The sequence below is a fragment of the Schistocerca americana genome, chromosome 6 (assembly GCF_021461395.2).
Source record: "Schistocerca americana isolate TAMUIC-IGC-003095 chromosome 6, iqSchAmer2.1, whole genome shotgun sequence".
NCBI classification, from domain to species: Eukaryota; Metazoa; Arthropoda; class Insecta; order Orthoptera; family Acrididae; genus Schistocerca; species Schistocerca americana.
Genome location: NC_060124.1, coordinates 169,540,767 through 169,612,855, shown reverse-complemented (window position 1 = coordinate 169,612,855; position 72,089 = coordinate 169,540,767). Strand labels below are relative to the sequence as shown.

The following is a 72,089-nucleotide window of genomic DNA, read 5'->3' as shown; positions in this document are numbered from 1 at the left end:
GCTTTCGTTAGAGCAAATTTTAGCAATCTACTCTGTCAATTATATTGCTTGTAATTAGTGACAGTAAAAATTGTTTAATAATCCTTGTGATTTTGCAGACGCAGTTCTGACTCTGATTACTGGTTGCTGTACGTATCTATCCACGTCAAGGCTGTTGAGAGAGACTCGTGAAGATTCAAGACAGCTCTTAGAAGACTTTGCAGTTTAAAAGTGACATAATTGTGAAATAAGTGTGCAGATGAGTGATTAAACTGTGTTTTATTGAAGTTGTTGTGCGGTTTTAAAGGAATAATAAATGTTAAATACAGTGAGTGAATAATGAAAATCTCATTTTCCACATGCTTAAGCCGTCCTATACCCGTACTTTTCCGCCACTTATTTACTGGTAAACACTAGACGGAGAGTGACATGCCCCCCCCCCCTCCATTTCTCCACAATCTTGGTGTGACACTGACCTGTAACATATCCCAAAGTCTACAATATGCATTTTGAGGCTGTTGATATGAAAGTGGGAAGTACAGATCTTCCATTTAAATCAGGAATAGCTTAAGTGCATTACTTGAAAGTAACACAGGAAAAGCTTACTTACACAAATGTAGCCACCGACCGCCATACAAAACCACGCAAAACAACGAAATAAATCAACATCACAAAACTGACCAAATACCAAAAAACACATTCCTATCCAGAATCGGACACTTCCCTTGACCTATGTAGCTCAACAGAACCTACCGATCACATCCTCCAATACAAAAAAAAAAAAACGAACACTTCCCTTACACCTACATACATCTACAACAGCTCCCAATCACATAAATTACGATCAAATACACTCAATAACAAACTCACCCGACATACAGCAATGAGCATTAAATTAAAACAAACGAAAACCATGAACACACCACCAGAGAGCACCACAAACAAAAACAAGACTAAACTCCGCGCCGTAATGACGTCACACACCACAACACGCTTACGTCACGGGTCAAAGCAGACGAGTAAGATCGGAGGTTTCTGTTGACCCCAATAATGTATCAAAGAGACTTAAGGCTGGTGTATAAGAGTATCTCACTGGATTGTGTTGCATTCATGCCAATGTGTGCCTGTGTAAGATAAAAGAGCTGTTAAATAAACATTGTATTAAGGTGCTCAGATGTTATCCACTTCGAAAGGGTCGATAGAAGCGTCCGATCCCACGCGTCGGCTTTGACCCGTGACGTAAGGGTGTTGTCGTGTGTGACGTCATGACGGCGCGTAGTTTGGTTTGAGTGTGGCCGTCTCCAGTTCTGTTTTGGGTCATTCCATGCCAAACTGAGCCTGAGGCTTATTTTTTGAAAAAATGCCAAATTTAACAATGTTATAGTTTTTCGAATCTACAAAAGTTGAATTTTACTGTCCTGAAAAAATTATAAAAATTACATAATTAGCTGAGGAAATATAGTTAAACAAAGTTGGCAATTCTACAGATGAGGATGGAAAACATAAGGTTTGCTTTTTGTGTTGGCAGCTGTTTAAATTTGGGTTGCAGCGATTGTTGATGTTTTAATTGTTAAATTTCAAGAACAGAATCTTATCTTTCTGACAAACTTCAGTTTTTAAAGAAAGGTAAGTTATTAAGTATGCAGCTAATTCACAAAAGTTACTATGTGTTTAGTGTCCCACCCGTGACAAAAAACATGAAAAAGTTTACCTTATAACCTAGCAATTATAGTAATTCTATATATTTTAGGTTAGAAGTAAGAAAAACAAATAAAAACATCCAATGAACCATAAGGCACCTTCTAAGTCGTAAATGATCATTTATAAATGTTAAAAGAAATTGTGTCCCACCCGTGACAGTTTTTTGGATGTTACTCAAATCTCAACCATGTAACACTTCTTGTTATTGTTAAGTTAAATTGGTTGATATAACAAGTGCTTTGATGGTTTACACTAAACAAAAACTTCCTGCTTATTCAGAAAATGGGGAAAACAACATCAGCAGAGCATATGAGAAAACTTCGAGAAAAACTGAAGAAAGATACCAGCAAGTACAATGTCCATAAAGAAAAAGAAAGAGAGTGGGATAAAAGAAGAAGGGAAAATATGAAGATGAACGTATCCTCCAGAGAAAAATCTTTATTGGAATATCGAAAGAAGGAAGCTGGAAGAAAAAGGAAGTACAGACTTAAACTAAAATCCGTATTAATTGAAGATCAGTCTGAGACCTGTATTTCCCAGTTAGGATCATATAAATGTCCTCAGTCCCTTGGCAAAGCTGTTTCTCGGGTAAAGAAGTTGCTTCCTTCAAGCCCCTCAAAAAAATCAGCAGTAATAAAAAAGCCTGTAAGTGAAAGCTTACCTAAAAAGGTAGTAAAGCACATTTTCCCAGTAGTGAAGAAAACATCTCGTAAACTTACAGGTGATAATCTGCTCAAAATACAAAATTTTTTCACAAATGATGAAATCAGCAGGCAGACACCTGGTATAAAGGATGTAAAGTCTATTGTAGACCATGAAACCGGGAAAAGAGTTAGCTTGCAGAAGCGTCACATGAATATGACAGTTAAGGAAGCATTTTTTCTTTTTAAGCAAGACAATCCAGATATTGATATCAAGATTTCAAAATTCTACGAGTTGCAGCCTAAAAATGTTATTCTAACGTCTCAAATGCCTCACAATGTATGTGTGTGCAGATATCATGCTAACTTCAACTTCATCATTGAAGCCATTCACAAAGAAATAGCTAGTTTCCCTGCTACTCATACTCACCTTATGAATCTTGTTTGCTGTGATGTAGAAAGTGAAATATGCATGACAAGTCAATGCAAGAAATGCATCAGGAATTTACACACATTAATAGATGGAAAGTTTGATTTGTGTGACATGATATCTTGGAGAAAATAGACCGAACATGAGTGTCACCCTAAACAGATTACTACCAGTGGAATACTTTGTGAAGCTCTCTCTGAACTTCAGTCTCAACTAAAAACATTCAAGGAGCACTTCTTTGTCAAAAGGATGCAATCTGGAGCTTTCAAGACTGTGAAAGCATCAGTTAGTGATGATGAAGTGATATTGCAAATAGATTTTGCAGAAAACTATGTAGCACTGGCACAAGATGAGATACAAAGTGCCCACTGGAGTAATACACAGATTACAGTGGTCACTATTTGTGTTTGGATGAAAACAGGGCTAGAGTCATTTGCAATTGTGAGCGATGAACTGTGTCATGACAAGTACTCAGTTTATGAATGTTTGAAGAGTATAATAAGTAAGCTGTAACAAGACCTTCCCAATTTGACCTCGATACGAATTTTTTTCTGATGGTTGCGCAGGTCAATTTAAGAACAAATTCACCATTTCTAACCTCTGCTACATGATGCAAGACTTTGGAGTGTCTGGAGAATGGTTTTTCTTTGCAACATCACATGGGAAAGGTGCAGTGGATGACATTGGAGCTGTAACAAAAAGGGCTGTTTGGAATAAAGTTAAGCAAAGAAAAATCATCATCAGCAATGCACAGGAATTTTTAGACTGTGCCAAATCATCTGTTTCTGGAATAAACTTTCTTCTTCTGACAAAAGATCATATTGATGAAAACAGAGCCATTCTGGATGGCCACTGGAAAGCTGTTAAAAAAATAAAAGATATTCGCAGCAAGCATTACTTCAATGGTTACAATACCTGTAACCTAGCATGTGGTAGAACTTTCCTAAAATCAGATTTAGAGAAAGTGGAGGTTTTCCCCACTTGCACCCAACATATATTCACTAATCTACACAGATTCTGAGGTGAGTGATGAGGAATCATATCCTGATGTCCTGTTGACACCCAACTCCCAAGAAGTTACAGGTTCAGAACCAGCTGTGGAACACATCATGCCAGGAACATTTATTTTAGTTGAGTTCCAAACTGCAAGAAAGAAATCCACTACATACAGATATGCTGCAATTGCACAGAGAAGTGTAGAAGACAATGGGGAAATACAGATTATGTGTATGCGATCTGTTGGGGACTCAGCAAAGGTATTTAAAGCTGACGAGCAGGATGTATCCTACATAGAGTTTAAACAAGTTCTTGCTATTCTCCCGAATCCAAATGTCAAACATGTTAGGGACACCTTATATTATGAGTTTCCCGGCAATTTAGACATTTTCGAAAGTGGGTGAGAGGTCAAGTGTATTTTTTCAAAGTGGTACATTCGTCAAGTGAAATAATTAAGTACTCAGAACTGTAAACTAATAACTATACCAAAATTTATATTATTTATAAGCAACAAAAATGTTCTACGAAGTTATTAAAACTTAAAGTGCCCTCTAAGTATATGTTATCTACTGATTCATAGCTAACTGGCATAATAAAATCAGTTTAAATTAAAAAAAAAAAAAAAAAAAACAGATTGTACTTCACACGAGTCCCACCCGTGACAATTCCTTGTCCCACCCGTGACAGTCTTTGATTGCAATTATTGTCAGTAAGTATTACTAATCTAATATTTATTGATATTATGTCATGGAGAGAATTGTTTTATTAATGTGAATTCAATATTTTCAAAAGAAAATAAGTGCATAAATCACAGAATTCTTCTAAAATGTTGGTGGTTATTCAATGCTATGTCTATTTACTGTCCCACCCGTGACAAAGTTTTAAAGATGAATAACAGCTCAATTTGAAAACTTCTCACATTCAGATTTAAAGGGAAGGTAAAACAATTATTTGTAAGGCAACCAGTCAATCTTTACTTTATTTCTATTTATACTTTATGTTATATCAGCATCTGATTGTTGAAAAACGTAGTGCAACTGTCCCACCCGTGACAATGGAATCCCCCTTTTATCTTATTTTATTTACTTTTCTGATCTGTTCGTTCTATCTCGTGAGATTTTTTTTTTTAATTTAAAAACACTTATTACTTATTTTAATTATCTGTTTCCTCAAATTTATGTTTTAGTTTATTATATTTGTCTTTCTGATCTGTTCGTTCTATCCCGTGAGATTTTTTTTTTTTTTTTTAAAGACAAAAAACACTAATCAGCTACTGAAGCATCTTTATCTTCTATGGGTTGCAGGGGTTACGACCCCTTGGGAGGTGGGTGGGTATTCATGCATGGCTGTCTTCACTTACACGTTGTAGCTACGCAAGGCGTCTAAATTTGTTTATATTTAGTTTGCCCCCACCCAAAACACCCCATTTCCCGCGCTTGTCCCGTTAGTGTCATTAGGCTTCTTGTGGAAAGTGTGTGTGTTTGTTTTTGTTTCCGCCATATTTGTGATGTCATGGGTCAAAGCAGACTCCAAAGGTTGCCTTTAATTTCCTATCCCTGTCCTGAAGGTTTCACTTAAGGAAGAATGACGGGAGTGCATATAAAACAGTTAACTATGTACAACTTCCTCATCTGGTGTGACATTTCTAATAATAATAATAATAGCTTTATTCAACATCGAATGGTACACTGCACATGTACAAAGAAACAGTAATGATTACAGTTATTTGTACAATACACAAGACACATTCTTCTGAATACGTCATTAATTTACATCAAAATTGCAATAGGGTGTTTACTTATTTCTATTTACATAATTTCACAAAGCATTTGTTGTTCTTCATATAAGTATGGTACTCTTCTAATGTGTAGAAAGGGTGTTTTACTAAAAATTTCTTAAGCTGATGTTTCAGATGTTTCAGTTTAATTATAGGATGAGCCATGACTGCTCTAGGCAGTGCATTAGCTGATTTTATACCTGCATACTGCGGCCCCTTTTCGTCAAGTGCTGTTCTGTGGCTGCCAATGTAAAATCTTTCTTTATTTCTAGTATTGTACTGGTGGAAATCTGAATAAGTGTTTGGGTGCAGTCTTTTCACAAGCAATATGGCTTTTAGAATGTATGTGTTTATAACAGTTAACACCTGTTTTTGGAAACAAGTTGCGACAAGATTCCCTATATTTTGCTCCACAGATTATTCTCACACCCCTTTTATGAAGAATGAGTAGCTTATCTAGATTAGCTTTGGTTGTTGCCCCCCAAATTTCAATACCGTAGTTCAAGTGAGAGGAGAAAAGAGCATGGTATGCAGTCTTTAGGACTACGGTGTCTCTACAGAACTTACTAATAGTACTGATTGCAAATATATTTTTTGACAACTTAGTTGCTAGAGAGTCAATATGTGTGTCCCATTTCAGGTTGCTTTGGATTGTTACGCCAAGGAATTTTACACTAGACTCTTTCTTTACCAATTCGTTGCCCATGTATAATTTAATTTCATTATTCAAACTACTTTTGTTAAACTCCATCAAACATGTTTTACTGGTGCTTACATTTAAGTGGCTTTCATTAAAAAACTGAACAATTTCTTTTGTCACATTATTACACATGCCCTCTAGTTCATTACATGATTCCTTTTTACATACAATGGACGTGTCATCGGCATACAGAAAAATTTTGGAATTTATAGTACAGTATTTAATATCATTTACATAGATCAAGAACAGAAGGGGGCCCAACACCGAGCCCTGGGGCACGCCGTATTTTATGCAAGTGATCTCTGATTTGTAGACACCACTTTCCATTTTAAGTAGAACAAACTGCTTTCTATTGCTCGTATAACACTTTATTAGGTCTTAAGCAGCATCTCCAATGCCCATGTTCCATGGCTTGTCTAATAGAATGCCAACGTTCACACAATCAAAGGCTTTTTCCTGGTCTAGGTATACATCTGCCACATGTTCCTTGCTTTCGATACCCCCTAACACCTCCTCAATTAGTTGAGCAGCTGCAGTGCTAGTTGATTTACCTTTTACGAATCCATTTTGATTTTCGAACAGTTTATAATCCTGTTGTATATAACTTCCTCAACTATTTTGGAAAAGACAGGAAGGATTGAGACTGGTCTGTAGTTTTCTATTTTGTTGTTGTCGTCACCTTTCTTAAAAATGGGTGTTACCTGTGCTGTTTTTAGTCTGTCTGGAAAGGTGCCTGAATCTATTATATTGTTGACTGCTGCAGACAGAGGTACAGAGACATTTTGGCCATCATGCCCAGCTAAATTAGAGGGTTTTGGAGAGCTAATGATGCTCATTATTTCTGCACAGTTTGTGGGGGCTAGATATATACTATGGTCACATGTATTACCTTTAAAAGTGTAGTGCATGTTTTTATGTTTGTCATTTATGGCTTCCCCTACGGAAGAAAAATAGTCATTAAAAATATTTGCAATTTCCAGTTGGTCTTTTATGATCATGCCATTGTGGTTAATAGTAAAGTCCATACAGGATTTGTCATTGCCGGTTCTAAAACTGTTTATGACTGCCCAGATGCCAGTAGTTACGTTGTGAGAGTTTTAAAACTTATTTGCTACATAGTTGCTCCTGGTCCGTGTGAGTAAGTCCTTATAGTGTGCTTGATATATTTTGAAGGCTTCCTTTAGCTCAGGAATCTCTCTATTGTTCAAATGTGTCTGAAACCTTATGGGACTTAACTGCTAAGGTCATCAGTCCAATCTCTCTATTATTCAGCATTGCACTGTGGAGTAGTTTTAATTTTTCCCTCGCTTCAGTGACATTACTATTTACCCAAATATTTTTGTTTATATTTTTTGTTTGTTTCATTTTTGTGATTACAACTGGGCATGTGGTATCAAAGCAGTAATAGAAGCCAGCAGCAAAGTTATCATATGAAAAGCTATTATTTTCAAACCATTTTAATTGTGGTAGCTTGCAGTTTAGTCTATTTATGTTGTCATTATACATTATTCTTTTAGTTACAAACTGTTGCTTTGTGGTGACAGTGGGGGCCTCATGGCGTTCCAATTTAAGCTGTACTGCAAGGTGATCTGAGATGTCTAGTTTTAAAACCGATGCACTGTGGGATAGGTGGGTCATGTTTGTTATTATGTTGTCATGACATGTTTTACTATTGCCAATTTCTCTAGTGGGTTCCCGAATGAGTGGCGTCAGAATTGACCCTGACATTTCATACCTTTCCATTGTAGGAAACAGGTTTGTGACACAATTCTTGTCCTTCTACATTCTGGAGCCAACATGATACGGTAACAGACAGATATGTTTGGCTGGAAGCACAACTTGATTGTCATTTGTGGTTTGAAACCTTTTCATCTTGTCAGTTGATCTTTCAAGAACTGACCTGCCATTTATCTGTTGTTGGCATATACCTTATACGGCCACTATCCCCAGTCAAAGGATTTAAATATATTCTCACAGCTATTGACAGGTCTGCCGGCTGGGTTGAAGCCACATCTGTTATGGATATTTCTGCAGAGACAGTTGAACATGCAATTTTGACTACATGAATTTCAAGTTTTGGATACCCAACAGATGTAACATCAGACCCTGGTCAACAAATTGAGTTCTTTTTGTTTAACAAACTAGCTACTTCATGTGGGTTCATTCATTGACTTTCCACCAAGTACCATCCGGGAAACAATGGCGTGGTGGAATGCTGGCATGGCATGCTCAAATAATAACAGTGACGTCACTGATGACAGTGCCACTAAAGCAGAGTTATTAAACACAGTTTTCCGAAACTGCTTCACCAAAGAAGACAAAGTAAATACTCCTGAATTCCAATCAAGAACAACTGCCAAGATGAGAAACATAGAAGTAGATATCCTTGGTGTAACAAAGCAGCTTAAATCACTTAATAAATCCAAGGCCTCCCGTCCTGATTGTATACCAGTCACGTTCCTCTCAGATTATGCTAATACAATTCCTCCATATTTAGCAATTATATAAACTGCTCACTCACAAAGGTATCCATACCTAAATATTGGAAAATTGCTCAAGTCACACCAATACCCAAAAAGAGAAGTAGGAGTAATCTGCTGAATTACAGGTCCATATCACTAACATCAATTTGCAGTAGGGTTTTGGAACAAATACTGTATCTACCTCGAAGAAAATTAGTTATTTACGCATAATCACCATGGATTCAGAAAATATCATTCTTGCAAAAGACAACTAGCTCTTTATACTCATGAAGTAATGAGTGCTATCAACAGGGGTTGTGAAATTGATTCCATATTTTTAGATTTCCAGAAGGCTTTCGACACCGTTTCTCACAATCGTCTTCTAACGAAACTGTATGCCTATGGAATATCACCTCAGTTGTGCAACTGGATTCATGATTTCCTGTCAGAAAGGTCACAGTTTGTAGTAATAGACGGAAAGTCATTGAGTAAAAGAGAAGTAATATCTGGCGTTCCCCAAGAAAGTGTTATAGGCCCTCTGTTGCTCCTGATCTATATTAATGCCATAGGAGATAATCTGAGTAGCCCTCTTAAGATTGTTTGTAGATGATGCTGTCATTTACAATCTTCTAAAGTCATCAGATGACCAAAGTAAATTGCAAAATGATTTAGATGAGATATCTGTTTGGTGCGAAAAGGGGCAATGACCCTGAATAGAGAAATGTGTGAAGTTATTCACATGAGTACTAAAAAAAATCCACTAAATTTCGATTTCACGATAAGTCACACAAATCTGAAGGCTTTAAATTCAATTACATACTTAGGGATTACAACTACAAATAACCTAAATTGGAATGATCACATAGATAATGTTGTGGGTAGAGCAAACCAAAGACTGCGATTCATTGGCAGAACACTTAGAAGGTGCAAGAGGTCTACTAAAGAGAGTGCTTACACCACGCTTGTCCGCCCTATTCTGGAGTATTTCTGTGCGGTGTGGGATCCGCATGAGGTGGGACTGACGGAAGACATCGAAAAAGTACAAACAAGGGCAGCTCGTTTTCTATTATTGCAAAATAGGAGAGATAGTGCCATAGACATGATACATGAATTGGAGTGGCATTCATTAAAACAAAGTCGTTTGTCATTGCAACAGGATCTTCTCATGAAATTTCAATCACCAGTTTTCTCCTCCGACAGCGAAAACATTCTGTTGGCACCCATCTACATAGGGAGAAATGATCATCATGATAAAATATGAGAAATCAGTGCTCGCACAGAAAAATTTAAGTGCTCATTTTCCCCGTGCACCGTTCAAGAGTGGAACGGTAGAGAGACAGCTTGAAAGTGGTTCATTGAACCCTCTTCCAGGCACTTTATTGTGAAGAGCAAAGAAATCACATAGATGTAAATGTAGAACTGTTGTTGTGTCACACAAGTTTTCCTGGTTGACTGCCTTGCCACTGGTATTACTCGTGCTGTGGACTGTGTTTAAAAGTGACCTTGGCACTTCAGCAGCAGATATGCAGTACAGTTAAACTGAGACTTCCATTGGATTTTCTCTCCATGCAACAAGAACATCCCTAAAGCGCTCAGTCATTGGTGTTCTAAATGAGGAACTACACCTCAAATTTTGGACCTGCAAGGTGTTTCACTAAGTGAACCCATCCATTTTTGTCCATAAAGACCGCTCTCAGTGTAACCATGCCGTGCTTCACAAAGATGTCACAGAGCATCTGCACAACTGCCTTAGATTAGTCTCTCCATTATTAGGAGACTCTCACACTATGATGCTCTTGGGTTATTGCTAAACACAGTGGCAGCCTTTCATCAGCTGATACCTGCCTCTAGACCTTCCCCTGTTGACCAGGCCTTCACTCCACCAGCTCCATCCACTGCCCCATCATCATCAATGTAGTCAGCTGCTACAGATCCTCACATCACCAGGCCTTGTCCTCTCAAAGAGTGCTCTCACTTACCAATACCAGTGCTGGTCTGCATGAGTGGGCAACGCAATTCAGCACAAATTCTTTTCATCGCAGGAGCTCCATTCTACAGGAGGAGGGGTGGGGGCTCTATGGTGATGCAACCAGTCAAGCAAACATGTAATTGAGAATGTGGACTGCCTTTGTTCCTATGTGATGAATTGTGTAGCACCATCTTTAGTTATGTTTAATGACTTTGAGGTTTTTTCCCTATTGTAGTAATAAGCTGTAAAGTACTTACTCCACCTTTAGTCAGCTGTGGTCATAGCACTCATGAAGTATTTTTAGAGTTGTATTCAGACCTCAGTGGTCTTATTCAGAAGGAAATAGAGTAGTTCAAAACCTGTTCTATGTTTTCAGTGTCTGGAATGTTGTGACATCTCTTTGTCATGTTTGTATTATGCTACTGAGATATTGCTTTTACAGGCTGAACTCTTTTGTGTTTCTTTACTACAGTGCTTTCTTTGCACTGTAAGCTCTTGTTCATTACAATGTTGGTGTGGAAGTACTCTCTAACCAGTGTCACTTCTGACGTACTGCAGCATCAATTTTTCAAACTCTCATTCTGCGGAAGGCTGCACTAGTAATTTAAAAATTTTTATTTCTCCAGTCCATATTAAATTTCCATGACCATGTTCTTGCTGTGACTTTTTGTGTATCATCTTACCAAATAAGTGAATGAAAACTGGTTATAAAGATTGTTCTACTTTTTAGGGTACCCCTGTCTTAATGACAGCATAGTTCTCAATTGTGGGTACAAGATGTTGCTCATTGTACTGTCTACTGCACTTGGAAATGTATGAACTCATAATTCTGTGGAAATGAAATGTTACATAACTAAGCATTTTAATTACCACTCAGATGTCATCACTGTGTGAAACAAAACAAGTTTTCAAAATCTGTAGAACTGATTCATTCTACTTCAGAAGCCTCACATTTACATATATAATAATTGTGACATTCTGAATTCGAACATAATTACCTAACTAGACCCCAACAGTTTCCTCTCTTGCAAATGGCATATAGATTCTGGAAGCAATTCCCATTCAAATCCCAACTTGTGCTCTTCACACATGATATCCAAGAGCCATGGACAAAGGTTCCAATATAGATTTGGTGCTTCTGGAGTCTTCAGAATTTAGTTCAGTGCCACACAGATGGTTACTAAACAAAATAACCAGATATTCATCTACATCTGGACCAATAACTTTTTGAAAAGGAAAATATTGTAGATGGAGAGTTTTCCCACAATCACACGAACAATTTTATCTGTGCCCCAGGAAAGTTGGTAGACCTTGTCATTCTTCTTGTGCATTAATGACACAGCAGATTACATTGCTCACACTTTAGAAATTTTTTCAGACAGTGCAGTTATCTTTGGGAGGAAATTACTTTTAGTGAAAATTGTAGTTGTATCCAGTTACATATTGTCAAAATATCAGCCTGCTGTGAAGATCCACAGCTAGCTTCTAATGTAGAGAAATTTAAGTGTGCCCTTCAGAAACAATAAAAATTTAGCCATTAACAACACGATAAATGAATCACAGCTATTGTTCTGCAGATACTTTGAAGTAACAGCTACACAGGCACAGATTTGCAAAAAGCAAATGAAAGATTATTGTTTATTTGGAAGTTCTAAGATATCTTGACACTTTTTTCTGGTTGCACTTGCTACTAATCAGTAGTCAAAATAAGTTATGTTCCATCTTTCTTCAAACAGGTAGTGAACAGACACCTGCACTCAAGGGGGGGACAAGATGTGACTTTGGTTTGTAAAGATCATTTTTATCTAGTGGGAGGTGGGGCAAGATGTGACTTTGGTTTGTAAAGATCATTTTTATCTAGTGGGAGAGGAGATAATGCTAACCCTCCTCCACACACACACACACACACACACACACACACACACACACACAAACTTTCTGGTTCAGTAAGTTATATGCTGTTCTACTGGCAAAAATGACTGTCAAGTCCTTATCTACATAATCACATACTTCTCAGATTTTTTGCCTTGATTCAAAATCAACACACACACACACACACACACACACACACACACAAACTTTCTGGTTCAGTAAGTTATATGCTGTTCTACTGGCAAAAATGACTGTCAAGTCCTTATCTACATAATCACATACTTCTCAGATTTTTTGCCTTGATTCAAAATCAAAGAACTTCTGTCAGTTATGTAGACAACAATCTTTCAGATTGTAAGATTTTCTGGAATATTGTTAATGTCACTTCTCATCTTTAACCTCTCCACCACTCTCTAAATACAATTATGTGATCCACTCAATGGGCATCACTTGTTCACAAATAGACTGCAACCTATAACCCAATACAACTGGTTGCACCCTATGCTGTCATGATTGCTGGTGTGGTCTCTTGTTCAATATGTATTCCAGCCAAATAAACACTATGCATATTGGTGCCATTCCCTCTGCTTCCAACATCTCCCATATGGGCTGCCATATCATCAGATTGTGAACAGTTAATAGAAAACCCCATTATCTACCTCCATATGGAATGCTTTAGTCTTTCCAACTGGAGAAGTGTCATTGAGTTTCACTTTCAAACAGTACTTCAAACTTACTGGAGACATAGGATGGTACCCTGAGGTCTTCCCTGACACCATATCTGCAGTAGAGCTCCTAAACCTACATGTAACAGCCAGTCAAATCGGGGAGATACATTTTCAGAGCCACCAAAACTTACAAAATGAATTTTGATTGCTCTGAAACTCCATATTCTAAATCAGTTTGCCAAAAATCTACCACTCAGTGTTGGAAACTGGAAAAAGGATGATGATAATTACAAAAAATATGCTTATCACAGAATAATGTGCTCCAGTTAATGTAGTAAGACTATGAAAATGTGACATGATAGCTAATTTGTGACACAAAGTACTGAAAACTTCAATTAGTCACTGTGTATCATGGAACAGGCAACTGATAATTATGATGTGACTTAAGTGTGGTTCTTACAGGGTGACAATTATTGAACTGTCTGAAAAAAAATGTAAATTAGTTAGAAACTACGGCCTGCACACACTTTATTCAACATGTAGACATCACTACAGATATTTGGATTTAGGTTATGACATGTTCGATATGCCTGCCCTCATTGGTGATGATGTGGCGCAGACAAGTAATGAAATTCTGCATGACCTGCGGAAGTGCTGAATACTGATGCTCTCAGTGACCTCTGAATGGCTTTTTTCAGTTCAGCAGTGATTTTGGAGTTCTTGCTGTGCACATTGTCTTTAATATAGCCCCACAAAAAGGAGGCACATGTGTTCAGATTTGTAGAATATGGCTGACAATCGTGGCCCATGCCAGTGGCCTCTAGGTACTTCAGAGCCACAATGCGGTCCCCAAAGTGCTCTTCCAGGACATCAAACACTGCTGCTTCAATGGGGTTGAGCTCTGTCTTGCATGAACCACCTATTGTCGAAATCAGGGTCACTTTGGGTAATGGGGATGAAACAATCTTCCAAAACCTTCACATACTGTTTGGTAGTCACTGTGCCATCAAAGAATATTGCACCATTTATTCCATGACTAGACACTGCACACCACGCAGTCACCCACTGAGGGTGAAGAGACTTCTTGATCATGAAATGTGGATTCTCAGTCCCCCAAATGAGCCAATTTTGCTTATTGATGAACCCATCCAAAAGAAAGTGGGCTTCAAAAACAAGGCATGTGCGCATGCACATACTAATTCCCATCATGCCCCATGGCCACCGTGCAGTTTAAACATCCTAACAAAAACAATTCAGCAGTTACAATGATTTTATTTCATATAGTTCAATAATTGTCACCCTGTATTTGCATTTCATTTTAAACCTCATAATTAATCAATATTCCCTGACCCACATGATCTCACTTGTAAACAGAGTAAGTGTTAACAATACCTAAAAGATCCCAGTCCCAAACAAATGTTTGCACTTGTCACATTGTGTAGCAATCTATATAGTAATACTCAAAGATGAGAATCTCAACTTCAGTCAATCTCACTTTGTAGAATAATGTGCCATAAGTTCTATTTGAGGTACCTTTGAAAACTATGACAAAAATTAAACTGATGACACCACTCTAGAATCAAACCTTCAATTGTATACAGGTGGAAAAGCAGGAAACTAGTGTACAAATAGTTTCAGATTCATTACACAGAATGTTATTTGGAAAACAAAATTTACCTTACACTAATCAAGAATGGATAGCACAAAAGAAGCAACAGCTGGTTTTCTTTCTGATCAAATAATTCAAAATTGCGGGAAAACATATGACCAAATAAGAAGAAATTAATAAGAAAGTGTAAAAACTGGTGAAATAGGAATAAGTTTTCAGTAAGGACTATTGTACTTTAATTATAAGAGCTGCTAAGGACAATAGGATCTCCTGAACCTTTGTGTAATTATAGCAAATTGAAAGCCATATGAAATATCATTCCCAAGGTAGAAATTAAGATCACTACATGACATTTAAATGATGACAAGGTTTTCAAAATGTTGATAATTCTCTGTTGTTGGTAACTTTCTTGTAAAGTTCCAGTCATCTAAGCACTGTGCAAGCCAGTGTTTTCATGCAATGTCATGAAAGCAGAGTAATGGACAGTACACCAATATTTCTGTGTACATTTATGTTTCATATGTATTCCCTGTGTCTGTTGTAATGTGTTACCTAATCAGGATTTCATATGTACATGAGGTGACATGAATTGTCAATTATTCATCTCTTTCATTATACCTCAGCACTAACATTTACTTTTTCACAGTTCCAAAAAATTGCTTCTAACAAGTTAAAAATTCAGTCAGCTTGATGCAAATCATTTAAGCATGAGTGGAAAATTTCTTTCCTGAACATAAACAAATCTTCTGACTGACTGTCAAAATGCGTATGTTACAAGATGTTTGTTGTTCATCCAAATATTCTTCGGCCTGTGTGCATTAAGAATCTAATGATTAGCCTACCCTCGCAGTTGAAGTATGACTGATGTTAAAAGTTAGGCACTATCAATACATTACAGCTTGAAAACACAAGAAGGCAAACTCAATTCTCACAGAATGTGCCAGAATACGCATGCTGTGTTATGATGAGGAACCAAGAGCATCCAGAATAAGAAGTTGTATGGTTGCAAGAAGTGCAGTACACAGACAGTGTGATAGTTACCTGTTTAAACTTACTCACTTACTGACATAAAGAATTTCATGTAAGATTTCCAATTAAAAATTTAATTACAATAATTTAAAAAATTAACAAACTTTTTTCTCTTTTCACATACATACACATAAATAATTGTATTTCAAAAAATTGTATTACACACTCGCGCACACATACAACAAAACACACTCACTTTGTACAAAACATTTATCCTGAGTTACGTTGCATGGATTCAATAAATAAATTAATTTCAATCTTCTTCTTCACATCTTGGCAAGAGACATGTAGCATTCTCAGTCCTCATGGCAAGTTGCATTAACAGTCCTTTCTGTCAGATGTTATGCCACAAATTATTGTCATGAATAATCTTTGGTGATAGTCAACACTAATCTGCTTTGTCATTTGAATTTTTCGTTGATGGTGTTCTGTAAGCCTGAGAAATCTATTACTTCGCCAGTGTTGACATCAATTAATTCTGCATCAGGGTCAATCATGACCATTCCACCTTTTACTGCTTGATCACTGAGCACTGCGTTGACATAAGTATCGCGACTGAGATCGACATATCTTCCAGCATCTATGGTATTGTCCAAGTTGTCATAAAAAACAGAAGAATAATATTCAGGAGACTCAAGTAGTTCTGTGTTCTCAGAGTAGCTTCTGTCAAATCTCTCGGCTACGTCTTCAGTCTAAATTAGGGAAATTAACAGAGAAATGAAAAAACATGTAATAGATCAGCAGTATCATGCAGATAGAGAAAGTAACAACAAACATGATAAAACATAAAATAAATCAAAACCTTAACCCCAAATTATTTAGAAACAGTTTTTGATAGAATACAAACACATCATTAAGCAGTTATACAACACACATAGATTACTAGAGTGAGAAAGAAAAACATAATTAAGCAGTTATAAAAACATGTACAGATTACCACACTGAGAAAAGGAATTTCTGATTAGTTACTACAAAATTTTGTGTCTCACAATAATTCAAAGAAAACAGTAAAAGATGTTTTTGCATTTTTCATTAGTTTCCCCTTTTACCATTTCATCTAAGGTTCAGCGTGTTGCGTTTAAAAATAATAGTAGTAATTAATTTAGAAAGTACTACCTAACAGGCATTTTTGTTAAATCCCATTGCTCAAAGTATTATGAATTTACCAGTTTGAGTGCATTTGCTTTTGTATTAGTGTTTATAAAACATAGAACTACTAAAATCCCATCACAAAGGTGGCTGAAGCACAGTGTTTAGTTACAAATAAACATGCAAAAAAAGCAAACAGGAAGCAAACATGTGAACACAATAATTAGGCACACACACTGAAAGAGAGAGAGAGAGAGAGAGAGAGATTTAACTAATTAGTTAAAGGAATTCTGGTAAATGGTTTATTCCAAAATGAATCATAAAACTTTCAGTCATGTAATTGTGCTTATATTTGTTTCACATGCACAAGCATTGTGTAATACATTACATACTGTTACAAAATTAATACACTTTGAAAAAATAACAACCTATGGTTACAGATTTTTGCACAAGCCTACAATACTGAATCAGCTAATTCCAATTTATAATACTGCCTCCTGGAGATTCACTATTGTCAAGTACAGCAGAGTTTTACTGTTGCAATTTATATACAGCAAAATGCACTTTTTATATAATACTACACATAAATTATGTACATATACCAGTACGTGAGACTGCTTTTAAAATTATGGAATAAAAATTTGCAGTATACAAGGCTCATTTGGTTTCTTTCAATAACATTTTTGTTCAAAGGTGAAAATGTGAGTAGTGTGTGTAAGTTATTAAGCTGCTATTTTATACAGGACAGGTCTGAAGATGTTTTGATGCGAAAATTCTATGCAAGCAGCTTTTAAATCACACAAGGTATCATCAGTCTTTCATGCAGGCACACTTGCAACTGCTTAACTTCAAGCTGTAAGTTCATCACCATCAGAACCCACCTTTCCCTTAGGGATTTCATTGTCATTTTCACTAACTTGCTCAGGTGAGGCAGAATCAGATGTTTCAGTTGGGTTCTGCTCTGAATCAATAGCCCCTTCTGTTGGCTTTACTTCAATCACCTGAATTTTGTAGACTCCTGTGTCATCATCATTTTTGTAAACAGTCTCGTTGACAGTAATGACATGACCTCCAACAACCTAGAAAAGAAATGATAATGTTTTTATACTTTCTATATGTCTTTCTGAAGTTTATGGAAAAGGGCAATGTCTCATATTTATTATTTAGTAAGGAAGCAGTGGTGTAGATTTTGGAGATTTTTGCTTGCTTTCTTATATTTGTCATACTTTCTGTTGGAAAGTTAAATTGTATTCTAATATAAGGACAATACAGTCTTTGAAAGATTCCTGTGAAATTAAGCAAAATTTAACTGGAGTTCAACATTCTGTCAGCAATGAGAAAATAGAAAACTGGTTCAAGCTTGGATTGGAAACAAATGGGGAAGAAACTCAGCTGTGTCTTTAAAGAAACTACAAGCATGAATAGCAACAGATCCAGGTTGAAGAGGGACTTGTGTTGGTTTTGCAGCAAGTAAGAAAATAAATTTTTGGATATCATGGCAAATTGCTCTAGGTACTCTTTGTGCTATTCAGTATCCATTATATGTAATGGCTTTCTTCAAATTGATACTGAATTAATATGCATATCAGTTTGGCTGAGCAGTATGGGTGTTCTGTCCACGTAAAAAGAAGTCGAGGGTGGTGGGCAGCTGCCCCTGCCCCCGCTGCCCTTGAATGGGACAATACCAGTATTTTGTTACCTTAAGAAATTTAGGAAAACCCATCTATCTGCATGAGTCTAGTATCTTAAATTCTGCACAATCTTTCTCTATACACCAGAAATGGTGTGCAAAGATGACTTAGAAGTGGAATTTTTTAGCTGAAAAATTTTAAAAATCAAAAAATCAGTCTATGTCACTTTGAGGGCATGGGCTATGTCTTTTGCAAAAGACATGGAATAAATGAAAAGAAGAATACTATACATCGAAATTTAATGGTTTTCTGTATTTTACAATTAAACACAAAGAAAAAAGTGTATATCTGTCAAATGTGTACTTCATTCATGATCTGGTTTGGAGATGGATTTCACATGTTCTTAGTTTTTTTTGTTTTGTTTTTTTTTAATCATTAACTTCAAGGGTCTACTCTATGCTTTAGTCCATGTACTTCAGTATTGTTACAGGCAGTGGACAATGAAGAGTTGTCTGCAAAAGCAGACACATACAACTTTACACACTGACCAACCAGAACATTATAACCACTGACCTACAATCAACATAAAGCCTTCCACGCAATAGCAGTGTCACTTGCCAAGTGATGACTGCTAGTCAGACACTTGCATGGTACATGTAGTATCAGTTAGCATGCTGTCCATGTGTAGGATGGGGGAGGAGCACTATCTATTTGAGTTTGGCCAAGGACAGATTGTGATTGCCCGGAGGCTCCGCACAAGCATTTCAGAAACTGCAGGACATGTCAGGTGTTCAAGGACTGTGGTGAGTGTCTTCAATATGTGGTGAAACCACATTCAGATGTCTCGTGATTGGGCAGCCACCCCTCATTACAGATGTCAGGCACCAAAGGTTGGGCTGATTGGTAAAACAGGAAAGGCAGTGAATTGCCACAGAACCAACATCAGTTTTTAATGCTGGGCAGAGTATAAGTGCTTCTGAGCCTCTGCAGCTGATGTCCCATGCATATGCCAATGTGAACACCATGACATCAGAAACTACAACTGAAATAGGCATGTGTCCATTGGTACCAGACATTGATGCAGTGGCAGAGCTTTGCATGATCTGATGAATCCCGATACCCTCTTCATCATGCCGATGGGAGGGCACGAATCCATTGTTTTCCAGGGGAACATCTGCTTGACACCTTGCAAGGCAGGCTGGCAGGCTGGAGACAAGCTGGTGGCAGCCCCATTATGCTCTGCGGAACATTCACATGAGCATCCGTGCATCCAGTGGAGGTTGCGTAAGGCACCATGATGGCCAAGGAGTATCGAATATTGATTGCAGACTTCATACACCCCTTCATGGTGATCATGTTTCCCGAGAGTAGTGGCATTTTTCTACAGCATAATGTGCCATGTCACAAGGCCAGGAGTGTGATGGAATGGTTCAAAGAACACAATGGTGAGTTCCAGTTGATGTGCTGGCCTCCAGAACTTGCCAGATCTGAACCTGATCAAACAGTCGGATCAATGGGAATTAGGTGACGTGCATGCAAATGTGGTGCTAACTCCCTCTAGCAATCTACCAATTGTTTACATGCCATGATGCGTCACCACTGTTATCCATGCCAAAGGTGGACATGCCGGCTATTGGTTAGATGGTCAGAATGTTCTGGCTGTCCAGTGTAAATAATGCGGTAAAGTAGCTGGATTTGTTTCTCCCTCACAGTAAACAACAGTAAGGCAATAAATTAATATCTATTACTAGACACGATTCCATAGCCTGTTTCCAATGCAGCAATGTTACTAATTTTAATATTTATTCAAAAATAGTATAGGCAAAAATATGTGGGTCTACTGTGGGTGTATGATGTAAGGAGACTATGTTCTGTTTCCATTTTGAAATCTCATATGTCATACTCGGGATTCTATTTTAGATGTGGTGAAATGATCACATATATGCTTTAGTCAAAACCATATTTATGCAATACATACCTTAGTGGTTGATGTGGTGTTACCCTCCTTGCCAAAATTGAATGCTCCGTCTGGAAGGCCCTTCAGAACATCAGTGATTCTCCTCATGAAATCTGGAATATTAAAGAGAGTCTATTTTGTAGTCTGTGTCTTGTGCACCTAATAACAAAGTACTACTTCACATTCTTGAGACAATTGTGGCTTTGTACAGCAAACAAATAGGTGGTAGTCACTTTTACACACTTTACATTGCATCCTATAATGGAGACTTTCTGAGTTGTTGTAGCCTCTGATGAGGTCTCCAGCTGGGGATGATCAAACATTAGACAGAGAACTGGGCCTTTGACTACAGCCTAATGGCCACAAAACAAAAATCACCAGATGGAGACTGTATTTAAAGAAGAAAGATGAGCAAATAAAGGTCTACAGTTTGATTGCTGGTTAGGCATTGTTTTTTTTCTCTGTCAGTGTGATAAATATTGAGTTGCTCTGTCATTCAAGGTCCGCATTAAATTAACTGATTAAGTCAGTTAACAGGTAAGTGGAAGTCTAGGTCATTTACCACCTCCAATACAACCATGGCTAGTAAAACTCTGTTATGTTCAAACGAAACAACATTATTCATTTATTTCTAAAATTCTGTGTATCACGTCCTACATTTGCAGGTGACTATATGGACCATGAACCTTTTTCTGTATAAACTGTATGATTGATTGTCACATTTCATAAACATCTATGGAATGGAGGATCATTAGCTAATCACTGTTATGGAAGAGGACTTTCAAATGGTGAACTGCTGTTGTTTTTCTGTCTACTTCATTTTCAGTGTACATCACTCCTTTTGCTGATTTAACATTTCCTTATTAAAAATGAAACTGCATTTTGGCCAATATCTACATTAAAGATTAATTGATACAAATATATTCTCAAATTATAATGTGCCTGACTTAGTGGGCACTTAACTGTAGTTAAATAAAACAAAGCCACATTATGACAGAAATGATGCCGAGTCCATGGGTGCCCTCTCAACTTGTTAAATCAACTCAGTTTACCTATTGTGCCCACATAAGATCTAAGTTACACAATAAACAAATGAATTTGAAAGAAACAGTAATTAATAAAGAGAACTGTATTCAAACCTTGCATGAAGCTGGAGAATCCAAAGAAGCCTCCAAATGGGAAGATGAAATCATCATCATCATCACTAGAGTCATCAACATCTTCCACACTCTCCGTTACGCCAGCTCTCGATTCAAGAGGCACAAAAACCAATTCTGTATCAGAAGGTGTCCCTGAAAAGAAATAAATATGCATGTTATCAGACAGTAGTTGTGTACTGTTGCGATGGTTGACAAAATATTTCAGTGGCATAAAAACTTTACACAACCAGCACACTTCTGTACAGCAAATTTTCAGGAGACAGAAAGGAAATCTGTTCCTTTTCTATTCTTTTGTCAGTTATATGAATCCATGTGCCTGACTCAGGCCCAGATCTGTTGTTTTCCTGTCAATTGATTTACTTTTAAAAATCATTTTGGTGTTAAATTTGTGACAGAGAAAATGCTGTCTAACACATGGAAAGTATATTTGTTTCACAAAGTATAGATATAACAGAAAATTCAACTACATAATGTAAAAAAAGCTTCTAGTCAACACACAGCTGTATGTTTTGAATAATAAAAATGTAATGAAGATAGTATAACTATTTAATTTACTGGGAGAGACACTTACATTTCATATACAAAGACACTCAGGACAGTCTTTAATAATGTGGAAATATAATTACTTGAGTACAGCTCATATAAGCAAAGAATTACACAGCAGCTGGTAATGCAGTTCTGGGATTCACTCAAAAGCTTGCACTATGCAATGAATTAACGACAGAACAATAATGTGTACCCATTTCTAGATGTCCACAAGGGAGGGGGGAAGGGAGGGCAGGCCACGTGTCACTCCTTAAATCTGGGGTGTAGGCTTCATATTTATTACAAAATTCTTACCCATTTCTTGCTATAATTGTGTGCAGTTTTGGTAAATTGCAGATTTATCATTGCCTAATGTGGTAGGAAGTACCGTCATTCGTTGCAATTTGTTTGTTTCTCCTCTTGGTGGAGTTTTAATTCAGAATTTTTTCCTCATTGTTTTTGTTGCTGACCAACAGTATTTTCCTCATTTGTTGTGATTTGATTTTATTACAGATTTTTAATTTTCCGTGAGTATCAATATTGTTGGTATGGTACCAACATATAATAAAAAAAAATTTTTTTTGATAAACTTGTTGAATATGTTGGATTTAATTTTAAGAATGGTTTCATTTTGAGATAGATCTTTACCCATTAGGACAGTTCATAATGGGAGAGATCCTCCATGATATACAGTCACTGTAAAGAAAGTTCTAAAGAAACAGACTACTGCATAATAGGTGCAGAGCGAAGCATGGTGCTGTAGATAGAGAGGTAGTGAATGAAAAAAAAAGAAAGCGAAGCATGAAGTCTTCACTGATTACTGTAGCAGAATATTACCAAATGATCTTTTACACACCCCAAAGAAATTCTGGTCTTACGTAAAGGCTGTTAGTGGCACCAAAGTTAGTGTCCAGTCACTCACGGACAAGAATGGAACTGCAGTTGGGGGGTAACAAAACAAAAGCAGAAATGCTTAACTCTGTTTTCAAATATTCCTTTACAAAGGAAAACCCAGGAGAACTGCCCCAATTTAATACTCATGCCATTGAAAAGATGAGTGAGATAAGTACAAGTGTCTCTGGTGTTGCAAAGAAGCCAAAAACTTTAAAGCTGAACAAAGCTCCAGGGCCCGATTTCCTATCAGATCCTATACTGAATTTTCCACCGAGTTAGCTCCTCTTCTAACTGTTCTCTGCTGTAGATCTCTTGAAAAAAAAAACAAGTGTGCCCAGAAGTTGGAAGAAAGTCCAGGTCATACCCATCTACAGGAAAGGTAACAGAAGTGATCCACAAAACAATGACACGGGCTCAGTCATGTGTAAGGTAGGTAGCAGACTTTGGTTTATTGGTAAAATACTAGGGAAATGCAATCCATCTACAAAGGAGATGGCTTACGAATCACTCATGTGACCCATCCTAGAATATTGCTCAAGTGTGTCGGACACGTACCACATGGGATGGGCAGGTGATATTGAATATATACGGAGAAGAGCAACACGAATGGTTGCAGGGAGAGTGTCATTGAGATGTTGAAAGAATTTAACTGGCAGACTCTTGAAGTTAGAAGCAAACTATCCCAAGAAAGTCTACTAACAATGTTTCAAGAACCAGCTATAAATGATGACACTAGGAATATACTACAATGTCCTACTTATCACTCCTGTAGGGATCGTGAGGATAAGATTGGATTAATTACAGCGTGCACAGAGGCATTTAAACAATCATTGTTCCTGTGCTCCAAACGTGAATGGAATGGGAAAAAGTCCTAATAACCAGTACAGAGGAACGTACCCTCTGCCATGCACTTCAGTGGTTCGCGGAGTACAGATGTACACTACTGGCCACTAAAATTGCTAGACCATGAAGATGAAGTGCTGCAGACGCGAAATTTAACCAACAGGAAGAAGATGCTGTGATATGCAAATGATTAGCTTTTCAGAGCATTCACACAAGGTTGGCACCATCGGTGACACCTACAACATGCTGACATGAGGAAAGTTTCCAACCGATTTCTCATACACAAACAGCAGTTGACCGGCGTTGCCTGGTGAAACGTTGCTGTGATGCCCCGTGTAAGGAGGAGAAATGCGTACCATCACGTTTCCGACTTTGATAAAGGTCGGATTGTAGCCTATAGCAATTGCAGTTTATTGTATCACGACATTGCTGCTCGCGTTGGTCGAGATCGAATGACTGTTAGCAGAATATGGAATCGGTGGGTTCAGGGGGGTAATACGGCCTCGTATCACTAGCAGTCGAGGTGACAGGCATCTTATCCGCAGGGCTGTAACGGATCGTGCAGCCACGTCTCGATCCCTGAGTCAACAGATGGGGACGGTTGCAAGACGACAACCATCTGCACGAACAGTTCGACGACTTTTGCAGCAGCATGGACTATCAGCTCGGAGACAATGGCTGCGGTTACCCATGACGCTGCATCACAGACAGGAGCGCCTGCGATGGTGTACTGAATGACGAACCTGGGTGCACGAATGGCAAAACGTCATTTTTTCGGATGAATCCATGTTCTTTTTACAGCATCATGATGGTCACATCTGTGTTTGGAGACATCGTGGTGAACACACATTGGAAGCGTGTATTCGTCATCGCCATACTGGCGTATCACCCGGCGTGATGGTATGGGGTGCCATTGGTTTTACGTCTCAGTCACCTCTTGTTCGCATTGACGGCACTTTGAACAGTGGACGTTACATTTCAGATGCGTTATGACCCGTGGCTCTACCCTTCATTCTATCCCTGCGAAATCCTACATTTCAGCAGGATAATGCACGACCGCATGTTGCTGGTCCTGTACGGGCCTTTCTGGATACAGGAAATGTTCGACTACTGCCTTGGCCAGCACAATTTCCAGATCTCTCACCAATTGAAAATGTCTGGTCAATGGTGGTCGAGCAACTGGCTCGTCACAATACGCCAGTCACTACTCTTGACGAACTGTGGTATCGTGATGAAGCTGCATGGGCAGCTGTACCTGTACACGCCATCCAAGCTCTGTTTGCCTCAATGCCCAGGCGTATCCAGGCCGTTGTTATGGCCGGAGGTGGTTGTTCTGGGTACTGAATTCTCAGGATTTATGCACCCAAACTGCATGAAAATGTAATCACATGTCAGTTCTAATATAATATATTTGTCCAATGAATACCCGTTTATCATCTGCATTTCTTCTTGGTGCAGCAATTTTAATGGTCAGTAGTGTAGTTATAGACATTAATCCAAATTATGGCATTCATATTAATAATTGAGAACCAAATACGCAGCATAGGGCCTATGTTAATGAAATATGCTTGCCATTTCTGTATCGAAGTCATCTAACTAAAAATCGTTGAATGCATACGCAAGAATCATTTACGATAGAATACGCTTTGCTGATTTCTGTTAAATTTGCTGTGTAGGGCTCGACGTGTTCAGAACAAAAGCACTTTTTTTTGCGTCGCAGAGCTCGTGACGGGCGCACCTGCAGTTAGGCGGTAGGTGTCAGCACATTGCAGCAGTGAGGCCACGCCCAGACCGCCTGTCTTAATACTGACGCACGCAGGCGCATTGTGTTGGCAGCTGGGCGTGCCGCGAGGCTGCTGACTCGGCCGGTATGTGGGGCGCTGCTCCTTGCTTCTGCGTCCTGGTGCTTTGTATTCCCTGCATGCGGGCTCGTTGCCACCTGTCACCTGAGCGAACTCGTAATGCCAACCGAAGAACTGCCAATGCGCTTACAAGAGGAGGGGCAAACAGTATTTTAAAAACCATATGGCAATGGAAAACCAGCGGAGGGGCCAGTGCCGTGTTACGCGTGGAGTAATGTACAACGTTACAGTGTGGAGAGCTCTTCACAGCGCCCAACGTTTACATGTACATCTACATGGATACTCTGCAAATCAGCCGGCCGCTGTTGCCGAGCGGTTCTAGGCGCTCCAGTCCGGAACCGCGCTGCTGCTGTGGTCGCAGGTTCGAATCCTGCCTCGAGCATGGACGTGTGTGATGTCCTTAGGTTAGTTAGGTTTAAGTAGTTCCAAGTCCAGGGGAGTGATGACCTCAGATGTTAAATCCCATAGTGCTTAGAGCCATTTGAACCATTTTGAACTCTGCAAATCACACTTAAATGCCTGGCGGAGCGTACACGGAACCACATTCACAATTAATACTTTATTATTCCGCTCTTGAACAGCGCGCGGAAAAACGGACACATATATCTTTCCGCGAGAGGTCTGATTTCCCTTATTTCATTACGATGATTGTTTCTCCCTGTGTAGGTCGGCATCAACAAAATATTTCCTCATTCGGAGGAGAAAGCTGGTGGCTGAAATTTTGTGAGAAATTTCTGCCGCAACGATAAACGCCTTTGTTTTGATGGTGTCCATTCAAAATCCTGTATCATGCCCGTGACACTCTCTCTCCCTTTTCGTGATAGTACAAAACATGCTGCTCTTCTTTGAACTTTCTCGATTTACTCCGTCAATCTTATCTGGTAACGATCGCAGACCGCGCACCAGTACTGCAAAAAGGACTGAAGTGTGCTTTAGGCACACTCTAGTAGATCTGTTGCATTTGCTGAGTATTCTGCCAATGAAATGCAGTCTTTGGTTTGCCTTCCCCACGACACTTTCTGTGTGTTTTACGCCTTTAAATTAGACTGGCTTATCGTGTAACCGAAGTTTAATGGATTCCTTTTAGCACTCATGTGGATGACCTCACAGTTTTCTTTATTTAGGGTCAGTTACCAATTTTCGCACCATTCAGTTATCTTTCCTAAATCGTTTTTCAATTTGTTTTGATCTTCTGATTAGGTTACTAGACGATACACGACAGCATCATCTGCAAACAACCTAAGACAGCTGCTCACATTGTAAATCGTTTATATAGTTGCCGCGCGGTCTAAGGCCCCTTGTCACGGTCCGTGTGGCTCCCACCGTCGGAAGTTCGAGTCCTCCCTCGGGCGTGTGTGTGTGTGTTCTCCATAGCGTAAGTTAGTTTAAGTTAGATTAAGTGGTGTGTAGGCTTAGGGACCGATGACCTCTGCGGTTTGGTCCCATGAGACCTTACCAAAAATTTCCAAAATTTTCCGTTTATATAGTTAGGGTGAGCCTATAAAACTACATTGGGGAACGTCAGAAATCACTTGTGTTTTACTCGACGATTTTCCGTCGTTTGCTACGAGCTGTGACCTCTCTGGCATGAAATCACGAATCCAGTCACATAACTGAGACGATATTCCATAAGCACGCAATTCCACTACAAGCTGGTTGTGTGGTACAGTGTCAAAAGCCTTTTGGAAACCTAGAAGTAAGGTATCAATTTGAACTACCTTGTTAACAGCCCTCAACACTTCGTGCTGTTTTTCACAGGAACGATGGTTTCTAAATCGTACTTTATATCTCGGCTCCTAGTCTTGCCTTGGCGAAAACCGAATGACTGAGTAAATAGAGCCTTATTCATCATCAACCTACACAAGTAGCGTACTGTACCATCGTAGTGTCGTAGTGAACTTTGTGTGTGTGTGTGTGTGTGTGTGTGTGTGTGTGTGTGTGTGTGTGTGTGTATCTTTCGAGCATTTTGTCCGGAAATGAGTAAAGAAAGAGTTCTAGATACGTCGCGTTTTCAACATTCCTCCCCTCCCCCCTCAACAAAAATCAGTCGGGTTGTATTGTTAACAAAATGGCTCTGAGCACTATGGGACTCAACTGCTGAGGTCATTAGTCCCCTAGAACTTAGAACTAGTTAAACCTAACTAACCTAAGGACACCACAAACATCCATGCCCGAGGCAGGATTCGAACCTGCGACCGCAGGGGTCTTGCGGTTCCAGACTGCAGCGCCTTTAACCGCACGGCCACTTCGGCCGGCTATTGTTAACATTGTATATCAATTTTAACAATGGTAGGGTTTCGATAAGCATCGTAAACGCTGTTCGTGTTGTTGGCAGTAGTGCTACATATACACCGAGGTGTTTGTTTGTTTGTTTTAGGGCGCAAAGAAAAACACTGGGGTCATACGTGGTAGGGTGGCGGGGGGGGGGGGGGGTGAACATCACTCCTCCAACTGTTCTGATGATGCAGTCCACCACGAATTCCTATGCTGTGTCAACCTTTTCTCTCAGAGCAGGATTTGCTCCTCACAGCTCGTTCTAGTACACACGTGCTGCCATCGTGTCCCTCCTTCTTGTCAGTGTTTCCATAGACCAAGCGGAGAACCTCCTCATTCCACGCTCAGCAACGAGAATAGCCGATATTCTTGCCATGGTTCGTCCAAAAATATTGCTCCGCCACCCCTAACCCGTGGCCACGTTTGGCAGGTGGCGGATGTGTTGCAGTGGTGTCGTTGAGAGAGACATGTTCACAAAGAGATTCGAAGCGCAAATCGCCAAAGTGGTGTAAAATATAAGGACTTGCACCAGGCCGCCGAACAACCTCATAGAGATGGGCAAACTCGTTCATCCTTGGGAACTAGTTCACTGCTGATCGTTCTTTTTTGGGAACCGTTCATTTTTACTCGTTCACCGTTCATTTGTGCTTGGAATGGTTCTTATGAAAAACTGAAAACTAGTAGTGTAGGTGACTGAAGGATGGAGGGCACCAAGAGGGAGCACTTGCCTCCCCACTGGAGTATCGAATTTTTATTCATTACAGAATTCTTACACTCTTTTAGAAGTAATTTCTGTGGGTCTGCAGAATCTCTCGTTTAGCCAACTGTAGTGTTCTGTGGCTGATCGCAGGGAAATAATATAGGGTGGCGCACCGAAAACCGGACCCAAGTATAGACTGCTCGCTAATTACGGACGATGTGTTGCCCGTTACGAGCAGATACAACAAACAGACAAACAAGTAATAATTAGGCAGTGAATAAATAACAAGCTAATGCAAGCAACAATTGCGAAACAATCGATGACGACGTGTAGAGAGCTGGAGAAGAGAACATGAAAATCTCAGGCGACACACGTAGTCTTGTAAACCTGTTGGTGGTTGTTTCCCAACTTAATAGACCACACAAGTGTCTTGTTTAAAATTCTTCGTTTCGACTTCCACTACATAGCTATGTTACGTTGTAAACAATAATCGTTTACACCCTATATGTACTTCACGTTGTCTCTGAGTTCGTAGGCGAAGTAGAGACTTTATGGAAGCATAAAATAAAATATGGTTTTCTCATCACACTTGCGTCACATGCTTAGTAAAAATTAGGTTTTTATGTTGCATTATTAAATTTAATGCAGCAATAATAATAAGAATTAAGTTCGCAGTAATAAAGTTTGTCAGGTGGTCATGCGAAGAACGACGAGTGCGGCCAAGGGAGACCGAGACTGAGATGAGCACGCGACCGAGGCTGGAACGAGAACTGTCGAAGTGACCGCCGCGACCGAAGTGAACTATGAACCGATCGTTCCTCGTTCCCGGGAACTATAAGTAGACCGCCGCGACCGAAGTGAACTATGAACCGATCGTTCCTTGGAATTCGTTCCTCGGTCCTTTCGTTCATCTTGGTGAACCGTTCCTTTGCACTCGTTCGTTCGCGAACTACCCATCTCTGCAACCTCAGGTGGGGTCTCCCTTTTAACATCGAAGTTGGCAATCTTTCGACACTCAAACATCGAACATCGTCATTACAGTATGTAAATATCGACGATCATCGAACATGCCTCTGTGGGACCTGGCCGTCGCCCGAGCCACTCAGTTCGCTCTTGATGACCTGCCAGAGGCGCAACAGGTGCTCCAAGGGCGGGCGCGCCAGCCATGCGGCAAATCCGGTGACGCGTGGCGGCGACGCGAGGCCGTCCCGGACCACGCCTGCGCATGCGCCACCGGCTGGAACAACACGCTCACCTACACCGGCCCGGCTACATTTCCGGGAATCCGCAAGTTCCTGCACGCCGGCGGAAGCACGCGTCCAACGCACAGTCGGCTGCAGCTACTGTAGCGCGTCTGATGCCTCCGCATCCCGAAATGCGTGAAGCCACTGAACTTCTCTGACTGGTATTTACCGCTCCCGCCATACAAAAGTGGCCTCGCAGACGGAGCGCTATGTCAGTTTCAGGAGGTCGAAGGATCTGAACGAACGATTTCCACATTTCCGGTAACTTATACATGGCGAAGAAAAATTGGCGCACTCTGACTCCGCAGCGCGTTTTCTCACGTACTAGCAATACAAAAATGTCTCACACAAAATTTCGCCCTTTGCATATTTCAGGCACAAAGTGGACTTTAAAGATTGGCAATCTGGCAATACTGTAATCATTTGTACGGTAACTACCTCAGTCAGCATTAGCGGTAGTGCTGTGCACTTGGTGCAATTCGTAACGTTTTGGGTTAGCATGCAGTAGGTCGAGAGTTCGATTCTGGATCGAGGCTTATTTGTTTTTATTTGCTAAAAGTAGTCTGCGTGGTACGGTATCTGGTGCCTTAGTCGTCATGTAGCGATTATAGTGGGTCTTCTACAAAACATTTCCAGTTATGTACTACGAACACAGAAATGGAAATACAACCGTTTTCGCTGGTCGACTTTTAAAGAAACCTTTTGCACGTAGTGGACGCGAGTTGTTTTGCACCGTTGCATCTACTATATTCCAAACTTGTTTTGTGTGTACGCTACCCCAATGGTCCCACCGATTAATAGCAACTATTATTCTTGCCACGTTCAGGTCAGTCACATTTCGTTAGGGGCTTATGTCACCAGTAGGACTAGCAAAGTGCTTTGCAAACAATTTCAATGGGACCATAGGGGGTGGGTACACCCAAAACAAGTTTGGGGTCTAGCAAGTACAGTGGTGCGAAACAATTCGTGTCCACGACGTGCAAAAGGCTTTTTTAAAAGCTGACCAGCGACAAAGACTGTACTTCGATTTTTGTGTTCATAGTACATAACTGCAAACGTTTTGTAGGAGCCCCACTGTAATCGCTGTATGACGATTAAGACGCCAGATGTGCTAATCCAGAACGCTATCCTGTGCATCAAGTGCACAGCTCTGGTCTATCTGTTGACAGAGGTAGTTTCCGTACATGTGATTACAGTGTTGCCAGATTGCCAATCTTTAACGTCCATTTAGTGCTCGAAATGTGCGCAGGACGAAATTTTGTGAGACACAATTTTGAATTGCCGGTGTGTGACGAATCGCGCTGCGAAGTTCGAGTGCGTGAATTTTTTTTATCACCCCATATATTAAAATTCATACTCCCACGAGTGTGCTTCGAATTTCTCTGCATACGGGTTTTTTTCCATCAGGAACAGTGTGTTCCATATTAGCGGGTCCAGTTTAGGAGGAAGGGCAGCATCGGCCGTAAATTTTTAATCTGTTTACTGCAGATCGAGTACAGCTACCCCGTAGCTGTCTCCAGTGCAATTATATCCAAGTCAGTGGTGATTCATCGTAAATAAAACTGTCATCTGTAGTATCAAATGGTACCATGTGCGATTTTATTTGTCGTGAGTCATCATGACTTGGACGTAATTGCACTGAAGGTAGCTACATAGTAGCTGAATTCGATCTGCAATAAACCGATGCTCCTCTTCCTCTTATCTTTTATCTTCTACATACGACTCCTCGTTCGGTAATTTAATCTGTCGTTAAGTAAAGTGGTCATTAATCCGAAGCTTCTTTTGAACACTTGAGACATGATCGACTCCTCTCTTGCCCTGAACCTTGAACTGGATTCCCTGTCTATTCCACTTATCCGTTTGAATCATTCCGTTACAAGTTGCTTTACGCGTTCACTGATTCTATAGTGTTTCCGTTCCAGCGCGAGTCCTGTAGCTGCCTGAGGAAGCCACCCAGTCCATCCAGGAAATCTTCCTCTGACTTCAACACTTGGTGGAGGGAGAGGGGGAGGGAGGAAATGTTTTCTGCCGGGTAGCGAGCAATGTATGACTCAAAACAGGAAACGATTCAACAGATACAGCAGCCAAAGAGGCGTCTACAACACCTGCATTAGCGCAGTGTTTTGTCCGCGTACTTCCAGTGTCCTTGCTGTTGGAGGCATATGTGAATGGAAGAACAAGTGGCCGAATATGATGAAGCATAACAAGATGCAACCAGTGACAGTTATCAGACACGAGTGCGAAACGAAATCGTTCTCACGTGCCTCTGAAGTGAGCCACTGCCCTATGACGCATAGATCCCCCTCCAATGAGTGGAGTAGAGGACCCACCAGTGCGGTCCTTGTGGCGCAGGGCTACTTGTTTGTACACGAGATGGAAGGCCATAATATAGCTGTGGACTTACGCGTATTTCACTTAACGACACGCCAAGTAGCAGTCTTTTACTGAAATTTGGTTAAATCTTCCCAGCTTTTTCAGTGTTGGGAAGGAACACAGCTTCGATGTGAAGTTTGTTTAATCAATTTGGTGTCCTTACTGACTAATTTTCATATTCATATCGTTGTGTATTTAATTAATCCCGGCACTAATGATTGCACTGTCGAGTACTTATAAACCATACTTCGACAGCAAAAAAAGTTTCGTGAAATCTTCTGATAATCTGTTTGTTTGCATGGCCATTTTTCGCAGCAACAATTGAAGTAAGCCTAGGCCGGAAAAATCAATAATAACTGACTTATGAATTACATCTGTATACAGTGTAACTTAAATTATTCTTATACACGACACCTGGTGCACATTTACTTTTCTCTTCCACAAATTCGGTTTTATAATTGAATAAAGATACACATCAAGATGAGGACGTCTGTTGATGCTATGAATAAGCGACGGCTTATAACACAGGCAGAACTGCCAGAAAACTTTAAACTGGCGACTGTGCTGAAAGAAACAGGGTTACAGGGGACTCGCACTGGAACAGCGAGCGTCTGACGACTGAGTAATTGTTGTGCTAGGAGGCCATTAAGGTGCTGTTACCACCGACGAGCTAACTAGCATGCTGACGCAAGCCACTGTACGAAGAAGCTGGTAACCATACCAGTGAGACAACGAAAGACCTGATTTCTCGTTGTGGCAAATCATATTGTTAACGTCAACAGGATATTTTATGCAGAAGATAGTGAATCCGATGTTATCTGCAGAAATCAGTATAGACGCTTATAATGGCAGAATCGTTGTTTCGCTCAAGACAATGGACTCGCATCTGTGAAATCTGGGGTTCAAATTGATGTTTGGAAAAATCGATTTCAGTTCCTGTTATTTCTCAGAAGCGCTGCCAAAAAGTCCCGTAAAAAAAGAAGAAACGTATGTTGTAAGTCTGAGGAATGCTTTTGTGTGTTATGAAACCAACGATCACGACATCTTGGGGGAGAGCGTGGGGGAGGAAGATGTATTGAAATAAAAACCGCCGGGAGCAGGATATTCGTCCACAAATCATATCTCATGTATACAGGTAACGCAGCTGAAATGACCGCTTTGTTGACGAGAAAAATGTGGTCGATATTAACGACTGAGGTTACCTCTCTGTGCAACTGAATAAATGCTATTTGTATTTCGAAGCACACGCATCGTCTTATTTTAGTTTGAAGCATTTTCAGCGGCAATTCACTTCGATACTGCACTTCATGTGTGCTAGCCTTTTCCGCTGGTTGTTTTGGGGAAGGAGACCAGACAGCGAGGTCATCGGTCTCATCGGATTAGGGAAGGATGGGGAAGGAAGTCGGCCGTGCCCTTTGAAAGGAACCATCCCGGCATTTGCCTGGAGTGATTTAGGGAAATCACGGAAAACCTAAATCAGGATGGCCGGATGCGGGATTGAACCGTCGTCCGCTGGTGAAGCAATCTGCTTCCAGCACTACAATCACTTCGTAAGTACAGAAAAAAAACCTTCATACACCATTGTGTATCCCGAGTAACATTAATATAATGGTAGAAAATACATTTGAATCAGCACACAACGGTTGTACGATGTGTTCCTACACCCATAGGTGGATGACGAGCGAACTTTAAAAAAGTTCCTGTAAGTCATGCTCCGTGGCACAGACCTAACATTCTCCTTGGACCATATACTCTCTTGTTGTGAAGCAGTCATCAACCGAATAGTTAGTTTGTACAGTCTCGTGCTTCAGTGGTCAGGTAAACAATGCAATTACCCAGTTGCAGAGGTAGCTCCTACTCCACGTGAAAAGTAAATCAAACAATCAAAAGGAAATCTTATGATTGTGAAAGTTTAATAGTTGTTCTGACTTGTGGCAGTGAGACATGGACTTTTAATGCAAAATCCATTCAAAAACTGAGGTTTGTTCAGCAAGTACTGGAGGGATGCGTGTTGGTAAGTACCAAGAGAAACACTGGAGTGGAAGATTTAATTATGACTGAAACGAAAATTAAAAGAGATAGCCAGGAGAATGGATGGTACATGGACCAAGAAAGTTCTTTGGTGAATTCTAAAAGTAAGAAAAGACGAAGAAAACAATGTAATGGACGACAGATAGACGTCATAAGAAAACTTGTAGGAACAATATGGATGCGTTTAATGAGGACCGTGACGCATGGAAAAGTCCCAGAGTGGACGTTCAAACGGCTGGCGATTAGACTGCCGTGGAAAATCAGCGTATTCTCAGAGCCAAGTTCAGCGCAGTACCCACGCTGCTTACCACTCAATTTCCATTACTACCGGTAAGCATTATTTGCGAGCTGTTCAACCTCAGTGAAAAATCAATGGCGAAACGCCTTTTAGATGTCCTGGTTTAAAAAAAAAAAAAAGAATAGGAACGAACATCCACCTGCCTTAGCTCACAAGCGCACAACAACTTGCTTACGCAAGCGATAAATGGAAAGTAGTCGGGCGCAGGATGCTGTCAGTGCGTGACGTTCTCGCAGACTGTTTTGAGAGCCTCTGACACTGCACAGGCGCTTATGCGGGCGGAGGGTACCAGAAAACCACCTGCTCCAAGATCGATGCAGTTCACGCGTCACCATACGTTTGCACAGCTCTCTACAATCTGTACGAGAGCCATCGGTCACAACCACCGTCAATCATTCCCATGGGTCTTAGTTCAACGATTCAAGACGTTTAGCGACAGTACGTATTTCATTTCCCTCTGACGCAAGGTCTTTGGAACACACCTGTGCTTTGCTGCGACGATAGATTTGCTTTATTCACAATTATCCTAGTCACGTCCACAACACTTTGAACGCGACAGCTGTGTACGGGCTGTTCTGTCATGTTAACCATATTTAGCAACTATGCGTGTAGTATATGCCCCAGACCATCACTAATCGAACTTTGCGTAGCTACTCCACTCGACGCCCACTTGCTTCGCACTCATCACACGACAGCAAAATGAGGGCCATAGTAGTGGAGTACTGGAGCGCTGGGTGAAATTTTGATATCAAATTGATATGCAAATTAATTACATTGATCAATTAATTACCCCCACCTACAGATGACGTCATATGCTTTCATCGGCCAGCACGTGGGTCTCCGCACCCTCCCTCCTCCGCACCCCTCCCCTTCCTACCCTATCTGTGGGAATTTCGAATTTTAGGGGGAATTTAGAATTTTGGGAGGAATTTATTTGTCCTAGGGATGGGCTGACGCCCCACCCCACCCGGGAATTGGCGGGCAATTAAAAATGGCCGTGCCCTTTCCAAGACTCGAACCCTGGTCCTTGTGGACAAACAGTTCAAGTGCAGCCCCCAACACATGGAAATTGACCAGATACAGGCGACGAATGTTAGGTTACTGTAGTTTATTTATTTTGGTTGGGAAACTGGAGTAGATCCCAGTCCTAACTGTTACGGCATAAAGTCAAGCGCTGGCACACCAGTCGGGAGCGAGAGAGAAGAGATGGCTGTGAGACGACGTCAGCCAATTGCACGCTGACCAACCCCTCTCCAGGACGACAACGCGACAGCAGTGACCTCTATCTGAAGAGGACATAAGCGCCGCTCCCGACTGGTCGCAGCCCAGTGAACAACAGCCTGAGGACTAGCAAGTTGCATCAGAGCTCATTACTTCACGTGAATCCTCTATCTATCAGGCTTTGGAATTGTTATACTGAAGAAACTTGTTTATTTCGTATGTCGCCCTTTGCTTGTGACACATCTTTGTAACACGAAGTTGATAAGTATCGTAATTGCTCATTTTGTAATAAAAGTCATTAATACCATTTGTTTGAATGTTGTCTAGCGATCTGAGAAAGCAGATTTCCTAGACTCCCCGTATTTGACGACTAGGATTTAACACTAACTATCTAATTAATCACAACAACTGGACCCAATCACAAAATTATATGCACAGCGCTACACAAGGAGTGCCTCAAATAGCAATACAGCTGAAAAATTGACGATGCCATACATCTGGTGTTATCCTGCTGGGAAAAAATTTCACAGTACAGCTCTAAATAGTGGCAGAAGTACTCAAACTCTGCCCCTCATATAGGTAAGAAAAGGCAACTGCTATGCTTTCAGCTACCTAGTTTCAACTACTTTTCAAGGTCATCCAATCATCCACTTCCTTCATCCGAAATACATGCACATAGATCGTTGTATATACGAAATGACTTAGGATTTTTGGTAGGTTAGCGAATAAGACAGGTAAATTTCTCATACGAAATCTTTGTTACCTTTGCACATACATTTACATACAGAAAATAGCTCTTTCCTTATTTTTGTTAGGTGTAGTTTTAATAACGTCCAATTTAATTGTTAACTTTTAACTTAAATCCATATCTGTATCATCTATTTCTTTCTCCAGTCAGTAATTTGACAAATTCTCGAATTCTAATACATACCTAATTTTCTTCCTGTAAAATACTTGCTTTATGGCTTTAACTATTAGCTCAGATCCTTCCTGCAGTTCTTCTAACTGAGAGCATTCGGGGATTTTAATTTTTCCTCTTATCTCCTCCATGACGCTATTGTTAAAGCATTACACATCTTCCTGTGTGTACGTCGGCAATCCTCCTGCTCCACATTCTTGCCGGATTTCTGTATAGAACTTTCAAGTTTACTTCGTTTTATACTCTGAAAAACAAGATGGCTGCACTTCCAGCTGCGTGACCTTCCAGTCATACACACGCCATCTTGACGAAACATTAGCGACAGCCCCGGACATTGCACAAGTCCTACCCATTCACCCCCCTCAACACCTGTCCGGAACAGTCGAGGGTAAAGACTTTGGTCCACGCACGGTAGCACATATCCCATGGTCTTTGGCCGTCGTTATTTCGTGTGGTACCTGTTTTTATTAAGCTGGTTTTGTTGCGAGAGCATTTATTTGTTGCTCGCTTTTTGTAGTGATTTGCAGAGTGAGCGTTTGCTTGTTTGCCGTGTTTTACAGAGTGAGCATTCAGTGAGAGAATTTCTTTTTCCTCGCCTTTTTGTAGTCCACGTTTTTTAACTGCGAATGCTTGTACTAGCAGTGTTCTGTAGTTGAAAGTATTTAAAATGAGTACATTTAAGTGTTAAATTTGTGGAAACGAATATAATTACGAGAAGACTCTAAGGCGGCATATTTCCAAGGCGCACCCACAACAACTGAACGAAATTGTACCTCATGTTATAAATAATGAACCTTCAAGTTCCTACCAGTGCTACATAAGCGACAAGAGTTTTACTTGCAAAAGAAGTTTAAAACGCCAACAAAACATTCATATTGCAAGAGGTTGCAGAAGAGGTTGAAGTGTGTGATGTGTACATTTGAAGCTGAGTCTAAAAAGTGTTGGACTGATTATTTCCAATCCGCTCATCAGTGTGAAATCCGGAGTTCTCTAGTGAAGGCGAATTTTTAAGGTGGAAAGAGGAAATGGAACGCATTACACAATCCAGATTCCTCAAACACTGTGGCATTAAGTTTGTTGATGATTACTCAACCAGTATCTATGTTTACCATCGTTCAGATCAGTTAATCTCCAAAGATGAAGCAGTAAGACACCTAAAAACGGTAGGTAGGAACAAAGGTAATGGAAAGTGCCCTGCAGGGATGAAAATCCTCCATAAGGAAGGAAGGTGCCTCGTTAAGTTTGTGTTGACTCACGTTGAACAGGATGTAGACTTAAATCATTTGAATCTGACACCAAAAGAACGTGAGAAATAACTGCAGACATTGCTATAGGATGTGGCATGATGATCTGTTTCGTTCTTAGAAAACGGCCTCTGTGGTACAAGTTTCCTCTTGTGACTCCTTTCTGGGCTAGTGAAAGAACTGCTGCTACGGTTTCAAGCAGCATCTACTTTTGCCGTCAATGATGTCACCATTTTTTGGCTAGGTGACATTCCAGCAGCATTCCAATAATATTTTTCTTTTCATCTGATAGTGTTTCTTGGGTACAGGAGTTAGCATTTACAGTTACTTGATATATAATTGCATCCCACTCATTAAAAACAAACAATATGAATGTGGCTACACATATTTAATACTGTAATCAATCCATGTGCAAGAATACCAATGAATGTATACTTAACATTTACTGCACACTAATTCACAAGATAAACTTCAGAGGATGTTGAAGCAGGTACTTCTCAACCACTGTCTACCTTAGTAGTAAAGCCGTCTATTAGAATAGACTTGTGCCTAATGCGAATGTCTTTTACTTTACTAGTTATCGTTCCTATCACGATCACAACAAGTATGTCGAACAGCTTCACTGTTACAAACATCATTGCAAATATACCTTCGTCCAGTCGTTTCACTTGCTTCACATCACCATATATGTATTTCAAAGCCTTGTGCGTACTCTCTAGGTGCATGTTTGTGTTGAGTGCTGTTGGGTCCTGTGACAATATGCCCAACACTTCGCATTTTTTTCATAGTAAGTCTTGGAATATTGACCAAATTCGGATATATCTGACTCACTACAGAGCTTCTGGAGTGCTTTTTGCAGTGATTCTTCAAACATAGCAACTTCTGTCACCTGCATTAATATCTTAACAAGCTTCTACACATCATTTCTGTTGTCCTTATGCAAAATTGAACCCTTGGCGTTGTTCCTCCATGCCCTATCCACATGCCAGGTGCATTTTAAGAGCCGCTATTATTCTGTTCCAAGCAATACTGTAGGACTCCGACAGATCTGACATGAATACCTGGGGGCAGAACTGTCCAACCTGTGACTTTATGTAGTTGAAAAATACAGTTAACACATCGCTGTCCTGTCTGTCAGAAATGAGGAAAGTGCATGGAAATCCATGCCTCATATCATCCAGTACTAGTATCCTGGTAAATTCAAAATCATAGCCATTTAGACAGAGTCCCATCAACACAAATATAATCATTTCTGTATTTTGCTAACAATTTACCATGTGCATTATTAATTATTACTAACATGAAATCTTCGCTTTTTAATTCCAGATACACGTTACTATGCCTTATAAAAGCAGTACACGTGGATTATCACTTTGCTTAACTTTGTGTACCAAATCTTCGATGGTGATTGAATCATTCGTGTGTGATTGAATATGAAGCCAGACTATAAGACGCTCCAACATTAATAAAGCCCTGCATCGTTGTGAGATGTAATCCCTCCAAATTTGAATCCTGCATTGTAGATCGAATTTTGTCAAGAACAAGAGCCCTACAGCAAAATGCGCAGCTGTGTTCTGTGGTTGTTGTGATGTCAGATATAGATACTAAATCTAGATCGTGTCCAACATGAGTCGACCAAAAATTAACAAAACACTTTCCTTCCTTATTGAGGACTTTCATCTCTGCAGGACACTTTCCATCGATTTTCTTGCTTCATACCATTTTTAGTTATCTTATCCCTTCACCTTTGGAGATAAACTGGCTTGAACAAAGGCAAACATACTTACAAGTGCAGCAATCGTCAACAACCTAGCAGATTAAAACTGTGTGCAGGACCGTGACTTGCACTCGGGACCTTTGCCTTCTGCTTAGTTTGCAGGAGAGCTGCCAGGAGGTTTCACATCAGCATACACTCCACTGCAGAGTGAAAATCTCAATCGTCAACAAATTTAGTGGCACAGTGTTTGACAAACTTCGGTTATGTAGCGCATTCCATTTTCTCTTTCAACTTACGATCAATCCAAAACCTTTTAGCATCAGCTTCAAATGTACGCAACATACAGTTCAATGTTTTCTGTCACACTATGCCATGTGTGTTTCGATGGTGGGATTTTAATTTCTTTTACAGGTAATATTCTTGTCGAATATGTAGCACTGGTAGGAAGATGAAGATTCATTATTTGTAACATGCGTTATGATTTCTTTCAGCTGATGTGGGTGCACTTTGGAAATATTTTGCTCCAGAATCTTGCGATAATTGTATTATTTTCCACAAATTTAACACTTAAAAGCACTCATTTGAAATACTTTTAATTACACAAAACTGCTGACAAGTACAGGGTGGTGTTGCTTCTCGAGAACCTGAAATTCTTAAGAAATTACATTTTACCTGCAAAATCACAGGGAATTTCAGGAATTTATTAAATTGCCAGGAAATTCTGCACTTTAGTTTAGCACTGAAACTGAATTTGATTGAATTTTATTAATTGCAAATTTTAAAATACTTAATATTTCAAGTGCATTAATTGTATGAATATTATTCCATATAAATTATCGGTGTTTAAAAACTGGTTAAACTACTGCTTATGATTGGCATGTAGTGTAACTCAGATAAAAGAAAAGCCATTATTGTGGTATTCTGCCCCCTCTTCTCCTCGCACCATTACTTTATCAGCAGCATACTGATACAATCGTCAGTCTCGCCTGGAATTCTCAGGGAATTCTTTTTTTCCAAGTTTGAGAAGCCACATTGGAAGTAGCTTAGGGCTATTAAATTATTAACATTGCTATCATGTGTTAGTTTCTTTGGATTGAAGAGCTGATACTGTTAAATTGAAGTACATTTGCAGGAGTTGCACCATTCCTCAATATAATTTGAAATACAATCTGGTGGACTAATGTTCTCCTTCAGATTTATTGAGGCTGTTGTGACAACCCAAAAATTCATATATGTATTATGCATTTGTTCTCTGCAGGAGTCTACATCTGTGAGGTTCTCCTCACTGTACATGTATGTATATGGAACTAAAACTATGCATCTACTCTGATCCCTCTGAGAGCTTACAGCTTGTAGCCTGTGTTTCAGGGTAACTGAATGAATGTTAATGTGATAACTCATTTCTTATTTTTTGATCAATGGTATCTGAAGATCCGATTCCTAATTTTCTATAATTTTGGTGCCCAATTTTTTGACTTTATTTATACGATGTCCATGTGACGTCAAATGCCTATCATAATTTATTACATTTTGAAACCTAACATAGAGTGTAATTTAATCTACACACTACATTCATTTTTTATTCTTTGCATTTGCCTGATACTTTGTTGTTTTGTGTGACTTTTACTAATCAAATACTGGTTTTCAGTTTTAGATAATTGTAGTGATGGGTTTTGTAATTTGTTTCAACCAAACTATTATCTGTGTTTCACCAGTTAAAATACTTGGCTCCCTTAAAGAATAATCACACCAAATCGTCTTATTTGTTTCAAAGCTTTTGAGAAAGATTTAAATTTTGGCACAGTGGTAAAAATGTTTCTGTTTTCTTGAAATATTCAGAGTTTAATATTTCGTTTTGATAAGTACATTTTAGTAAGCACTTTCCTCTACAATAGTGAAGAGTAAAATCATTCCTAACCATCAGACTTTGTCAACAAATTGTTGGGTGTATGGCTCTACCAAAGCCAGTTGATTGACTATTTTGAACTAAAGATATCCAATAGTAGGTCACATACAACTTATTTCTGGATTTGTTTTATTCATATGTCAGTAGTAGTTATAAGAATATTACTGAGTCAATAAAGGTATATTCTTACAGAATTTGTATCTTGTTGATAACTTTGCCCATTTTACATAATAAGCAATTAAGAATTGGACATATGAAATGATGTCATTAAAAGCTTATCACTTGTGAAGATTAGCAGGTATTTACTAACGAAACTGTCATCCTAGGAATGTTATGTAGTCATGTACACCTTAAAAATTGTGCTGTGTTGCTTCTCAGTAAAAGTACGTAATGTATGGTCCCAGCTCTCACTCATCACAAAAATTTGACTATTTCATAATGTGCTGCCTATATCCTTCACAGTACCTGTGGTTTCCAGAGTTGTGAACTAGTTTTGACAACTTTTAGTGCTATATCATTATGTCTTTTCTGCACATAGTTCTTAATATGTAGTTCTACACTGAACAGCGAAGATGATTTCCTCACAAGGATTCTTTCTGGTTGGTCAAACGTGCACTGCAGTGTGAAAATATTTTCAGAATTGACTTCAAACAATGGAAAATCCACGATGGAATAACAATGACATTAAGAAAATGGTAGACTGATAATATATAGATGAGCTGTTGAGTCGCTGAAAGGTACAACAAAAATACTGCTATACATATGAGCTTGCAGCTGAAATGCCTTCTTCTAATGTAGAAAATATGCACACATTCATGCAACCACAACTCGCTCACAAATGAGCACTATGTCTGGTCACAAACAATGCTTTTTGCTCGAAAGCTCACACGTGTAGCAGTCTTTTTGTTGTGCCTGTCTGTGACTCAATGTCTCCTCCATGACGTGAGTTGTAATCTAGCCTTTTCAAAATTAAAATATTAGACCCCACACAGCAAACAATTTGTAAAACTGAAAGTGTCTGGGAGATATGTGAAAACTCTTAGAATAATTTCCAATTTCATTTATCATCAGTTGGTGTTTTTACAGAAGACTCGGGGACTCTAAGCGGTTACAGTGAACTTGTTTTCAATGATTATGAAACTGTCAGGAAACAAAGTTAAAAGATTCTTTGCATGAGATGGGGGACCTTGCATTAATGAGGTACGTGAAGTGTTTTCCTGTGAGTGTTGATTCTGCATAAAATTCCATTCACAATCTGCAGAGTTTTTATAGCCACCTAGTGTCACCTTTTGCATCTGGCTATTGGATATCCTCACAGCACATTGTTACGAAATACTGTTTTACGCATGCTACATGCTGTTCTCTGCCATTGCATCCACCGGTCTTTTTTCCTTCTGTCCTTCTCTACTTTCTGCTCTCCATTTTGCCCCCATCTTCTCCCTCTCACACAGTCTCTTGACACTGCGTTTGTCAGCCCTATCCTGCCACCTGTACTCACAGTGTATTCCCCCAGGCAGGGCCAATTCCTGTTCCCTCATCCATATCTCACTGTCCCTCCCCCTTCCCCGCTCTTCTCTGGATTGTTTCTCTTGTTCAACATGTTTCTGCTGCTGTCTGGCTGGAGGTAGCAGTTGTGTGTGTGTGTGTGTGTGTGTGTGCGTTCCTCCTTTCTGAAAAGGTCACTGGCCAAAAGTTTGTATGTTACAGAATGTATCTTTATGAAGAGTATCAGCCTATCCTTTTTATAGTTTTATTGACTTTCCATTGTTTGATTTTATTTGAAACATTAATGGAAGGTCAGAATTGCGAACTGGCCATGAGTTGAATGCAGGTACCTGACTATTTAGAGCAGTACACAACCCAGAAGGGATACTTCAATCTTCCATTAATGTTTGAAAGACAGCTCACAGAGTGAATGATTTTGCCTGAAACAGGACAACTGGAACAAAAAATGCGAGTACACAAGGGATATGAAAGTGTGGGGTGACAGGAAACAAAATATCATCTGAAAAGTGATCTTTTGAGGGAATATATACAAGAAAGAAATACATGCACACAGTTTTCTATAATTCATTTAGTTTTATGTAGGTGACTGAAGAAAGCGATCTGCCTTGTTACTTTACATGGAGAATCTGTAAACACAAACTTCAGCTTGCTGTTCTCATGGTAACGTATTTATACTGGAATGAATTATTACATTATGAATCCTCTGACAACACAAACAAAACTTAGTGTACATTATAAAATTACACAAATGTGGACATGTGTTACATTTTTGTGAGAAATAGACCTTGTGGATGTAAATGAGTAATAGTGAGTAATGTAATTGCTTTCTGGTTTTGTTCTGCATAAAAAACTATAATGGTGGAAAACATTTTTATTTGGATTAGTGTTAAGTGGGTGGTAGCTTCTACGAGGGCAAAGGTTGACACTCAGCTGAACTAACCTAATTTAAATAAAATAGGTTGGCGGGGGAAGGGTTATTTGTTTGATTCTGAGAGAATGTGATGAGCTATCTTACATTAATGGATCATCCTTGTAAACACAAAAGGAAAACATTTTCAACTTAAACATTCCTGATATGAGTAAGAGATGAAAAGCACCAATTTGTAGATGGTACATTATAACTCTGTGGAAAGTTACAGGTTTGCAAATTCAGAAACAATGAAATTAACACATGTATGTCTCAAGTTAAAGGACTACATTGTGATTCTAGTACAGGTGCACACTGGAAATTTTTTCATTGGAAAATAAATTAAATAGGGTTTTACATCATTAGATAACATGGCCTCACTTCCAACAGCTACTTTTCCCTCCCTACTCCAGGTTGTTGCTGGAGAGCAGTCAAGGTGTCCTGGGTTGCAGTGGAACCTTTGTTAATATCAGTGTGTTGTTACCATAAGATATCTACAGAAAATAATGTCACATTTATATTATGGAATGTACAATGATAGGAAGCACAGTGGCATTGGCTAACATCATATAGCAAACTATAAAAAAAAGAAGTGCTTATTTCAAAATGATGGATTTCAAGTCAAAGTCATGCAACTGCATTACATATAAAGGTCATGCAAGAGTACAGAATTCAAGGATTTTCGGCTGTGAGCACTAAGTAAGTATCCTTGCTTTTCCACCAAGTTGCAAGACAGATATTACAAAACCAAACGCTTGCTGATTTGGTTTCACCTGTGACAGCAACTTCTAAAGAAAATGTAGGTGAAGAAGACAGCACCTGAACTTACACCAGTTTTCTTTACTCGGTATTTAGGTGAATAGCTTAGGAAGAAATAGACATCTGTGATGAAAAGCAAATACTGAAACCTCAATGTTTGGAGCATATTTATGTAGCACAATCAGAAAAAGAATAATGAGAAGAACTTAGAGAATGTAGAGTAACACTCTAACTGAGAGGTAAGTTTCAGAATTCAGACAGTTTGCGTGACAAAACATAAATTTTGGCTGAAGTTCTGCAGGGGAGCCAAATCACTCTACTTCTGCCAGTGCAACCCAAATTTTCTCTGTGTGTGATTCATACAGTTTTAAGTTTTGCTGTAAAGTTTTAAGGGTGGGAAAATAATTTAGCAATGCTATCAAGAACATTGGTTTTGGCCATAAAGAGGGCTATGTAGTACTTATTTCATACTGTTTCATTGTGCTAACATGTTTCTTACATCCACATCCAAATTATTTAGTTCAGATTAGATTCAGTTTTCGTTCCATAGACCCAAAAATGACATGATTCTTATGGGTGTAGAACAAGTCATAAACTTTGAAATAAAAAACAGAACACTTGAATACTCGTTGCCCTGATCATTTGTCAGGAGGTTGTCAAACTGTGTGAATACACTACAGTAAACTGGAAATGCTAATATTTACAGAATTAATACACTGTCAGAATGAAACACAGATATGCACTTTCAATAAAATTATGATACACAAGATTCCTAATTTTGACTATTGTGACCAACTGCTGTCAAAACTGAAACCTAACAGACAAAGTTCGTTAAGATGGGATGGAATGACACTGACGAAATTATACACAAATTTTTAACAAGAGACAGCTCTAAATCTCTCAAACACTGAAGAAGAACTCAAAGTAACCTCATGTCTGCAATAAGCAAGCAGTCACAAGAGATCACAAGTAAAAATTCACCCATTACGCATGCAAATACTAATGAAGTATGTGACATACATAAATGTCTGGCTGCTTGCATTACGCATTTCTACATTATCTCACTCTTATATTCTTTAATTTTGATGAGGTACCTAGTCAGAAACATCAAGACATCGATTTTGGCTTGTTTGTACACAGGATTGACTTTAGAAAATCGAGATAATAGACTGCATCCTTGGCATTACTGCCAATAAATATTTCCCAACAGAATTTCTTGCACTACGCGAGTTGGCGGAAATTGGCGCTCACTGCATTTAACAAATATCAAAATTTTTGATATACTGCAGACCAAAGCCCATGAAATAAAAAAGACAGTATGGATACCAATTTTATTTTTGCTTTTTATTGATGATTTTTCAACTCACATATACAATTTACATATATTTTTATTTCTTTAATAACACGCTCTTTTCACAATAATACTGGAAAAACTGAATTTCGTATTAATTACTGCTTTATCTCCCTTGTTTTTGTGACGGGCATATCTGTGATACTTACAACTTTGATGTCGGAACATGCGGCAGATCATGCGCGGGACTTAGCGTATGGATAGGTGTGGAGGGGAGCGAATGGGCGGGACTTGGACATTGCACAACATTACGTCATCTTTTAGATGGATGCTAGATGGCTGCACTTCCAGTCACGTGATCTACCGGTCATACATACGCCATCTTGTATCTTTGGAGTATAAAAGGAGGCTCTACAGCTGCAACCGATCAGTCTTCTGTGGTAGTTGGTAACTGGAAGTGTCAATATGGATTCCTCCAAAGTGTTTAACATGCCTCAGCTATTAGGGCGGACGACGAGACCAACCGATGAACGCTTTGGTTTATGGTTGCTACTGGAGAACCTGGACAATCTTGTTTCTGACATTGGTAACATAAATTACACCGAAAATGGTATTTTACTTAGTAATAAGAATTTAAATATGCTTACTCCTATTACAGAACCGTTTTGCGATAACATTATGGTAGTTAAAATCTGTGATCAAGGGGATTGTCAGGAGCAGTCAGAGAAGGGGCGATCTGTAATGTTAAAGAAGGAGATGTGCGGTTTATGTAATAATTATCTACGTAGAAAATTCTCAAAGTTCGCCACTGCAAGACATTGTGTCAAGGCGAAGCTACCATTTCTCCTACATGAAAGCGACAGTGTGACAGCAAGAGGAATATTGGATAAAATCAGCAAGGTAGCACCGGAAACCACTTTGAAGAAATATAAAAATCCTGTGGCTGCACCATATAAAGTGGAATTAGCCGATGTTAAATTGGATGTTCTAATGGAAGAGTTGCCTGGAATATTGCAGCAGCTACTTGTAGACGATTTTTACCTTTTGGATTTAGACATAACGCAGGACTTTGCCGGAATTTTTAATAAAAGGGAGATGTGCGAGTACCTGATATCTAACTATGACTTCTGCATGGAAGGAGACGACCAGGGAAGCAGCAATGTGATTGAGGACAACGATAAGACCGCTGGAATAGACTGTTTGACGTGGATGAGCTCCAATTATAGAGTAAAGATGTATAACAAATTTATATGTCAAATCACAAGTCCAGGAGTAAACAAAGTTATCGGTAACCATCTTATAGATTTTATAAAGTGTCCAGACAAGCGACTACGAGAAACTTTTACGTCTTCTTTGGCTAAGGAGCATGGCATTACCAGGCTGGAGGCTACAATATACTGCTACAGAGTAGATCGTGTGTTCGACCCACTGCAAAGCTGTTTAAGTGTATTAAACACCAACAAGCAGTATTTACAATGTGCTCCACTTTATTCTGTGCCAATTGCGTCCATGTGGCGCCAGTTAACTAATAATTTACAGAACAGTTGTTGTGTGGTGTTTAATAAAGTTCTGCAGTTTGTTTACTGGGGTAATAAGAACACCCGAAAATTGACTGGTGTGCAAGTAAGTCTGCCAGACTCTCAAGACCGAGAAAAGCTTATAGGTTATGCTCTGTCTGCACACAGTTTTAACTGTCTACCTGTTAACTACGTGGAGATCCTTAACTCTGACTCCAACAAAGATAATATAAATATTAGACATAAGTGTTACGTTAAAACAGGAGAAACTTATTTTTCTCAGTCTAGAAAATTGTTCTCCACAATACCATCCGATATAAATATCGCCGAATTGGGACTGGTTCCTACAAATAATGTTATACCACAAGTCTTAAGAAAAAGAACCAATGTATCAAAGAGGCTTATACCATGCCCCATTAATGAAATTACTCCTTTAAGTGCAGTTAATGTATTAAGTGTAAGGAAAAGAAAACTGGAACTGGATGCCCTTGAAGAAAAGAAAAGAAAACGGGAGTATATGACGAAGACAACTGCCATACGGGAAGAATACAAACTGCCATTGGAGAAGGAAGAAGCTATTGGAAAAGTACAGGCAAGGCTTACAAATCATTTTAAAAATAAGGTGTGGCGAAATCTGGATACAAAGGGGGAATATAAAGTACTGGCATTCACAGTAAACAGCCATGGAAAGTGGCCATGTGTTGGAGCACTGGCCATAATCAATGGAATCGAGAATGTTTACTACATTAAGGGATACACGAAAATTGTGTTTATTACGCTCTGTTCTGATTTGGATCAGCTTAAAAAGAATGGTTACATTCTATCTAAGTGTGGCGAGCTGGATGTTGTCCATCTAGCAACAGAACAGCCATTTGCCGAGTTTAAAACTGATGGAATAACTACATTTAATGGACACTCGTTTGCAAAAGTTGTAAACTTAAAGTTCTATACAGAAATCCCGCAAGAATGTGGAGCTGAAGGGTTGCCGACATTCACGCAAGAAGATGTGGAATGCTTTAACAACAGCGTCATGGAGGAGATAAGAGGAAAAACTAAAATCCCTGAATGCTCTCGGTTAGAAGAACTGCCGGAAGGAACTGAGCTAATAGTTAAAGCCATAAAGCAAGTATCTTACAAAAAGAAAACTAGGTATGTATTAAAATTCGAGAATATACCTTCTCTGTATTTGTCAAATTACTGGCTGGAGAAAGAAATAGATGATACAGATGTGAATTTAAGTTATAAGTTAAAAATTAAATTGGACGTCATTAAAACTACGCCTAATAAGAATAAGGAAAGAGTTATTTTCTGTGTCTAAATGTATATGCAAAAGTTAATAAAGATTTTGTACAAGAATATTTACCTGTCTTATTTGCTAACCTACGTTAATCCTAAGACATTTCCTATATACGACGATCTATGTGCATGTATTTCGGATGTGGGAAGTGGGTGGTTGGACGACCTTGGAAACCTTGTTACTGAAAAGATGGGGTTGTCCAGTTCTATAGATGCTGCTATGGAATACCTAAGACCAGACATTTCAAGTAACTTCTATAATATGAATTTGACCCTCACTACCCCAGCAGAAATAATGTCCATCACAAAGTTTTTAAATTCAAAAACATCTATTGGGTATGTTGAAATATCAACAAAGTTAATTAAACAATGTGATTCTGAGTTAAGTAACATATTAAGCTATCTGTTTAACCAGTCGTTTATCAGTGGAATATTTCCTGAATGGTTGAAATATGCTGAAATTAAGCCACTGTTTAAAAAGGGAGATAAAGAAATAGCATCAAATTTCTGTCCAATTTCACCTTTGTCAGCATTCTCAAAAATTTTAGAAAAAGTAATGTCTTACTTTTTCTTGTGTATATCAATGACCTTTCATCAGTAACATTATCAGGTGCCAAGTTCGTTTTGCTTGCTGATGATACAAACATTGCAATAAATAGCAAATCAAGTGTAGTCTTAGATCGGCTACTAAAATATTTGTGGACATTAATCACAGGTTCCTAGCCAATTCTTTGTCACTAAACTTTGAAAAAACACGCTACATGCAGTTCAGAGCATATGCCTAACATACAATGACAAGCAGATAGAAGAAGTGGACAGTGTTAAATTCTTGGGATTACAGTTTGATAATAAATTCAACTGGGAGGAGCACACCACAGAACTGCTGAAGTGTCTTAACAAATCTCCATTTGCAATGCAAATTGTGTCACACATAGGGGATATAAAAATGAAAAAGCTGGCATACTATGCTTAATTTCATTTCATAATGTCATATGGGATTATTTTTTGGGGTAATTCATCAAGCCAAGCTAAAGTTTTCCGGGCACAAAAACATGAGTAAGAGTTATATGTGGTGTGAACTGAAGAACACCCTGCAGAAGCCAGTTTAGGGAACTAGGGATACTAACTACTGCTTTCCAATATATTTATTCCTTAATGAAATTTGTCATTAAAATATATCACTTTTTCAAACCAACAGCTCAATTCATGGAATCAGTACCAGAAATAAGAATAATCTTCACAAGGATTTAAAATCACTTACACTTGTACAAAAGGTGTTCATTATTCAGGAACACACATTTTCAGTAACTTGCCAGCAGCCATAAAAAGCTTAAAAACCAATGAAATTCAGTTAAAGAGAAGCCTAAAGGATTTATTGGTGGCCAACTCCTACTCCATTGATGAATTTCTCAGTAGGACCAACTGATTGTATATATATGTGTACAATGTAACTTTTGCACCATTTCAGTGCAGTAATGTGTTCATTGTAAATAAGTATTGTAGTAGATCTATTACATATGTATTACCTCATAAATAAAAAGAAACTTTTTATTTTAATTCAGTGAATTAGTGTTTGTGAAATGATTCTTTCATGTAGTGTTCATTAAAAAAATGACGATAATTCCACTTGGGACACTTGGGACCTGTGGAAGTACATTAGCTTATTTGTTTCAGTTATAAATATTTGTCATGTATTATTATTTATCTGAGATGTCCACATCCTGGAGGACCTCCTCACTATGAATCAATTGGAATGAAAGTAAATCTAATCTAAAAGTAGTTGAAACTAGGTAGTTGAAAACGTAATGACTCCCCTTTGTTACCTATGTGATAGTGTAGGGACCCCTTTTCTTATATATACGAAAGCGTAGCGACCTCCTTTTCTTATCTGTATGAATCAACAATACACGAACCGTCTCTTGTGATTAATAGTCTGTTCGATATGGTCTTCCTGTAGTACAATCGACAAAACTTTACGCAGGTCTTGAAAGAGGCTTTGACCACTGGTCACTTGCTGTGTACAGGTAATATGCTCGATGTTAACAAGTAGACGGTATTTCTTTTTCGATTTACGAGAGGAGAGGGACGAGGTAAAATCATAGAGCAGGTTCTATTACAAGGAGTGGTATAAATGGTTAAATTTTGGATGCAGATATTTCTCTCAAAACTACACCAGTTTTGCTAGTATGACTAATAGAAATTAGCTGTATCTATTCTCATCGAATCATGGTTGTTTTTATTATTGTGACCAAATTGCAGATTTAAAAACAGGTGTTACTGAATGTCCTGTGTTTTTTCATACTTAATAATCTCTATTTACAAAGTATACACCATTTGAATTATAGCTCATTGTGGAAACTAGAAATGATAGTGTTTTTCCCCGACATTTGAGCAAACTGCATGAAATAGGCTGCGATGATCAAATTGCTTACAGAACTAGAACGCAAAAATCTGCTCCTAGTGTGAAAGATTGTCTGCTGGGTGAAAGAAATTTTACACGAAGGTCATTCGGGTTTCGACGTCATGGAAGAGAGGCAGAGGCGATAAAATTTTATAGGAGGTTCTATTACAAGAGAGGCTCCCACGATTTGTTTCGTAAACAACGGTGTGATATAGCTCCGCATTGGTAAAACAGGGTTTGCCATAGTGTACAAAACAGCTACAGCTTCTTGAATTATAGCTTGTCGTCGAACGTAAAATGATTGTTTTTATTCAACCATTTGGGCAAATGGCATGAATGACTGTATTTTCTAATGTTATTTCAAGTGTCTGAAATGTTTGTAATACACACGTGCATGACAGTTTATTTACAGACACTGCTTTGAATGCGAGAGATGCTTTCAGATCGTGTAATTTATCCATCAAGCTGAAAGAAATAGCTCAACATAGATTTTTTCCTTCGGAGTTTAAATTCTCAGTTTTTCTTTACTTCGATGATGGTGTCGAAATAACGAGGACATTCTGTGAAAGTAAAAGAAGACGGACTGGACCTATTCTCGTGGAGAGAGGGCATTAATAATCGTCACGATTTTTTTTACCTTTGTAATATATGCTCGATTATAAGAGATGCAGTGATGTTCAGTACAATTGTTACAGTGCAGTGTTTTCCCATTCAGAACGATGGGCATTTGCCGTGGATGTGTTGTGTGTTGGGACGGTCAGTGTGTGTATGTGGGTGGGTGGGGGGGGGGGGGGTGTCGCCTAGGCAGCTGTGCCTCGATCAGGGGGCGGCATGTGGGCTGGGCGACACTGCTATGTTTTAGACTAACAAACAAGATGCACTTGTGGCGGCCCTCATTTATCTCCTATTGTTTAGTGATTTGCCATCCCTACCTCATCGTCGGCAGTGAGTAACGTGGAGTTCCGTTCCTACTTTCCCATTCTTGAACACTACCTCTTTCACTTTTTCAATATTTTCAGAACATACATATTGAAGAGCAGAGGGTAGAAGTGACATTCGTGTATCCATAGCTTAGTGTGGGAAAGGCTCAGAAATAATCGTCATTTTTTTATCTTTTCATTTCACCGCCTTCTTTAAATAGACGCCAAGAGTGTACCAAATTCTCTGTCTTTTTGTTTCAGTATGACAATATTGTCTAGGCACGATCTTCCTATTCTAGATCGGCTTTGATGCTCTATATCATTTACCTTTTCTCTTTTCTTTTTTTACGATTGTGCCCTTCAGAAGTGATCGTAAATCTCTGGTCTAGTATCGTGGTTGCTTCTGTTTCATGCTTGCGATTCCTTCGTTACCGAACTGATTGTCTAGGCGCTGTAGAAACGATACCTACTTTCATTACTCTTAACGTCTTATTTCTTCTGCTGACGCCAAAGTTTTCTTTGCTTGAAATGAACGCTTCGACAATCGTCTTAAGCCATTCCTCGTTTCTTTTCCCCAAAACTGAAAGCAATACTCCAGCTACATCTGTGACCATTCCACATCGGACATACGCCTGTGATGTGAACCGACTGGAGATTTAGAACCAAAACTAGCACCTAAGATTGTGTGAGAAGACCTTTCAACAAACCACTATGCACATGGTGCCTGAAGACTCCACAGTGGAATGCCGAAACTGGTTGGCAAAATAAAATAACATCTGCATCACACGGCTGTTGGCGGATTTCATTGACAATTGCTCGACCAACGGATGTCCCCTATCCATGATGGATCAACATGGATCAGCAGAGACTTTTTCAGTCATCCGAGACCACTGAGCAGCAACAATATGGTCTCCCGTTTTGTATTTTTTGTATTTTTCGTCTTCCTTGGGTTCATCGGTCACATCCTGTCTTAAGGCAGTCAGCAGCACACCGTCACGATTATTCCGGTTAACCCGTGGTTTGATACAGAAGGTCAAATTACTTGAAACATGTTCGGGATATGCCGAAGCATCGCCGTACCATTCACGAGGGGTTATGTTTTAACAATGCATTGAAGAAGATGCTATATCTATGCTCGTCACGGAGTCGCGAGATAGGGACGGAGGACCTCAAGAGCCTTTTAAACCGCGGGCAGGTCCTTACGGGGGCGTGTCACGTTGACGACATGCCGTGACCTGCGTTCCCAAGCGAGTCTAAGGACTACAACACGGATCTCGTATGCTGGGCTTGTGGGCGCCGTGTGGCGTAATGCAAGCACAGCCGGAAAAAGGACGCCCTGCCGCGTCGCTATGCATCTGCCCCAAACAGCGTGACTTTGTCGACTTTTGTTTCTTACACGATCACGACAAAAGACAAGGAAGACACTTAAGCTTGGAGAGCTGGAACAAAAAGCAGGTAAAATGATTCACGGCACTGCCGAAACCCGCGCTTGTGTGGCGACGATTCGCGGGCAACCGGTTCCAATGCGGTAAGGTGCTGGCGCTAACTTTCTGGTCAACAGACTGTGCCAACACCATTTTTTAAAATAGGAACAGCTTGTAGCCTTTCATGAGGACGGGACTCTCTAAGAAGAGTAGGCTTCCTTCACTCAGTAATGTCAGGAAGATGAAATTACTGTTAACCCGTATCATGCCACTCACCGACACCACACAGCTACATACATCACGCTAAAGATACAGTACGTAAAGGTATTTTCTCGGTGTTTATGATACTAAAGTAACGATTATGGCCTTCAGCGTGGTGTGTGCTCTCGCCTCAAACGTCTCCTACAGTCAAGGTACTGCGATGTTGAGCGCCCTAAAGATAACAACAACAATAATAATTTCTTACCGGGACTCCCAAAATGGCTGTGAGCACTATGCGACTTAACTTCTGAGGTCATCAGTCCCCCAGAACTTAGAGCTACTTAAACATAATTAACCTAAGGACATCACACACAGCCATGCCCGAGGCAGGATTCGAACCTGCGACCGTAGCGGTCGCGCGGTTTCAGACTGTAGCGCCTAGAACCGTTCGGCCCATGTCGCCCAAGTTTGTGTAATTTGTAACGCATTACTAAACATTCACTTGTATAGAGACATTCTGGATTTACTACTGTGCTGTAAAGCTTCATTTTTAAAATTTTTAGACAGAGACTTTTTGTTGTGAATGTTCCTGGTTACACCATATGCTCTTTGCATCTTACGTACTCTTTCTGGTATAGCGAAATTTTTTTAAGGCATTTTCTTGAATCATTTCTCCCAAATATTTAAATTTATTAACCTTCTTTCTTTGTCCAGCATCTCTTACTAGCATTTCTGGAGCATTGTTTATGTTCGTCACAAATTTTGTTTTTTCTACGGAAGTTCTTAAACCTGCTTTGTTGGCTATTTCTTTTATTATTATTATTATTATTATTATATTCCTTTCTCAGACGTTATGTCTGGTTAAAAATGGAAAGTGACGCGGACCTTGATCAAGCGTGACTTCCTTTTAACTGTGTGGTATATGTTACATAGCATTTAGGAACTTTCTGGTAATTGAACATGTATCAATAATAACAGATTTCTGTAGTTGTATATATACGTTTGGATGTAGCTGTATTGCGTTGATGTACTGGTGGATATTGTGTTGTATGACTCCTGTAGTTGATAGTATAATTGGTACAACGTCAGCTTTATCCTGATGCCACATGTCCTTGACTTCCTCAGCCAGTTGGATGTATTTTTCAATTTTTGCTCCTGTTTTCTTCTGTATATTTGTTGTATTGGGTATGGATATTTCGATTAGTTGTGTTAATTTCTTCTTTTTATTGGTGAGTATGATGTCAGGTTTGTTATGTGGTGTTGTTTTATCTGTTATAATGGTTCTGTTACTGTATAATTTGTATTTATCATCCTCCAGTACATTTTGTGGTGCATACTTGTATGTGGGGACGTGTTATTTTATTAGTTTATGTTGTATGGCAAGTTGCTGATCTATTATTTTTGCTACATTGTCGTGTCTTCTGTATTTGCTAATATTGTACATCCGCTTGTGTTTCTATTTGTTGTTTGCAAAGTCTGCATTTATCTGTTGTGGTATTGAGGTCTTCAATAATATGCTTGTTTTAATACCTGGTGTTTATTGTTTGATCCTGTATTATTATTATTATTATTATTATTATTATTATTATTATTATTGACATTGTAAGTATCTACAGCTGTTAAAAGTGGGGGTGACGCCAAGTTGGTTTTGGGGGGGGGGGGGGGGGAGGTCTCCCTGCCTCCAGCTGTCTGGTTTTTGTCTAATTGCGCTTTTATTTTACTTTAGAGAGTGTGTCTGCATGCTAACTTCGTAATTTTGTGCTGTTTCACTTATTTGCAATTATGTTTCTTTGGCACTTTATAAGCGTTGTTGGCTGTAAGGTCTTTGTAACCCAAAGCCGAAATAATGAAATTTAAAAAAAAAGTAACAACTTGCCCATCCCGTCCTGCTCAAGAACCTAATCCTCCGCTCTTGCCTAGTAATGGCTGTCCTTCGTCCAGACACTGCTGGCAGAAAGTCCGACAATATATCTGTCGAGGTTTCTAGACCTTTTGCCTTCTTCCGATTGCCATCGCTGTCGTGTCTGTCTCTCCCAGGTTGTTAAAGGAACACGGGAGAGGTTTCGGGAGCCTCTGCCTCTATCAGCAAGGACGACCGCCGATGCCCTTAACGCGACCGCATTCGTCAGCCGCCAAGTGGTGTGTCGTGTCGCGCCGTTGCGCAACGTGGAATGGCAGGCGCCGTCAGATCGGCTGCTGCTACCTGGAATCCCACGCTGCCTGCCGGTGCAGCTCGCCACACGCCAGTGCCTGCCTGCCTACCTGTTCCACGCCAGTTTCGACCTCAGAGCGACCTTACAAAAAACCGGCAGGCGGCCGGTGCGACTCTGAAGGCCGAGCGAGCAGCCCGCGGGAAATGCCACCGGCGTCGAATCACTCGCTCTGGGAATACGACAGGCAGGATATGACGGAATTCCCCTCCCGGTCACACGTCTCACACTCGCGTCGCCTTCACCGCGTGACTCACTCGACATGCCGCATTTCGATCTCCTTTGAGTGCCTCTACCGCAACTAGAAATATCATTCCCTGGAACAGACTTATCGTCTCAGAGCTTTGACTACTATAAAAAAGTGGCCACCTCTGATTGGGATTCGAGGTAGCGACCCTTCTTCCACGTCTTGCCTTAAACTAAAACGAATTAATCCCTCGTCTTACAGGCTACATAACAAGCTCTTGGCACGCAGTGTACAAGCAGCGTAAACGGTATATAAAATAAAGGAAAAGAAGTGATGAATAATTTGAAAAAAGCATGTAGTATATTCCTAGAGTAATCATTTAAAGCCGGTTCTTGAAACTTTGTTGGCAGACTTTCTTGGGGTGGTTTACGTATGTCTTCAGGAGTCTTCCAGTTCAGTTCCTTCAGTGTCTTTTACTCTTCCTCGGATTAAACAAACCTGTGACCATTCGTGCTGTCCTTCTCTGAATACGTTCAATACCCCCTGCTAGTCCTATCTTGTACGGGTCCCTTACACTTGAGCAATATTCTAGAACCGATCACACGAGTCATTTGTAAGCAATCTCCTTTGTAGACTGATTGCACTTCCCCAGTATTCTACCAATAAACCAAAGTCTTACCACCTATTTTACCCGCGACTGAACCTCTGTGACTATTCCATTCCACATCCCTACAAAGTGTTTCATCCTGGTGTTTGTATGAGTTGGGCGATTCCAACAGTGACCCATTAATATTGTAGTCATAGGATACTACGTTTTTTCGTTTTGTGAAGTGCTAAATTTTACGTTTCTAAACATTTAGAGCAAGTTGCCAATCTGTGCACCATGCTGAAACCTTATCAGCATCTGACTGAATACTTATGCAGCTTCTCTCTCATGGTACTTCATTCTAGATAACTGCACCATCTGCAAAATGCCTGATTTTACTCTTAATATTGTCTGCAAGGTCATTAATATACAATATGAAGAGCAAGGGTCCCTGGAGCACACCCGAAGTTATTCCTTCATCTGACGATAACTCTCCATCCAAGATAACATGCTGTGTCCTCCCTACCAAAAAGTCCTCTCTCCAATCACAAATTTCACTTGATAGTCCATAATATCGTACTTTTGACAACAAGCGTAGATGCAGTATTGAGTCAAATGCTTTTCGGAAATCAACGTTTGTGTACAATTACTGCAGTGAGTAAGAATTATTGCGTTATTCAAGTGTTCACTTTTAGCTAACTATTCAAAATCCTTCATTTAGCGTGTCTAATTTGGCTATTTAAATATGATATTCCGACGAAACTGCCAAGTACATTTAAGTGAACTAGGCGACCCGTGCGAAACTTTCGCATTTTTATAGTTTTAAATAATGACTATTTGGGAGAAGAGTAGTTTTGGGAATGGATGGAAAGTATCTTTGAAAATGAGCCGAACGACGTTAAATAATAATTATGAATTTATGATACATTCTTGTATATACATTTCCACATGTCCGAAAATGTGTTTTGCATTCGAAACGTTTGTTATGGCTTGCACGACGTGCAGAGACCATAGACCATACATTATATCTCTGGTCTATGGTAGGGCCACATAACCTGTAACTTCAACTCGATTAACATTTTCAGTAACAGTAAGCACGTTAGGCTGTAGTAGCAGTAGGTAAATCACAATTCAAGGCGACAATGACAAATATATTTGTCGTTACAGAAAGTATATTCGCTTAGGAAAGTCCGCTTGTACGACCGACATAGATAATCGACTACTGCAGTGGTCGCGGTTTCTGCCCACGGCAACGCTGTATTCGAATTATCCAGTTGATAGGTACATTAAAACAAATAAAATGGTATTCGTAATAAGATAATATGAAAACGAAGGCTCTTATTCGTGCTTTATAACTTAGTTTCGTAAAGTATGGGTATGGAGCTGTGCGTCCGTGATGCCCCTTTACCTGTGACACTTAAAGGTTCTTTTATGTTAAAATTTTCCACAAATAGTAAGTTTTAGCGCAAAATCGGTATGCAACGTCAGAAGGTTAAGAAATCTTTCTAATGATATCTCATTCATCCCTGTACGATTAATATGTGTTGAGAAAAAGGGATGTATATGGTTCAAATGGCTCTGAGCACTATGGGACTTAACATCTGAGGTAAGGGATGTATATTTGAGGAATAATATATATGATGGTAGGACTCCACTCTATTTGCGTGACTTTTCCGACAGTCTGTACAGGAAACAATAGATCCTTAAAAGGAATAACAGTGCCGTCTATTGACAATATCTTAAACTTGTCCATTAGCGCACACGTTACCAGGCGTTATCGGCGGCAGATATTTTCGAGTGACAGTAATTAGGAAATAACAGGAAAAAAGGGAAGAAATATATGTTTTAAATTCCCGTTCTATTCAGGAACCAAACGCAATTGCAATACTTCTAGTCGCTCTATCCATCCAACTGCACTGAATCAATACAAATTTTGTGATTATAGCAGTTGCTACGAAGCTATCCTTCAGTACGTGTCTATAGTCCGCAGATTCGAAAAAAACAAACAGCTCTTTGATATTCAGCACTATTGTGCCATCGCATAGCCGGCAGCTAATGAGCTGTCAACCTTGACTCACGAAATCTACTCGCAAACTGCGAATACGTTACGGCCACAGCTATACGATTTAATGGAAACAAATGAAAAACATTAACATGGCCAAGATAGACACAAATTCTTTCGGAGTCGCAATACTTCAGATACCACCACACGCAACAGAGTCCCAAGCTCATGTGGCTAGTAGTACTGCACTTTAATTTGGAAGCGTCGAATCTCACTCGTCCTTATGGTGAACCTAGGTAGTTCCTTCGGAGTGCTGCATCTTAACTAACACGTCTGTCTACGAGATGCCGGCGGGAGTGGCCGAGCGGTTCTAGGCGCTACAGTCTGGAACCGCGCGACCGCTACGGTCGCAGGTTCGAATCTTGCCTCGGGTATGATTATGTGTGATGTCCTTAGGTTAGTTAGTTTTAAGTAGTTCTAAGTTCCAGGGGACTGATGACCTCAGAAGTTAAGTCCCTTAGTGCTCAGAGCCATTTGAACCATTTGTCTACGAGATGCTAAACGTGCTTCTTCCTACGCCCAATACTACTGAATTACAGATCTTTAGCCATTCAATCGAATTCGATCGAGTTACTACTAATTCGCTTCGCTATGGTAAGCGGATACGGAACGAAGGAGCTTTTTTTCATTTTAAATGAGTGAAATAAGAAGACCTAAAAAATTAAAAACTGATTGTGTTTACATTTCTTTAACGCAGTGGCGTTATTATCTCAGTAGTTCTACGGAGAAATGATTAAAAATGCTGAATAACGGTTCGTTTATCTAAAACGGGTTTAACGTATCTTGAACCTTCCAATAACGAGATTGTTGCAGTTAGAACACAGTAACTAAGTACAGTTGCATGAAGAAGTAATTGCTTGGAATGTTCAGTTTAATTACTTTGATATTATTTCGTCCATCTTTGACAGAACATATGTATGACAATGCGCGAAACAATATTCAATATTCTACAAGCACAAAGCGCTTACGAAGTTGCTTCTGCACTGCAACCAACCGAAGAGTCGCAGTGGATAAGTCACTGGAATCATATTCGACAGGAGTGTGGTTCAGATTCGTGTGTTGCCATTCGGATTAGTTTTACTGTGATTTTATTAAATCATTTCACCCAAATACCAGGATTTTCTTTCAATAAAGTAAGGTCGAGTTCTTCTCCAGTTGAGATAGTGAGCTGTCTCTATGAATACTTATTATCAGTGTTCAAATGCGTGTGAAATCTTATGGGACTTAACTGCTAAGGTCATCAGCCCCTAAGCTTACACACTACTTAACCTAAATTATCCTAAGGACAAACACACACACCCATGTCCGAGGGAGGACTCGAACCTCCGCCAGGACGAGCCGCACAGTCCGTGACTGCAGCGCCCAAGACCGCTCGGCTAATCCCGCGCGACTATTATCAGTGTCACATTAAATGAAATCCCTTTTGATTTGTTGCAACATTAGTTTGTAACAACAAAGCAATAGAGTTTTTAGCATTCATCTGCTCTGTGAGACATTTTTTTAAGCGTTAGATCTACCAGCTATGATAGAGGCGCAGGCTTTTTTATTATTGCTGTATGTTTATACTCCAAAGGCCAATGAATAAAAACAAGTTTTCACCATAATACCCACTGGAATGTAAAATCATGTTGAACATTGATTGCAGTATCACGACAATACCAGATCAATTATCATCAAAACTTTTGTTAAAATCAGTATGCATTTATAATGAGAATTATTGTAAGCAAAGAGCTTCATGCAAGTCCAAGTCAGAGGAGTTGCATGAAACAGTTGTGAAAAGCTTTGTGGTGGACTGGAATTACTGTTACTGCTATACGGTTACACAGGTAGAATTAACGTTATATGTGATTATAGACAATATATTGCCACAAAGCTAAATTGGTGATTGTGCTACAATGATGTATTTCCATAACGCGCACTAAACTATTTACTAATCTGCGGAAGGAGGAGTAACTGATCCGTTCCGAATCTGGAGGAATGCGGAATCACCGGACGTCGCTTTAAACTGACCACATGTAAGTACAGATAAGTTTGCAACCATGTAAGCGTCTCGCAACCATTCAGAAGCTAGCGATTATTTTTGTGCAGTGCTGTTCTTGACAGCCACTCACTGATCCACGGGTCATTGGATGTGTATTATTAAAGTGTATTCTTTTAGTCGTCGAAAATTCTAAAGCAGATAGTACCGTAGAAATAATTATTTTTGTTTATAGACGCTGGTTTGACTCCGACACCTGCAGCCTTCCGTGTCGTAACAATTTCCACCTGCCTATTTAACGTTGCGACACATTGCTCTGATGAGCGTGACGCAACTCTTTTCCAGAACAGTCACGCACACATAGCCTCGTCAGAACGGGGATAGCGCTTTGCTGACTTCGCTTCGATGCAAAACAAACGACAGCCGTATAACAAACGCAACTCGTAAGGATGCAACCGCTGTTTGTTTGTGAGCCAGGCGTGCATACGAGGTGGTATTCGGGTCGCAAACACAGAGTATGACCAGACAGCCTATTTGTGTAACAACTGTTAGGAATGAACGGTATTCCAAGCGGATCGCCGTGGTGGCGTCGGGAGTTATTTCTGTACATCTGACCCGACTCGCTATTAAGAACGCGGCCGATGCAGCTGTTCCGAAAGGGTCGGAAATGGGTCGCTGGAATACTAGCCAGAAGTGTATTCAGCGCGCACACAACGTACAACTGCTTTTAAAAAAATCGTGTCTAATGACGTACATTTAACAACCTTGAAAGTGTTGACTGCGTAACGTTCTGTCTTTAATGCCTCGTCAGTGCCATAACATTTTCTTGTGTGCCTGGTTCATTATCACTTTACGCAAATGTTTGCGATCGCTCAACGTCTTATCTCTTCGTTCATTTAAGAGATGACAATGTACAGAATGGTAAACTTACAAAGAAACAACGGAAATGTCTACAGGAACAACAATACTCTCGAGGCCTTGTCAGACGCGAAATATTGAGTGGAACTCTTACTAAAGTATCTTTATCAAGTAAACTTGTTATGAATGTGCGACAGAATGGAGCATTGGTTTTTAAATATGGGCTCTTTTCGAATACTATCTCTGCAGTAACGATGTAAAGCTACGGTTTAAAAACTGCATTTGTTACAGGGATAACCCAGAAGTGGCATTCCGTACAAGTAGCATGTGAAAACTCTGAAGTAACGATTAGGCCACGTAAAAAGACCCTAATCTCGGCTAACCTGTGTACCAATAAAGCAAGATGCCAGTTAGTCATCTACCTGATCCAACCCAAATCCCATTTCTCACTGGACGACTGCCCAATTCAGTAACGAGACTGGATAAATACCGTACCATTCACATGCGTTCTTAACATAGATTACCCTAATCAGAACCGTGAATCTTCGAGAATTATCTTGGTACTAACCCATTACATATCTGTTATTAAAGTACTGCACATGAAAAGCAGTATCTCCTCCGTCCTTCAGAGTGGTTCCTATTTGCTGCCTAAACAGTTCCAATACTTGCGAGGAAATTCTTACCTTTTTTTTTGTTATTACACTGATTCCTACTTAGGCACACCCAAAAGTGATTTTTTTATGCATTCAGAAATTTTTTGGAGAGCTGCACTAACTCACATTTTCTTTCTCCAAAAATATACTGCTATATGATCACAAAGCAGGAGTAGTAACGTTTGATAGTAACAGCGAGGGCTCTTTAGAAATAGTAAACATAATAAACTTCGGAAACAATCAGATCGCGGAAAACATAACTATAACTTTAAATGGCGCAATTTCTGTCACAACGGTTCCAGGTGCAGCTCCGAGCGAGATACGGATGCACTTAATAACGATGAACTTCGGGAGCGAGTATGAATGAGCGAGTCGTACATTAGTAGTTCCTCGATAAATGTTTATAACTGAGCCCAGTAATACTAACAAAATTAGGTCCAAATTCGAAATGAGAGCGATACTCACTCGGGAAGGCGTTGGTCGCGGCGATCACCGCAAAGACGAAAACTAGAGCAAGTGCGATTGCCTTCATCTTCGGTCCGCTTTCGATGCACACTACAGCGAAAACAGTTCGCAAATCGTTATATGTTAAGTCTCAGACGCGCTTTTTCTCGAACTGGCGCGTCCTTCGCCTCAGGCGGTGAATATAAAGCTTGAGGCTTGGAAGTGCGTGGCGGGGCGACAGCCAATAGGAGGCGCCGGCGGCTGTACGTCACGGCAGCCGTAGCCAATCGCCAGCCCGTGCCTACGCATGTGACTCAAAACAGTGGCGTCAATACGGAGGCAGGTCGCCTTCGTATGTGCCTGCTTTTCCGGGAATATTATGTTGTTTTGAGTTTATTATGAGAACGACAGCCTCTGTTTGATGGTGACGGTCTTCTGTTCTGTCTTGCGCTACTGAGAAAGAGCATAAACGCGCGTTCATGACCACGAAGTTGGCGCGTCTCAAGCGTCCGTTTACTAGTGTATTTAAGGTAGGTCGACAACGTCGCGCTGCCTCACGAAGTGCATATGAATCAGTTTCACACCGAGTCTCCAAGTGACGCTAATCTTCCAGCGAATTGAGCAAATACATTACTGCAGGCAGAAATGCTGGCTACACGTACGACCGCGCTCTTTTAGATCTGGAGCGCGATTTGCGTGGCGAAGCAACACTACAGGCGGAGAGAACACTTGAGAGAGAGAAAAGAAAGCCTGTGACATCTTTGCAGTCATGTCGAAAGCTTATGAGAATTCAATGACTTATTCGCATCAAAAAACGCAAAAACAGAAATTAAATTCACATTAGTATTTTACTCTCTGAACACTGTTCAAAAGAGGATTTTTTTTGTTTTGTTTTGAAATAAGGAAGACACTATTATAGCAGTCACAGCCTGTCAAGCAAAAGAACTACCAGGCTGTTTTTCTATGACCTAGAGCAGTTTTCTTTCAGGTACATCTCTGGCTTATGACTTTTTCTTATTTGTTTATTTATTTTGAATGGCTTTCGGCTGATCCCATTCAGCCATCCACACACACACACACACACACACACACACACAATGGTTTTGAACGATACGTACACTGACGGAAATAAAATCGCAACAGCAAGAAGGAATTGTGCAACATAAAAGAAGTTGGTAGGTGTGTTTCATCTGAGAGATGCTGTATATTGCAATTTACATCTACATGTACATCCATATTCCGCGAGCCACCTGACGGTGTGTGGCGGAGGGTACCTTGAGTACCTCTATCGGTTCTCCGTTCTATTCCAGTCTCGTACAGTTCGTGGAAAGAGTTTATCTATCATCTCCGTAACGCTTTCGCGATTACTAAATGATACTGTAACGAAGCGCGCTGCTCTCCGTTGGATCTTCTCTATCTCTTCTATCAACCCTATCTGGTACGGATCCCACATTGGTGAGCAGTATTCAAGCAGTGGGCGAACAAGTGTACTGTAACCTACTTCCTTTGTTTTCGGATTGCATTTCCTTAGGATTCTTCCAACGAATCTAAGTCTGGCATCTGCTTTACCGACGATCAACTTTATATGATCATTCCATTTTAAATCACTCCTAATGCGTACTCCCAGATGATTTATGGAATTAACTGCTTCCAGTTGCTGACCTGCTATATTGTAGCTAAATGATAAGCACATTACACTTGTCTACATTGAGATTCAATTGCCATTACCTGCACCATGCGTCAATTCGCTGCAGATCCTCCCGCATTTCAGTACAATTTTCCATTGTTACAACCTCTCGATATACCACAGCATCATCCGCAAAAAGCCTCAGTGAACTTCCGATGTTATCCACAATGTCATTTATGTATATTGTGAATAGCAACGGTCCTACGACACTCCCCTGCGGCACACCTGAAATCACTCTTACTTCGGAAGACTTCTCTCCATTGAGAATGACATGCTGCGTTCTGTTATCTAGGAACTCTTCAATCCAATCACACAATTGGTCTGATAGTCCATATGCTCTTACTTTGTTCATTGAACGACTGTGGGGAACTGTATCGAACGCCTTGCGGAAGTCAAGAAACACGGCAGCTACCTGGGTCTATGGCCCTCTGAGTCTCGTGGACGAATAGCTCGAGCTGGGTTTCACACGATCGTCTTTTTCGAAACTCATGCTGATTCCTACAGCCAGTCACATAAGTGGCACCAGTAGCGCCACTGCGAAAATGCAAATCAGGTTTGCTTTAAATGCGCGCTGTAACGGTCGTGAGCGTTAGCTACCTATGAGACCTGGTGAGTTGATGTTAGTCAAGAATGCCCTTAAAGCGACAAAGACGCCATGATAAATACCAGACTGAGTTTGAACAAGGTCGTCTAGTACTACTACAAGAAGCTGGATGTTCCTTCTGCGATATTGCAGAAAGACTGAGCAGGAATGTACCGTATTCACTGTACATGACTGTTAGCAGCGGCGGTCACGGGAATGTACGGACCTGGCTCCAGATGGCCAAGTGGCACTACCAAGAAGGAACATCATCTTGTTGGGCGCACGGGTCTGGCGCATCGTACTGCATCTGCAGCAGCAGTTTGAGCAGCAGTTGGAAGCTCAGTGACACAACGAACTGCTGCAAATGGGTTACTTAAGGACAGCTCCGAGCCAGACGCCCTGTAGCGTGCATTCCACTGATCCCAAACCACCACCATTTTCGACTTAAGTGGTGTCAAGCGAGAGCTAATGGAGGGTATGGTGGAGATCTGTTGTACTTTCTGATGAGAGCTGGTTCTGCTTCGGTACCAGTGATGGCCGTGTGTTGGTTAGAGGGAGGCCAGTGGAGGGCCTGACCGCATGTTAGACACACTGGACTTACACCTGGAGTTATGGTCTCTGACGACTCGACCTGTTGCGCTGACAGTCATGAACAGCATTCCAGAGGTTGTTTTCTAACACTATAACGCTCACCCAGATACGGCTGTTGTAACCCAATATGCACTTCAGAGCGTCGACATACTACTTTGGCCTGCTCGATCACAAAATCTGTCTCCAATCGAGCACATATGGGACATCATCGGACGCCAACACCAGCGTCATCTACAAACAGCATTAACAGTCCCTATACTGACCGACCAAGTGCAACAGGCATGAAACTCTATCCTACAAACTGACATGTGGCACTTGTACAACACAATGCATGCACGTTTGCGTGCTTGCATTCAACATTCTGACGGTTACACCGGCTATTAAGGTGCCAGCAATTCACGTTTGCAATGGCTTATCTACATCTGCATCTACATCTACATTTATACTCCGCAAGCCACCCAACGGTGTGTGGTGGAGGGCACTTTACGTGCCACTGTCATTACCTCCCTTTTCTGTTCCAGTCGCGTATGGTTCGCGGAAAGAACGACTGTCGGAAAGCCTCCGTGCGCGCTCGAATGTCTCTAATTTTACATTCGTGATCTCCTCGGGAGGTATAAGTAGGGGGAAGCAATATATTCGATACCTCATCCAGAAACGCAACCTCTCGAAACCTGGCGAGCAAGCTACACCGCGATGCAGAGCGCCTCTCTTGCAGAGTCTGCCACTTGAGTTTGCTAAACATCTCCGTAACGCTATCACGGTTACCAAATAACCCTGTGACGAAACGCGCCGCTCTTCTTTGGATCTTCTCTATCTCCTCCGTCAACCCGATCTGGTACGGATCCCACACTGATGAGCAATACTCAAGTATAGGTCGAACGAGTGTTTTCTAAGCCACCTCCTTTGTTGATGGACTACATTTTCTAAGGACTCTCCCAATGAATCTCAACCTGGTACCCGCCTTACCAACAATTAATTTTATATGATCATTCCCCTTCAAATCGTTCCGCACGCATACTCCCAGATATTTTACAGAAGTAACTGCTACCAGTGTTTGTTCCGCTATCATATAATCATACAATAAAGGATCCTTCTTTCTATGTATTCGCAATACATTACATTTGTCTATGTTAAGGGTCAGTTGCCACTCCTTGCACCAAGTGCCTATCCGCTGTAGATCTTCCTGCATTTCGCTACAATTTTCTAATGCTGCAACTTCTCTGTATACTACAGCATCATCCGCGAAAAGCCGCATGGAACTTCCGACACTATCTACTAGGTCATTTATATACATTGTTAAAATCAATGATCCCACAACACTCCCTTGTGGCACGCCAGAGGTTACTTTAACGTCTGTAGACGTCTCTCCATTGATAACAACATGCTGTGTTCTGTTTGCTAACAACTCTTCAATCCAGCCACACAGCTGGTCTGATATTCCGTAGGCTCTTACTTTGTTTATCAGGCGACAGTGCGGAATTGTATCGAACGCCTTCCGGAAATCAAGGAAAATAGCATCTACCTGGGAGCCTGTATCTAATATTTTCTGGGTCTCATGAACAAATAACGCGAGTTGGGTCTCACACGATCGCTGTTTCCGGAATCCATGCTGATTCCTAGAGAGTAGATTCTGGGTTTCCAAAAACGACATCTCGCGCTTACATTAACCCGAGATTGTGCAATGTTAATGTCTTAAAATATTACCTAGACAAATGTATTTCCGAAATTTCATTATTCTACGAGGGGCGTTCAGAAAGTAAGCTCCGATCGGTCGCGAAATGGAAACGACTATGAAAATCCGATAAAGGTGTGTTGGGTAGTGTCTCTAGTATAACCCCAGTTAGCATCACGTCGCTCTTCTCATTTCTGAGCTCGCAGTGAGTGCGTAAAGATGTCTAGAAAATAGTGTCTGCCGCCAAGTACGAGGGCCTGGTGAGAAATTTCGCCTGAAGCTATGCAGCTAACATTACATAACTGTCGTGCTGTTTCGTCTTCACGACAATTCTCAGCCGCATTCTGCAGGGGCAATGAAGATGCTCCTGCATCGTTTTCAAATGGAAATGTTAGATTACCCACAATACAGTCCGCAATTGTCTCCCCCTGAGTTTCATCTCTGGTCACATGAACCGCTGTCTTTGAAGACAACATTTTGACACAGACAACGAGGTGTAGGCCAGCGTGGAGAATTGGCGGAAAGCACTGGCGGCTGCCTTCTATGATGAGGCTATTGAAAAGTTGGTACAAAGCTATGACAAAAGTCTAAGTCAGAACGGCGACTACGTCGAGAAGTAGCTGAAAGGTGTAGCTAATTGTTACAAGTAAAACATTTCTGATGTTCACTGTGGTTTCAATTTTGCAATCAATCGGAGCTTACTTTCTGAACAGGCCTCGTATATTAATTTTTTTTGTGTTGCGATTTTTTCCGATTGTTTATTAGAACAGTACATAATACAGGGTGCCTTAAGAAGATACATCAGGTATCACAAGACTATCTGCTGTGTGAATGGAGATAAAAATTTGGGGTGAATTTTAACATATGTATCGATACTAAAAGTTTGTCTCGGCGCCAGTTGTAAGATCCGGTTCATAAGATAGCCGCGGGGGGACTCTTTGGCTTCTAGCGCACTCGCTCGTTCCGTCGTTAACATACCTGAACATGTTGGAGATACGGTTTGTTTCGCAATTGCGACAACATGCCAAAAACTTCATTTTTCTACAAGACGTAGCTCCATTGCGCTAGCACCCGCAAGAGCGTTTCTTAAAGCTGAGTTACCTCATCGGTGAATCGGCCTAAGGGGCGCACGCATGTCGGATTGCACCACTGGCCTTCACGGATGTCTGATCTCGTAATAGGTGACTCTTTTGTGTGGTTTGTGAAAGATTGCGCCTGCGTACGTTCTTATTTAGCAACTTCGAGAAGGTAGTGCCTGGTTTCAACGCTCAATCAGTTCTGTCTGAGTTGGTTCTCCGTCTAAAAAGACCCTGATGTCGGCGAAATATCAAATCCTCATTCTCCTTAGTGTAATTCATCGTAATCGATTATACTACTTCCTTCCTCCGAGATATTCATCTTCAAAGATTCTCATAACACTGAGTTCGCGAAAGAAAAATATTGGTACGACACTTAATCAACAAATATTCCACCATAACACAAAAAAGCTTTAATCAAATACCTATTAAAAAAAACAGAAAAAATCCTCTTGATGCTTTCCTAAGAGACAGTCTCCACTCCTTCCAATCTCACCATGTGAGTCTAGACCAGATGTGGTTTAACTCAAAGAAATGGTATCGATGGCGATTAAAATATACAGACCAAATAAATTAAGAGAAGGTATCGATCCTTCATGGTTTACAAAAAAACGTCAGAACACTGTTGCAGAAACAACGCAAAAAGCGTGCCAAATTTAAAAGAACTCAAAAGGCCCAAGATTGGCGAAGTTTTACAGAAACTCTAAATTTAGCGCGAACTTCAATGCTAGATGCTTTTAATGGTTTCCAGAACGAAACCTTGATTCGATATCTGGCAGAAAACCCAAAGGGGTTCTGGTCGTATGTTAAGTACACCGCTCCATGACGCAATGAGTAACTTCACTACCCGATAACAATGATGATGTCACTCGCGAAGTGCCACTAAAGCAGAGTTACTAATCACGATTTTACGAAATTCTTTTGGCAGAGAAGTCGAAGTAAATATTACAGAATTCTAAACAAGAACAACTGCGAACATGAGTAACTGAGAAGTAGGTATTCTCGGTGAAGCGAAGCAGCTTAAATCGCTTAATAAAAGGATGCCACTCTTACAGATTGTATGTTCATATAAAAGCTCCATACTTAGCAATCATATACAACTGCTCGCTCGTCGAAAGATTCGTACCTAAAGAGTGGAAGTTGCAAAGGTCACACCAATATGCAAGAAAGGAAGTAGGAGTAAGCCACCGAATTACAGATCCATATTACTAACGTACTGTGTTCGAACATCATGAATTAACTCGAAGAAAACGATTTATTGACAAACAGCCAATAGAGATCGAGAAAATATCGGTCTTGTAAAACACAACTAGCTTTTTATTCCCACGAAGCAATGAGTGCCATTGACAGGAGGTGTCAGATTGAGTCCATATTTTTAGATTGCCGGAAGGCTTTTGACACCGTTCTTCACAAGCGATTTTTAATCAAATTCGTTCCTATGGTCTCAATTCTGTGACTGGATTCGTGAGTTCCTCTCAGAAATGTCACAGTTAATAGGAATTCACGGAAAGTCTTTAATGAAAACAGAAGTAATATCTAGCGTACCACAAGGAAGTGTCATAGGCCCTCTGCTGTTCCTGAGCCGTATAAACGACATAGGAGAGAATCTGAGCAATTCTCTTCTGTGTTTGCACATGATGCTGTCATTTATCGTCATGTAAAGTCATCAGATGATCAACACCAATTGTAAAATGCTTTAGACAAGATATCTGTATGGTGCGAAAAGTGGCAATTGACTCTAAATAATGGAACGTGTGAAGTGTTAAAAGAAATCCACTAAATTTCGGTTCCACGATGAATCATGATAATCTGAAGGCTGTCTATACAACTCATTTCTTAGGCATTAACGAATAATTTAAACTGGAACGATCACATAGATAATGCTGTGGGAAAATAAACCAAAGACTGTGACTTATTGGCAGAACACGCAGAAAATACAACAGCAATGGTAAAGAGATTGGACTAGTTCTGTGCGGTGTGGGATCTGCATCAGATTGGATTGACGGAGGACATCGAAAAATTCAAAGAAGGGCAACTCAGATTGTACTGTCGCGAAATAAGGGAGAGAGTACCACGGATAAGATAAGCAAATTTGGGTGGCAGTCATTAAAACAGAGGCGTTTTTCGTTGCGGTAGGGCTTTCTCACGAAATTTTAGTCACCAACTATCTTGCAGGATGTGAAAATATTTTGTTGGCGTCAATGTACATAGGGACAAATGATCATCATAATAAAATAAGAGAAATCAGAGCTCACACGGAAAGGTTTAGGTGTTCGTGTTTACCGCACGCTGTGCGAGAGTGGATCGGTAGAGATATACAAAAAGGTACGGCCAAACTTTTAGGACATGTGTAGGAAACGCTTAATTTTCATGTTAGAGGTAATTTTAGTTTCGTCAGTATGTACTGTACTTCCTCGATTCACCGCCAGTTGGCCCAATTGAAGGAAGGTAATGTTGCCACAGTGCTTGTGTTGACATGCGACTCATTGCTCTACAGTACTAGCATCAAGCACATCAGTACGTAGCATCAACAGGTTAGTGTTCATCACGAACGTGGTTTTGCAGTCAGTGCAATGTTTACAAATGAGGAGTTGGCAGATGCCCATTTGATGTATGCATTACCACGGGGCAATAGCCGTGGCGCGGTACGTTTGTATCGAGACAGATTTCCAGAACAAAGGTGTCCCGACAGGAAGACGTTCGAAGCAATTGATCGGCGTCTTAGGGAGCACGGAACATTCCAGCCTATTACTCGCGACTGGGGAAGACCTAGAACGACGAGGACACATGCAATGGACGAGGCAACTCTTCGTGCAGTTGACGATAATGTCAGCGTCAGAGAAGTTGCTGCTGTACAAGGTAACATTAACCACGTCACTGTATGGAGAGTGCTACGGGAGAACCAGTTGTTTCCGTACCATGTACAGCGTGTGCAGGCACTATCAGCAGCTGATTGGCCTCCACGGGTACACTTCTGCGAATGGATCATCCAACAATGTGTCAATCCTCACTTCAGTGCAAATGTTCTCTTTACGGATGAGGCTTCATTCCAACGTGATCAAATTGTAAATTTTCAGAATCAACATTTGTGGGCTGACGAGAATCCGCACGCAATTGTGCAATCACGTCATCAACACAGATTTTTTATGAACGTTTGGGCAGGCATTGTTGGTGATGTCTTGATTGGGCCCCATGTTCTTCCACCTACGCTCAATGGAGCACGCTATCATGATTTCATACGGGATACTCTACCTGTGCTGCTAGAACATGTGCCTTTACAAGTACTATACAACATGTGGTTCATGCACGATGGAGCTCCTGCACATTTCAGTCGAAGTGTTCGTACGCTTCTCAACAACAGATTCGGTGACCGATGGATTGGTAGAGGCGGACCAATTCCATGGCCTCCACGCTCTCCTGACCTCAACCCTCTTGACTTTCATTTATGGGGGCATTTGAAAGCTCTTGTCTAGCAATCCCGGTACCAAATGTAGAGACTCTTCGTGCTCGTATTGTGGACGGCTGTGATACAATACGCCATTCTCCAGGGCTGCATCAG

At 40.2% G+C, this 72,089-nt stretch overlaps 1 protein-coding gene across 1 annotated transcript; it reads right to left on the bottom strand.

Annotated features, from left to right (window-relative positions):
• Positions 1-15,886: 15,886 nt before the first annotated feature.
• Positions 15,887-63,104, bottom strand: LOC124619585 (icarapin-like). Its single transcript, XM_047146087.1, has 5 exons — positions 62,943-63,104; positions 21,650-21,802; positions 20,532-20,623; positions 17,804-18,001; positions 15,887-16,525 (listed from the first exon to the last, which is right to left on the bottom strand). The coding sequence occupies exons 1-5, from the start codon at positions 63,007-63,009 to the stop codon at positions 16,235-16,237; spliced, it is 801 nt and encodes a 266-aa protein (XP_047002043.1). The 5' UTR covers positions 63,010-63,104; the 3' UTR covers positions 15,887-16,234.
• Positions 63,105-72,089: the final 8,985 nt, after the last annotated feature.

Coding starts and splice junctions, on each gene's coding strand:
- LOC124619585 (XM_047146087.1), bottom strand. CDS start 63,009: ATGAAGGCAATCGCACTTGCTCTAGTTTTCGTCTTTGCGGTGATCGCC. Junction 18,002..20,531: donor ACACCACATCAACCACTAAG/GTATGTATTGCA, acceptor TTTCTTTTCTAG/GTTGTTGGAGGTCATGTCAT. Junction 16,526..17,803: donor ATGAAATCCCTAAGGGAAAG/GTGGGTTCTGAT, acceptor TCCCTAATTTAG/ACTGAAGACGTAGCCGAGAG.